At 39.9% G+C, this 72,089-nt stretch overlaps 3 protein-coding genes, 1 non-coding gene and 1 pseudogene across 4 annotated transcripts in view; 1 reads left to right on the forward strand and 4 right to left on the reverse strand.

The window, feature by feature from the left end:
* The window catches only part of LOC126022983 (retinol dehydrogenase 16-like), a 52,198-nt gene extending 47,299 nt beyond the window's left edge, over positions 1-4,899 (reverse strand). The window contains exons 1-3 of the mRNA XM_049784023.1: positions 4,587-4,899; positions 2,571-2,829; positions 218-381 (exon numbers count right to left, since the gene is read on the reverse strand). Coding sequence (XP_049639980.1) covers positions 218-381; positions 2,571-2,829; positions 4,587-4,899 — 736 coding nt within the window. The remainder of the gene's footprint in view (positions 1-217; positions 382-2,570; positions 2,830-4,586) is intronic.
* A 7,036-nt stretch (positions 4,900-11,935) lies between these two features.
* On the reverse strand, positions 11,936-12,237 carry LOC126023056 (COX assembly mitochondrial protein homolog; annotated as a pseudogene).
* Positions 12,238-15,367: 3,130 nt separating this feature from the next.
* LOC126023633 (U6 spliceosomal RNA) lies at positions 15,368-15,474 on the forward strand. Its single transcript, XR_007500740.1, has one exon. It is a non-coding gene; the product is annotated as a U6 spliceosomal RNA (small nuclear RNA).
* A 19,664-nt stretch (positions 15,475-35,138) lies between these two features.
* On the reverse strand, positions 35,139-41,368 carry LOC126023021 (retinol dehydrogenase 16-like). The gene is made up of 4 exons (XM_049784067.1): positions 41,056-41,368; positions 39,951-40,209; positions 37,125-37,288; positions 35,139-35,356 (listed from the first exon to the last, which is right to left on the reverse strand). Exons 1-4 carry the CDS (start codon positions 41,366-41,368, stop codon positions 35,139-35,141), a joined length of 954 nt encoding a protein of 317 aa, XP_049640024.1.
* A 20,876-nt stretch (positions 41,369-62,244) lies between these two features.
* Positions 62,245-65,634, reverse strand: LOC126023017 (retinol dehydrogenase 16-like). Its single transcript, XM_049784061.1, has 4 exons — positions 65,322-65,634; positions 63,794-64,052; positions 62,793-62,956; positions 62,245-62,465 (listed from the first exon to the last, which is right to left on the reverse strand). The coding sequence occupies exons 1-4, from the start codon at positions 65,632-65,634 to the stop codon at positions 62,245-62,247; spliced, it is 957 nt and encodes a 318-aa protein (XP_049640018.1).
* Positions 65,635-72,089: the final 6,455 nt, after the last annotated feature.

Genomic DNA, 72,089 nt, shown 5'->3' on the forward strand with positions numbered 1-72,089 from the left:
CCCAAGAATAAATTCTGATGAGACAGGGACTCCAAGGCTAACAAGCCCAGATTTATACCTTGCTTACTCTAACCATATTTATCATAAAGATGGTGATAAATGTCTCCAATTGTTGGTGTCTGACATAGACAAGGATCCACATTGGCATTAATGAAGGACTCAGATTTCCCAGAGTATGATTTGCTTCCCATCCCCATGGGCTCCAGAGCTTACTCACAGGATGCCACGTAGTCCTTGCCATAGATGTCCTTTATTTCTGGACGACACTGATCCCACAAACTCTGGAGAATCTTAATATGAGTCTCAATATTGCACATAGGAGTCTTGAAGTATCCAGGCTCAATAATAGCCACTTTCATCCCAAAGAAGGAGACTTCCCTCCTGAAACAGACCAGAGAAGAATACGTTTAGGTGCCTTAGGAGACAAAACACACAGGAAACACAAATTAACAGAAACCACCTAACCTAATCTCGGATAAAGGTGGTATCAACTCAAAAGTGTGGGGTATCAAAGTTCAGGCATTGACACTGGAAGAATAGCAGGATTGAAGTTGTAATCTTTACACAAGGGTTTAAACATTTCACTAAATAGCTAATGTGTTAAAAAAAAGTTTAGCTCTATTTATAGACTCTACAGAAAATCATCACTTCATCATAAAATCTGCTATTTCTATCTTAATCCATAGCGTTACTGGCCCTGTGCAGCATGTTTTTTATTTTTTAATAATATCTACCCTGAGATGCAAATCAAAACTACTATGAGGTACCACCTCACGCCACACATCACAAAGAAGGAAAACAAGCAGTGCTGGCGGGGATGTGGAGAGAAAGGAACTCTTTTTCACTGCTGGTGGGAATGCCGTCTAGTACAACCTTTATGAAAGCGATATGGAGATTCCTCCACAATCTGGAAATTGAGCTCCCATATTATCCAGATATACCACTCTTAGGAATATACCCGAGGAACACAAAAATACAATACAAAAATTCCTTCCTCACACCTATATTCATTGCAGTGCTATTTACAATAGCCAGACTCTGGAAAAAACCAAGATGCCCTTCAACAAATGAGTGGCTAAAGAAACTGTGGTACATATACACAATGAAATACTATGCAGCCATCAGGAGAGATGAAGTCATGAAATTTTCCTATACATGGATGTACATGGAATCTATTATGCTGAGTGAAGTAAGTCAGAGGGAGAGAGAAAAACACAGAATGGTTTCACTCATCTATGGGTTTTAAGAAAAATGAAAGACATTTTAACAGACAAGAGAGATGAGGGCTGGTAGGTGCAGCTCATGACATGAAACTCACCACATAGAGTGATGAGTGCAGTTAGAGAAATAACTACACTGAAAACTATCATAACAGTGTGAATGAATGAGGGAAGTAGAAAGCCTGTCTCGAGTACAGGTGTGGGGCGGTGGGGAGGAGGGAGATCTGGGAAATTGGTGGTGGGAATGTTGTACTGGTGAAGGGGGCGTTCTTTTCATGACTGTAATCATACAACTATAATCATATTTGTAAACATATTTGTTTAAATAAAGATAATTAAAAAATAATATCTACGCTGGCCTGGCCTGAACACATCCCTTACTCAGGAGCCTTCCTGATCTATTTTGTCAAGAATGAGGTCAGCAAGTTTAGTGCTTCACTCCTTAACTCAGACCCTCATGTAGGCCTATCTAGATTACAACTGAAAATATGCCCACTGCAGTCTCCACATACTTCTATATCTGCCCCCCTTTTTAAACTATAACATTGTTTGTCCAGGAAATAAATTCTCTCCTCGCCTCGCCTCTCATTTTTCTCTCATCTCCTCTTGCTGCTCCTCTCCTCTTTTCTCCCTGCCTCTTTTCACCATTCCTCTCCTTGCCTCTCCTCTCCTCCCTTATCCTCTCCTCATCTCGCCATGTGTTTTCTCTCCTCTCCTCTCCTCTCCTCTCCTCTCCTCTCCTCTCCTCTCCTCTCCTCTCCTCTCCTCTCCTCTCCTCTCCTCTCCTCTCCTCTCCTCTCCTCTCCTCTCTCCTCTCCTCTCCTTGCCTCTTCTCTCCTCTCCTCTTCCTCTTCTCCTCACCTCTCCTCTCCTTTCCTCCATTCCCCTCTCCTCTATTCTCCTCTGTTCTCCTCTCCTCTCCTCTCCTCCATTCCCCTCTCCTCTATTCTCCTCTCCTCTCCCCTCCCATCCTTTCCTTTTCTCTCCTCTCCTTTCCACTCCTCCACACTTAATTTGTACTCACAGGAATTGTCAGAACAAATATTAATCAAAGGCTCTAAGCCCATCTCACAGTGTCCTGGTTCCCAATGTTATGAGGCTAATGTCATGGGCTCCAGGTTTTTAGTTTCATTTCAGACATTATGTTGAGGCTTCCTCCAGAGAAAGATAAGAGAAGCAGACTCTATAGGTCAGAGTTCCATCTGGATACCCAGAATATAGAAATAGATGTTTCAAAGCAAATGGAATTAAGAGCAATCAAGAGGAGCCTGGAAATATGTGATGGAAAGAAAAGGCTCCCTAGATGCAAAGTAGCAGAAGTCCCACAAGACAGTCACCTATGGCTCTTACCTGAGGGAGTCTGAGAAGGCCTCAATGCCATACTTGGAGATGCAGTAGCCACCACCAACAATGGACACACGACCCGCAATACTGGAGACATTGACCACACGGCCCTTAGCTTTCAGCAGTTGGGGCAGTAGACTCAGGGTTACCTCAATCACTCCCAACAAGTTCACATCCAATATTTTCACGAAGTCCTGTTTGGTTATCCATGAATTAGGAGCTGCAGGCACTGAGATGCCAGCATTGTTCACCAGACCCCAGAGACCTGGACACAGGGGATAGAAGAGCAACAGTGTGATGAGTCTAGAGAGAGGCTCCAGCTGGAGGTCCAAGACTGTCCTTCAGTAGACATGGAAAGGATGCACAGGGAGTGGGCAGAATAGAAACAAATAGTCCACCTTCAGAACTAAAGTTCAGGCCCTGTCAGCTGCTGGAGGATAGAAAGGGCCTGAGTCTTTGATCTCACATACCTATGTTGTGGTTCCCCCACCCCTTTTTTTGGTCTATTAGTTATACCCAGCAACACTCAGGGGTTACTCCTGGCTCTGTGCTCAGAAATCGCTCCTGGCAGGCACTGGGATCCATGTGGGATGCCGGGATTTGAACACCGTTCTTCTGCATGCAAGGCAAACATCCTACCTCCATGCTATCTCTCCAGCCCTCCCTTTTTTTTTTTGGATTTTTGGGTCACATCCGGCAGTGTTCAGAAGTTATTCCTGGCTCTGGCAGGCTCGGGGGACCATATGGGATGCTGGGATTCTAACCACCGTCCTTCTGCATTGAAGGCAAATACCTTACTTCCATGCTATCTCTCTGGCCCCATCCCCCCTTTTTTAAAATAATTTTTTCCCTGCATTTCTGTGTCTGCAAAGCCTTACTAGGATATGCCCCAACTATTAATTGCAAAGAGGCACTGAACAAGAGAGAAGAGATGGGGAAGATTTTTTTTAATAAACAAAGAGAAAGTCAATGGATTAAATACAATAAATAAAAGATCTCAAAGAGTTAGAAAAGGGCCTCAGTACCATCCTGGAGATGCAGTAGCCACCACCAACTAGTTTACCAACAAGCTGGAAACATGATTTCGGAGTCATTTTGCCACTATTCGAAAACTTCAGAAAGTTCTGTTATGTCACATGAAAATAAGGGGTATTCCTACCAGTAGGAAACTTGGTCACCAAGAATAATATAGAAAGTACTAAGAGTTGTGGCCTGGAGTGCCTGTTGACCCAAGCTTCACATCTCCTTTGAGAGCAGTCCAGTGGAACTTCAACATTAGCATCAAGAAAAGAGATCTCTTTGAGGGCTGGAAGGACCAGCCTTATAACAAGCTTATCACAAAGAGTGGTAAGTGGGGCTTGAGAGATAGCACAACAGTAGGGCCTTTTTCCTTGCATGTAGAAGATCTGGGAGGGACCTGGGTTCTTCTGGCCTCCCATATAGTACCCGGAGCCTGACAGGATCTATTTCTGAGCAAAGAGCAAGGAGTAACTCCTGTGTACTACCAAGTGTGACCCCTCCAAACAAACAAACAAACAAACAAAAAAGAGTGACAAGTACAGTTAGAAAAATAGCTACACTAACAGCTTCCATGACAATGATAGAGTTAGAAATACAATGTCTGTCTTGAAGACAAGCAGAGGGTGGGGAAGGTAGGAAATGGGGAACAACGGTGGAAAGTTATACTGGTGAAGGGTGTGTGCATTTTATGACTGAAACCCAATTATGAACATGTTTGTAACCTTTGTGCTTAAAGAAATTATATATATATAAAAGTAACCTGAAAAAATAAAAGAAAAAAATCTCTTCCTGTTCATTTCATGTCTCATTAGGTCAAACTCTTTCCCAAACCATGGGATAGGGGCCAATGCTAGGAGAAGCGGCTCATGCTGGGCTGTTGGTTACTGAAAAAGCTTATGGGACTCAAATCTTGAAAGGGCCCAGGATTCTTCTAGGAGTACACTGGGGTCTCCCTTTAAAAACACAGACACAGACAGACATAGATAGAGCAGCCTGTAATACCTCTGTCTCCCGTGTGCTCCTTCACCCACTGGGTGGCAGCAGCGATGCTCTCTGACTTGGTGACATCCAGGATCACAGTTTCCAGCCTGTTTGAAGTCTGTGCCTTCAGTGTCTCGGCCCCATTCTCAGTCAGGCACGCAGCCAGCACCCTCAAGCCCCGCAGGTCCAGCTGCTTGGCCAGCAGGTTCCCAAAGCCCGAGTCACAGCCCGTGATGAAGATGTACTTGTCCCACAGCTGGCTCACCACTTGCCTCTCCAGGTACCAGCGTAGAAGGTGGTAGAGGCCTACCAGGGCAACCATGTAAAGCCACATAGCCTGGAGAAAGAGAGTCAGGAAAGAGAAAGAGTGTATAGGCAGATGACATGGAAAATGCAGATGTATGTTTGTAGACTAGTCTAAAGGTTTTGCTCACCCTCCCTCCCCACTTTTAGTTGTGTGTGTTTTCATTGCATACTATAATCAGGGCTTCCTAAGCTGTTTCCACTCATGACTTCTTTTGCTCCAGAAAGTTCTATACAACCCAGAATCTATTAGTCTATAAGTAAAATATTTCTTGATAGCCAAAAATAAGTTTATTTAAAAAAATGTTAAAATGTTTAAAATGTTCAAGGTTATGTGACATGTGAAGTGCAAACTATAGAGAGGCAAGTCTCTGCTACTTTGGCCAGTCCTAATAGATGCCATCAGATTACTAAGAATTCTCAAACGTATTTCTTCAACCACACTCTTCACTTTCTATACCCCTTCTTTCCTTCTCCTGAAATACTTGCACATTGGGACTCTATGTTCAGTTCTCCTGATTTAACATTCAGACTGAGAATGTCAAAGTGGCTGCCCTGAGCAGGAATGGGGTTTCAGAATTTCACTCTAGCAAGGAAGGCTGTACCCCAAGGGAAAGTGAGTTAAGCTTGTATCAGATAGTTGTCCTAACTGAAAATTCAGAAGAAGGGGATTCAATAAGGCGGTTCAACAGGGCTTGCATGGGGCAAGACTAGGAGCCAGTTTTCCACTCCAGGCCTCTCCCTCTTTGTGCATACTGTCTCTGATTGCAGGAAACTGGGAAGAAGGAGGACAGAGGAGAAGAGGCTTCCACCCTCAGTCGTCAAAAGACCTTCTTGAGGAGCACAAACAGAGAGCACCAAGGGTTTTGGTCACTTTATCTGCAGGGCCAATTTAGGCTCTCTGCTCCCCCAGAGACAGTCTCTCTTTCTGCCTAAGAACTTCAGTTCCTTCCTAGCCCTGACCCATGTAAAGGAACCTCAGGGAAAGTAAGAGGCCTATGAAGCCCTCAAGACATAGGTCTACCTTAAAGAGACTGGACCTTCCTAGGGGAATCAGAGCTTAGTTCCTGGGAAGGAGCTGTCTCAGAGACTCCAAATTCTTTTTTGTTTTGTTTTGTTTTTGGGTCACACCCGGCAGCACTCAGGGGTTACTCCTGGCTCTATGCTCAGAAATCGCCCCCAGCAGGTTCGGGGGAAGCCAGGATTCAAACCACTGTCCTACATTCAAGGCAAACACCCTGCCTCCATGCTATCTCTCCGCCTCCCCTTTTTTTGGACCCCAAATTCTTAAACCCATAAATTTCCAGGAGCCAAGCAGAGAGATATCTCCCACTCCCCAGACCTGAGCCTCACTCTGAATCTCGAAGTCGTAGAACATCAGATGATGTGAGTGCAGGCATCATGGTCTTGGTATCTCCATATAAGCCACGAAGCTGACAGGGGCTCAGGAGAGAAGAGGGGAGAAAAGAGTCTATCCTAACCTCACTCATCTGAGATCTGCTGGGGTGCATCTGCACTGCACTTCAGTACTGCTACTGAAGTGACACAGGAAGGGGGTCATCTCTCTCCCAATCTCTGTGGATAACCACCAGGCACTGCTTGCTACCAGATTCAGTTTCTGAGAAGCCCCCTGCTTGAGGACATTTTCTGATATGTGACAGCTGAAGCCGGTTTTTAGACTCCACAAGACCCAATCACAGGTTGAAGCTGTGCTCTGGACTTTACCCTCACCTTCCTCAACTATTTTAAAAGACTTAAAGGAACCATGTATATCTCTTTTGAATAGTTCTTTACATATATTCCCATAATAGGTAAAACCCTTATTGAATATCTTCTTATGTAGCAGAAATTTCTTCCATTTTGGGGGATCTGTTTAGGGAATTCTAGTAGATAAATTTCTCTAGTGTTTAGAGTTCATGTTATAACCAGGTTATGGGGATTAGTGGATTCGTTACCTCAGCCATCATATCCACCAGTAATACCTTGTGACTTTGTTCCTTTTTGCATAAGGACATTAAAATAGGGGAAATATTACATGTGCAAACAAATTCTTATCAAATAGAGATAGGAACACACAAATTTTATACTGCAGTGGGGCCTTACACCCTGAAGATTTGTGATAGTGACTTTGCTTAGGCTTCAGAAGATTGGACATTGATTATTTATCCCTGAACCATAGATACCACCTATGGAAACAACCACAGTTTTCTACACCATCACCAGGAATCAAACTTCTACCAGGGAAGGCCCTACTGCTGCTCTGGCATCGACTTACTCCAAAGAGGGTTCTTATGACACCCTGATGACTTAGTAACAGCAACAACCTGCTTTCAGGCAGGGTTCTTTTCTTGCCACCTAGTGGTGAGATGAAACCAGAAGATACTACATGTCATCTTGACTTAGACATAGGATCTGTACAGAAACCAGAATCTCTAATTACAGAAACCTCACAGCAACAACCGTGATTGTGAAGAGCTTTTACTGGGATCACAGAAACAATGTTGATGAGTGAGAGAAGTAGAATGCCAGTCTCAAATAGATCAGGGGTTGGGGGAAGAGATAGAAGGGGGGCATTGGTAGTGGAAATTTACACTGGTAAAGGGGGGTTGTTCTTTCTATGACTGAGGCCCAACTGCAAACATGTTTGCAATCATGGTGCTTAAAGATATAAAAATATAAAATTATGAGCATTATAGTATAATGGTAAACTACCATTATACCATTATAGTATAATGGTAAACAATTGAAAACAGATTACAATAACATAGTCAATGAATGAGCTCTGTAACAGAAGTTCATGGCATGCAGTTAAATATTCCATTGCTATCTATGGACATAAACATTATATTATATTAGCAGGCATAATCAAGTAGAAAATGAATGGATTAGAATTTTTGTCTTGACATTATCATAATGAGCCCTGTCTTCTGAGTCTAATAGAGTATAGCATTGTAATGTGGAACTGGAGTGACCAACTATATCTCCAAGTACCACTGTAAACAAAAAGATCAAGGAGTTATTATAAACATAGTAAAATGAAGATATTAAAACTACTTATAGTAAAAAAATAAAAAATAAAAATAAATGAACAAAAAAACTACTTAATTACTGTAGTGGGAGTCCATGACTTCCAAATGCATTCTGCATTAGTTTCTGTGGATCTAAACATTAGAACATAATTATAGACATCTATAAAGAGCAGTTGATTGGACACCTGTTCAATCTAAAGAGCTGTATGTATTCTTTTTTTTTTTTTTTTTGGTTTTTGGGCCACACCCATTTGACGCTCAGGGGTTACTCCTGGCTATGCGCTCAGAAGTCGCTCCTGGCTTGGGGGACCATATGGGACACCGGGGGATCGAACCGCGGTCCGTCCTAGGCTAGTGCTGGCAAGGCAGACACCTTACCTTTAGCGCCACCGCCCGGCCCCTTGTATGTATTCTTGACGAGAGAGTTTAATCCATTCTGGAGTTCCTATAATTAGGAGCTTATTTCTCCTGTCTTTTTTCATTGAATAACTTACATTTTCTTCTAGCATTTTGCCTTCCTTTATTTTTTGACTTCTTTATTCCACCTGGCTTGTAATTTGTCTTCAATTTCATCTATGCAATTCTCCATCTATGTAATTCTATTATTATGGCTTACTAATATGCCTTTTAGTTCCTTCAGTTGCATTTGTATGGATTATCTCATCTTCTGAAAGAGTTCTTTGAATTGGTTAATTGTTCATCTACAGAGTTCTTAATTTCACATGCTAGTTTTTCCATTGCTAAACCATTAAGTGTTGATTTTATGTCCTTACCAATAAGATTCAGGCTTTTGGGTGGACTTGGAGATTTGCCAGGAATTCTTTCCATATCCCCTACAGTAGATGTATTCTTTAGCTTCCCCATTGAAGTTTGCAATTAGTGGTTTGGAGTGCTGTATTACTCAGGCTGTTGAAATAAGTGCTAGATCTGATTTGCCAGGAAGACTATGATATAAATTAAAATGACTTCATGAGGACACACTAGCGTCTGTGTGGTTTGGGAAAATGAGGACTGATGGAAAGGAAGGAAAGATGCTGGGAAAGATCCAAAGACAGCTTCATTTGCATTTGGTGTGTGGGGGGATTAAGAAATGAGGTTTCCTATTCCCTCCCTGGTACCAATCTGGCTGGAGCCAAAGGGCAGATGTACAGTGCTGGTACTGGAATACAGAAGGAGAGTGAGGGAAGGCTGGAGAAGAAAGGAGGCACCACGACCCCATTCAAGTTCAGTAGAAGGCATTAGAGCTGGAGCCTTCCTGTTGCTCAGCCTGACACAGGCCTCGCTGTCCCAAGGGAAGAATTATTAAACAATGGTACTGGGCTTGGAAGGATGCTTCTTATTTTATTCTTTTAGACAGTGGCCATACCACAACTTTTTGATCCATTCTCAAATCATTTTTTTAACCTTTAAGTTAAGCTTTTAAGTTTTATTTGTCAAATTTAAAATATTTATGTGTAATCACTGTGAGATAGTTACACAGTTCCTTATGATCCAGTTTCAGTTATACAATGTTCAACATCAATCCCTTCACCAGTGCTCATTTCCTTTCACCAATGTTCCCAGTTTGCTTCCTGCCCTTCCCCTGGTGTCCCCATCTACTTCTATGGCAGACATTTTTCTTTTTCTTTTTTTTGTCTCTGTCTCTGTCTCTGTCTCTCTCTGCATGTACCACACTCACTCACTCATGTTTCCCTTTCTTCCCTTTTAAACACTGGTTTGCAATATGGCTAGTGAATGAGTATCATATTTTATATTAACCCCTTTTAGCACCAGTTCTTCTACAGAGAAATCACTCCTATTATTGTCATAGTGGTCTCTTCTCTGCCCTAACTGCACTCCCTTGTTCTTTGTGGCATGATTACTATTATAGACCAGTTCTCCTGGCCCTCATTTCTTTTGTATATGGATATTATTACCACACCATTTTTATATCACACAAATAATTAAAATAATTTTATATCTATTCCTTTGATTCATTTCACACAGTATAATACTGTTCCTATCCATCCATGTATAAGCAAATTTTATGACTTCGCTTTTCTTAATAGCTACATAGTATTCCATTGTGTAGATGTATCATATTTTTCTTAGCCACTTATCTGCTTTCAGACACAGGTTGTTTCCAGAATCTGGCTTATTGAGAATAGTGCTGCAACGAATATAGAAGCCATGACCATGGGGGCTGGAGAGATAGCACAGCGGTAGGGTGTTTGCCTTATACGTGGCCAACACAGGACAGACCCTAGTTCCTGGCATCCCATATGGTTCTCCAAGCCTGCCAGGGGCAATTTCTGAGTGCAAAGCCAGAAGTAACCCCGGAGGGCCACTGAATGTGACCCAAAACCTTCATTAAAATTTTGTTTTAACTTTAAGATAGAATTTCTTCCTCTCCTGTTATTACAGCTTCCCTGTGCTCTCAGCTGATTTCCCTTCAGCACCATGCTTGAGTCCCACTGCTCTTCCTGGAAGGCCTTATCCATATCCAAATCAATGCTGCTGCTTTCATTACTGTGCCTATTTTGCCCACTTACTCCACACACATGAATAGTCAACAAACTTACCAGGTCTTACTCTACATCTAGCCTTCCACTCACATTTCCTGCCATTAAGACTTATTTCCTATTTCTTGTATATGAATCACATTTTAATGAAAAATAAATATAAATTTACATAATGGCATGTAAACATATTATATATGTATGTGTGTATATATAGTTATACAATGATTAGAGTGAAACTAACAGCTCATACAACAAAAATATAACTTCTTATAGAAGTTCTTCTAGAACCAAATTATTATACTGGGATATGAATCTGAAAGTATTACAGATGTTAACTTATACTTACAAACACAGCTTTTAAATGTGGTTAAAAGTACTTGCAATAGCCAAATAGATCAAAGAACTAAATATATTTTAATAAATATTCCACCAGAGTGTAAGCTAACTTTCTAAGTATTTGAGCCCTATATTCCAAATATGCCCTTACTAATATAGCCCATTATAAGACATTTTACAGACCAAGTGATAGTACAATGGATAGGGTGCTTGCTTTGCATACTCAGTCCAGGGGTAATCCCTGGCACTTCATATGGTCTCTGGAGTATCACCAGGAGTGATCCCTGAGTGTAGAGACTAGAGCAGGCCCTGAACACCAGTATGGCCTAAAAACTAAATTTTTGTTTTTGTTTTTGTTTTTGGGTCACACCCAGCTGTGCTCAGGGATTACTCCTGGCTCCACTCTCAGAAATCGCTCCTGGTAGGCTCAGGGGATCATATGGGATGCCGGAATTTGAACCAATGACCTTCTGCATGAAAGGCAAACGCCTTACCTCCATGCTCTTTCTCCGGCCTCATAAACCAAAAACGTTTTTTAAATTAAATATTTAACATGTTTCAGGCATTGTCCCATAAATCCTCTTGTAATACTGAATCCTCACAGTAATTCCAACAGAAATGATTTTTGAATTATTGTCATCCTTGAATAATAATTATTAATTAGCTTTGGTATTTAATTCAAAAGTACTAAATATCTTTGAAGACGTACTACTCTTACTTTACTGGCCTGTATAACAAACCATTTATATGCTGGAATAAAGCATAAAAGACGACGATCTTCAAAGTCAGTAACCAGAGAGATAGTACATAACAGGTTAAAGCAATTACCAGTTTAAAACCCCAAAGTTCCCATCTAGCACCACTAGGGGTCACTCTTAAGCATAGAGCCAAGAACAGCTAGCTCTAAGCACCATCAGGTTTGGTCCAATGCCCCCTGATAATCCCTCACCCCACCAAAATCAATACCACTCCCATGGAACTATAGTTATGGTAAATTCTATGAAAAATACATAGTAGGCAAACCATATCCTCTTTTATAGTTTACACTATCACATTTAATAAAACATTACAATTAACCTTATTTCAGATAGAATTTAATATTTCCATAATTTAGGAGAAAGCAAACATCCTTCTCTTTGAGTCTATTGCCGGTGATCGTGATTTCCATTAGCATAAGAGTGCTGAATATTTTACTATTTGACTACATGCTTGTTGGAAGCCTCTGTAGCCTTTTCTTGGTAGGAATTCCAGTTTTTCTGAATTCTTCCCTTTCCTTTAGGTATTCCATTTTGCATTCTTCAAAAAAAAAAAAAAGGCTGGATCTTTATAGCAAGACGTGAGGCATTCTTTAAATGCAGAGTTTTCTTTCTGGCATTTTACTACCATAAGCAATCCTGAATCCTTGCATCATTTGGTAAAATCTTGAACTTGTTCAGAATGTCTCTCCTGGGCTTTTTCTCTCATTATTTTAGGTATCAAAACATCTTTTTCAACATGTCTTAGATGCTGCGAGGTCAAGGCCCATCACCGTGAACACAGGGCAAGGGGACTGGAAGATGAAGCCCTGGGCTTACACTGCACTGGCGATCTCCTGGAGTTTCCGGCAGGCAGAAGAAGAAAAAAGCTAGGAATTGTTTCTTATCACCACCTGTGCCTGTCCTGCTGAAAGTTCTGCATAACACAGTAATATTGGTCAGAATTCTATAAACAGAAAGCTGATAGAGTATACTTGGTCACTGCTCAGACTATGTGGAATTTAGTCTCTCATCATAGTATCCCTAAAGCATTCTGAGTAATGAAAAACAACAACAGCAGCAACAACAAAAGAACACAGTGAATTTTATCATTTGGGTACAGAAGTCCTAGATTTATCGAAGTTCTCAACAGTATCTCATAAAGATCTTAGAAAAACAGTCTTCTTGATGGTAGTTGAAATTAAGAAGGAACCAGAGGAGAAATTCTCTCAGCTCAAACAAAAACTGATGAAAATATTAAAGAATTCATTCAAATAGAATTAAAGTAGCTAAAAGAAGCAAGTATCACAGAAGAATACTGAAAGCTGAAAATCAACTCATTTGTTTGAATGCAAAACATTAACATCAACAAGAAAAATCAACATCAATGTCAACAAGAACATCAAAAACAACAACAATATCACCATCAATAAGAAAAAGAAGAGGTAATATAGTGGCCGGTGCAGTGGCGCAAGCAGTAGGGCATTTGCCTTGCATGTGCTAACCTAGGACAAAGTGTGGTTTGATCCCCCAGCATCCCATATGATCCCCCAACAAGCAGGAGCAATTTCAGAGTGCATAGCCAGGAGTAACCCTTGAGTGTCACCACGTGTGGCCCAAAAAGTAAAAAACTAAATAAATAAATAAAGAGGTAACATAAAGGAGGATTAAATGTATGAAATAAAATATAAGTTCTGTAGTAAACTATAGGCAAAAGGAACAATATTAGAATTGTAGGAATACCCAAAGGAGAGAAAAGAGAAAATGACTGAAGACAATAGCTGTGAACTTCCCCAGTCACTAGAAGATATCTGCAGAGTAAAAGGTCCAAAGAGTAAGAAACAAATTAAATTTAAACACAACACTAAACATATTTGTGATAAAAAATGGCATAAATGAATGAGAGAGAGAAGAGAGATTAAAGTTGCAAGGGAGAAACAAAACCACATACAAGGGATATAACACAAAACCCACAATAAGATGTCTCATGTGAAACTTTATAGACAGAAGAGAATAAAATGATATATTCAAAGCATTGAAGATAAAAGAAACCAACTTCAACCTAGGATCTTTTACCCTTAAAAGGCTGTCAATTGATTTGAAAGACAGTAAAAATCACACACAAACATGAACTGAAGTAATTTGCTGCATCTACACCAACCATGGAGAGAATACTAAATGGTATCCTATGGGAAAAAAGACAACTGGTGAAACAACAAAATTCCTCATAGAAAAGTGACAACATTTTTTTTATAACAATAACTTCTCTAAATATTATTGGACTGATTTCTTCTTTCTAAAGACCGAGTTTCTAAGTAGATCAGGAACCTGCTTATAAAAAATTTATTTGAGTATTCAAGATCAACAGGCCTGCTTATAAAAAATTTATTTGAGTATTCAAGATCAACAGGCCTGCTTATAAAAAATTTATTTGAGTATTCAAGATCAACAGGCCTAAAAGGATGGGAAACATTCATACAAGCTAACAGTAAGTAAAACAAGAAACAACAAAAACAAAAACAAATAATAAAAATATCAGGAAAATAAAATATGATTAAAAGCATTGTAAATTCTAGCACTTCAATAAAACTTTTTTGTTGTTGTTGAAAAAGTGCAGGGAGAAAAATGTAAATGTGGGCCGGGCGGTGGCGCTAAAGGTAAGGTGCCTGCCTTGCCTGCGCTAGCCTTGGACGGACCGCGGTTCGATCCCCCGGTGTCCCATATGGTCCCCCAAGCCAGGAGCAACTTCTGAGCACATAGCCAGGAGTAACCCCTGAGCATTACCGGGTGTGGCCCAAAAACCAAAAAAAAAAGAAAAATGTAAATGTGAATGCACAGTTTTAGTCTTCTCTAGTATACATGAAACATTCTCTAGGACAGTACTAGAGAGTACTAGATAGTACTCAAATATTCACAATGTTATAAAAATAGAAATATAATCAAGTATCTTCTCAAACAACAAGGTCATGAAAGTAGAAATTAATTATAAAATCATGGGGACATTGGCAATTATTAGAAACTGAACATTATATTGCTAAGTAGTTAGATCAGAGATGAAATCAAAGAAGAAATAAAAAAGATTTCTCAAAATAGACAAGAACAATAGACTATCAGTACTGCTTCACAGTACTAAGGGGGAAATTCATAATAATCAGTACAGATTTATCTGAGGAAAGAAGAAAAAGCTCAAAGTAAAAACCTAACCACATAGCTTAAGTATCTTGATGAACAAAAGTAAAGCCAAAGGTTAGTAGAAAGAATGAAATAATAAAAATTGGAGCAGAAATCAATGTTCTAGTAATCAAAAAACGAAGGGAAAATGAAACCAGCCACTAGTTCTTCAGAAGAATAAATAAGATGCATAAACCCTTAACTCACAAACAAACAAGCAAACAAAAAAAGAGATAAATCTGATCAGAAATGAAAAGAGAAAAATTGTGACAGCTCAGAAATACAGAAGAACATGAGAGGCTATTATGAACAACTCTATGCTTGTAAGCTGGAGAACTAGAAAAACATAACAATGACTAGATTCATTAACCTCCCAAAACTGAATGAGAAGGGAGTAAGGAAATTGAAAGAGTAATTGAAAGTCATCCCAAGAATAAAACCTTGGTCCAGGTGGGTTCACTGGTGACTTCTATCAAGCCTTCAAAGATGACATATATATATATATATATATATATATATATATATATATATATATATATATATATATATATATATATATATAAAATACCTTTATACCTTACGTTCTTCCAAAATATCAAAGAAAAGGGAATCCTTCTTAAAAGTATTGATGAAGTCAATGTTACACTAATACCAAAAGTAGATAGAGATGCTACTAAAATATTACAGGCCATATACCTGATGAATATTGATGGAAAAGTTCTCAACAAATGCTCACTTTGGTAGTACTTATACTAAAATTGGAATGATACAAAGAAGATTAGTATTGCCCCTGCACAAGGATGACACACAAATTAGTGAAGTTAATTTGTTTTTCCTCTAAGATCTGGCAAGGACATCCACTTTCATCCCTATTGCTCAATATAGCCTTGGAAGTCCTTGCCATAGCAAAAGATATCAAAGGAATCCAATTTGAAAAAGAAATTATCAGTATTTTAATATGGCATGAGACTATATGTAGAAGAACCCATTAAAATATCAATTTTTAAAAGTAAAAATAATATATTAAGCATAGTGATTACAAGTATGTTTGTAGTTGGGTTTCAGTTATAGAAAAGAACACCCCCTTTTACCAGTATAACCTTCCCACCACCAATGTCCCCAATCTATGATTTCCCTCAACCCCTAATTGTATTTGAGACAGACATTCTATTTCTCTCACTCATTACCATTGTCATGCTAGTTGATAATGTAATTATTTCTCTAACAGCACCCACAACTCTTTGTGGTAAACTTCATATCATGGGCTGGTCTTTCCAGCCCTCATCTCTATTGTCTCTGGGTATTATTACAATAATGTATTTTATTTTTTCTTAAATCCCACAGATGAGGATATTTTGTGTCTGTCTCTCTCTCTGACTTATTTCACTTAGTATAATAGTTTCCATGTCCATCCATGTATAGGAAAATTTTATTGTAATCAAGGTGTTTAAATAAAAATATTAATGAAAAAGAAAATGCAAAAAATAAATTCCTCATGGTTTTGACAATAATGATAATAAAAATAACTACAAACATTAAAAAAGGAAAATGTTATGACTTCATCTCTCCTAACAGCTGTGTATATATACCACAACTTCTTTAGCCACTCATCTGTTGTCAGACATCTGGGTTATTTCCAAATCCTGGCTATTGTAAATAGTGCTGCAATGAATATAGGTGTGCAGAAGGCAGTTTTGTATTGTATTTTTGTGTTCCTAGAGTATATCCCTAGGAGTGGTATAGCTGGATCATATGGGAGCTCAATTTCCAAGTTTTTTGGGAATCTCCATATTGTTTTCCATAAAGGCTGGACTAGATGACATTCACATCAGGAGTGAACGAGAGTTCCTTTCTCTCCACATCCCCACCAGCACTGACTATTCCTGTTTTTTGTGATTTGTGAGATGGTACGTCATTGTTGTTTTGATTTGCATCTTTCTGATTGTTAGTGATGTAGAGCATTTTTTCATGTGCCTTTTGGCCATTTGTAGTTCTTCTTTGAGAAAGTATCTGTTCATTTATTTTATCCTCCTCATTTTTTGATGGGATTAGATATTTTTCTTGTTAAGTTCTAAAAATATCCTTAAAACAATAAAGCAGTACAGCAAAGTGACAGGCTACAAAAGTAATACACAGAAACCAGCTAGAAGCAAAATAGATAAAAAAGACTACACAATCAAAATAGTGTGCATAAATATTTAAATACCTAGTGACCTGTTATTAATGAAAGATCTAAACCTTAAAATTATATCACTTATGAAAAAATAAGAAAGGACACCTAGTAATGGAAAATATTCCATATTTAATAATTGGAAGAATGAATATTGCCAAAGTGACAATCCTTCCCAATGCAATTCCCAAAGAAAATTCTAATAATATGCTTTAACGACTTAGAATAGTCATTAATAAGATTTATATGAAATTGAAAACTTCCTCAGAGCTAAAGTTTAGAAAAAAGTTGAATGGGAATAGCCCCTGAGCACCGCCGGGTGTGGCCCAAAAACCAAAAAAAAAAAAAAAAAAAAAAAAAAAAAGAAGAAAAAGGAAAAAGTTGAATGGTGTCACATTCAAATTTTAAATTAAACTGTAACACAGTAATAACCAAACAGCACAGTACTGGAATAAGGATAGAAAATCAGGACAATAGATTAAAATTGAGAACCCAGAAATAAATTCTTAGATCAAAGGACAATTCATCTTTGACAAAGATGAATACATGAAGTGGAAAAACTAGACAAAGAAAGCAAGAAAGAAAAAGAAAGAGAAATGGAGAAAGAAAGAAAGAAAGAAAGAAAGAAAAAGAAAGAAAAGTAAGGAAGGAAGGAAGGAAGGAAGGAAGGAAGGAAGGAAGGAAGGAAGGAAGGAAGGAAGGAAGGAAGAGAAAAAAGCAAAAAGGAGGGGCTGGAGTGATAACACAGCAGTAGGGCATTTGCCTTGTACGTAGCTATCCCAGAACGGTCTGTCTTGCCTTAAATTAGACCTTTCAGTTTTTATTTTAAGGCTGGTTTCCTCAGGCCTTCTACACATTCATTGAACTCTTATTCATTCTAATTTACAGCCAATCAGTTTTCCTTTAACAGAATACCTTTCTTTTTAAATGATTATAACTCCACCTGTTAGGTGGCCGGTTTCTATGCAGAATAGAAGGCACAGAGAGGAGGCAGGTTTATTAAGACTCAGCTTTGAGGGCCTGAAAGTCAAAGGGATTGGAGCTCTGAGCATGGGGCAGCACACAATTTATATATATATGAATATATTATATGTATATACATATATTATATATATTCAACCAGCATATTCAAGTCACCTATCCATATTCCTTCAAAGTACAAATAAGCAAAATAGAGGTTAGCTGAAGTCTTGCATCTTGTTTACTAGTCCTGTTCATTCCTGGCATTGGGCAGGCTTGGTCTCCATTTGTTTTCCTAGATTCAGGCCCAAACTGTGTAATGGCACTGGTCTGGTTCACAATGATAACAGTTCTATAAATTGCATAAGGCTTCAGAATGCTCACAACCAAAGATCTTATAACACATACTACACTTAGCAAAAAGTTTGCTTCGCATAGTAAATTAACCAGAAAGATCTAGTCTTTTAGAGTTGACCTTAGAACTTTGATTTCTAGGAAAAAAACACAAAAATTAAAGGCTTTAAAACACTCACATAAATTTGCATGAAACAGTAAGGGTTTCACACTTGTAAATAGGGGACCCTGAGTGATAGCACAATGGGTCTGGGTTTTGCCTTGCACAGGGCTGACCTGGGTTCAGTTCATTCTTGGCATCCCATATATCTCCTGAGCCTGCCAGGAATAACTTAATAACTTCTCTCTCTCTCTCTCTCTCTCTCTCTCTCTCTCTCTCTCTCTCTCTCTCTTTTTCTCTCTCTCTGTCTCTCTCTCTCTCTCTGGTTTTTGGGCCACACTTGGCAGTGCTCAGGGATTACTCTTGACTCTACACTCAGAAATAGTTCCTGCAGGTTCAGGGGACCATATGGGATGCCAGGAATTAAACCCAGGTCTGTCTGGGTCGATTGCTTGCAAGGCAAAAGCCCTGCTGCTGTGATATCAAGTCACTTCTGAGTGCAGAGCCATCCCGGAGGACCTCCGGCACAAAAACAAAACAAAACAAAACAAAAATAGATCATACTTGCAAGTAAAGTTTAGTTCTTTTAAAATCAAGACTAGGTTTGATAACTGTGACAAGACTGACATATAATAAACTATCTCAATATGTTTTATCTCATATGTTTCAATGTAATGGGCAGACCAGTTAACAACATAGTTACCTGATTTTCCATTTTCAAAAACCACTTAATTCAAAAGGTTTTTTTCCTAGAAACTTCAAAGTTAAAGTGGCCCACTTACTTTTTCTGCTGTAAAAAGACCTGACACTGGACTTACATTCTATAAAAAACCTTTTTAAACTTCTTATCAAGGCACAATGCTATGACTTCAGGATCTCAAAATATCTGAAACAGCTCAATATTTACTTTTTGATATTTAACTCCAAAAGTTTAAGTTACTAAAAATCTCAGAGATCAAATATTCCTAGGGCTGTTAAATTTTGGTTCACTCCTTTGCCTTTCAACCATGTTAACCTGACTTGAAAACTATTAGTGCGAATAACTTTGGTCAACAACTCTTGAAAGTCCTGTTTCTCTGCTTAGATAACAGGTGCAAATTCTGATTCTTTATCAACAAAAAGATAAAGTTTTTTTTTTTTATCTAATTGTAAGACTCTTCAAACTAAAACATTTCTCTTTGAATATGTCTTTTTTTAATTCACCACAATCTTTTCAACTCATAGTTACATCTGAAGCAGAAACAAACATGTATATTTAGACATAGAAAGAAGGCCTTGAGTTTTTTGTTTGTTTTTGTTTTTGGGGTCACACCTGGTGGCACTCAGGAGTTACTCTTGGTTCTGCACTCAGAAGTCACTCCTGGCAGACTGTGTGTGTGTGTGTGTGTGTGTGTGTGTGTGTGTGTGTGTGTGAGGGGGGGGACCATATGGGATGCCAGGATTCGAACCAGGGGTCCGTCCTTTATTGGCCGAGTGCAAGGCAAAAACCTTACCACTGTGCTATCGCTCCAGCATCAAGGCCTTCTTTCTTAATACCAAACTTTAAGTTATAGGCAAAAAACAAAACAAACAAACAAACAAACAAAAAAACCCCAAAACATTAGAACCATCAATGTCTATAAAACACAAGGAAAACTTTGACTTAATTTTTCTTGTTTTTGTTTGTTTGTTTGTTTGTTTTTGGGTCACACCCAGAGGTGCTCAGGGATTATTTCTGGCTGTGCTTAGAAACCGCTCCTGGCAGGCTCGGGAGACCATATAGGATTCCGGAATTTGAACCACCACCTGTCTTGGGTTGGCTGAGTGCAAGGCTAACTAACGCCCTACTCTGTGCTATCTCTCTGGCCCCCTTTGACTTAATTTTTATAGTTTTTATACTTGTTATTGGTAAACTATCCTAATTTCTTCTTGAAACTGGTGAACACCTGTAAAATAAAACCCTGTACTGTCTCACAAAGCTCTTATTTCATTGTAGCTATGGGCTGTAGCACCTCGCTTCCTAGGCAGTACAGATTCTAAAGCATTAGAGAATTTGAAATGTTAGGAACCATTACTGACTTTTTCTAATAGACAGATTGAGGATTTCAATGTATCTGTAGGCTGAACATTCTATTTAAACACCTTTCAAGAAGGTTCAATGAGGTTCAAAAGCACTTAACTGTTTTAATTGTCAGATTGCATCTCACTCTGATATATAGTGCTTGCCCAATGAATTCCTGGCCACAGCACACACACACACACACACACACACACACACACACACACACACACACACACAGGCATGCCTGATTGATCAATTGATTTGTTATTTCTCTGACCCTGTAAAAATTTCTCAAGGGCAGCTGAGGTTGGTCCACAAAGACAGGATGTCTCCGGTGCGAATTAAGCCCTATAGGCTGATTGAATTAACTGTGTTTCCTGACCATCACTGACCATCCTGTTCCCAGTCTGTTTTATTACAACAGATAAAGAGCTCTTTTGATAGCAAGCCTGCCAGATAAATCAATGAGGTTGGGCTCTTAGGAGGAGCTGGGTTCAGACTGCAAGCGGGTTGGCTTGGGTTTGTCCAAGCCTTTAGAGTCTGGAGTTTCTCTAGCCAGGAGAACTTGGAAGTGTGACAGAGGCAGAGATAGAGTTGACCAAGTTATTAAAGGAGAAGCACATCTCAAGGAGAGACAGCTGGTAAAGTGTTAGCCTCAGGGTAGGGAGTAGAACAGACAGCCAAGTGACCCTGTCCTGTTCCAGAAGTGACCATATGTTCCTAAGTGCTTGATTGCAGGCAGTGCTTAATGCAGGGGGGTATACTAGTTTACTTGCAGAAATACTGTCTAGAGCTAGATAGGAAGGAGGAAGTGGCAACACAACAGAAATGTTCTCCTCTTTTACTTCCTTGAGGCTAGTAGGAAAAGTTAGGTTTTTTTTTTTTGTTTGTCTTTTTGTTTTGTTTTTGGGCCACGCCCAGCTGTGCTCAGGGGTTGCTCCTGGCTATCTGCTCAGAAATAGCTCCTGGCAGGCACCGGATTCGAACATCTGCTGCTTGCAGGGCAAACACCGCTGTGCTATATCTCCGGCCCGGAAAAGTTTGTTTTAAAGTAGTTTCCGTTTTTCTTACCCAAAAACTTATCACATAACATTACAAGAGTATCAGGATCCATTAGGCACCTCTTACAAAGGTCAGGGTGTTGATATTGCTCCCAATAGCTTAACAGAGAATCTTTATTCATTTCCCAGTACATTAACATAAATCCAACTGAGGAGGGATGAGTAGCATAACTAATACTTCCTCTGCTGGCCATCTTTCACCACCATCCAGAGGATCCTCAAGTCATGCATTTGTGGGAAAAAAAATCAACCTATCCATGAGAATTTTAGGGTCAAATGCTTGCTAGTATTTTACAAACTAAAGGAGTGGTTCTAGAGGTGGTATTTTTCCCCTGTAGAAGCAGGGAGATGCCTGAGCGTTCCCAGGATCCCTATTCACTATCCAATGGGGAAGAAAGGGAGCATCCTATTTTTCCGAAATGGGTCCAAACCTTGCAGCATGGGTTTGAATTGCTTAATTGGACTTAACCCTTACCAATGAGACCTGCTCCTCTATAGTATCTGTGTTAGAACAAGGACAAATTGGTGCTAGGAAACTGAACAATACAAATGTTGACTATCACATTACAGAGATCCTAGCCAGGAAATTAGGACCACTGCACTTAGTCGCAGGGGTTGAATCCTGCCTATCTAGATGCCTAAAATAACATGTTCTGGAAGGGCAAAAGAGCTCTGAATGCCAAAGATATCATCTCTGTTATAGCAGCCTGTAGAGGGGAGAGTCAAAAAATGATGTACAGATGGGCGATTGGAAGGCAGAGACAAGGAGAAAAAAGTTGGCATCTCAGAGCACAAGTTGAGAACTGGATGAAAGTCTGGAATAGAGGTGGAGCCTTTACAGGCTGTTAATGTTGCAGTTAGGACTTGCTCTCCTCTGGGGTCACTGAGGCAGAGGAAGGCAAAGGCAGCTCTGTGAAGATTGCCATAAAAGAAACCCAGTCCCTTAACTGCAACTTCTACTCTCCAGGGAAAAGTGGAGATCACAGAGAAAGGAAGCCAGACAGACCTCACACCCACTTGAAGAGCGGCCAAGCGGTGCTACTCACCTAAGTGGTGGGTGGAAGTCCGAATTCTCTGACAGGGCCACATGACTAGGCATCAAAAAAGAGAGAGGTAACAGACTTCGAGTTTGGCAATACTTACTGCTTGCTCTTCTGCTGTGTGGTTGATCCTGGAACCCCCAAATGATGCAGGAGCAGTGATGGCGGGTCTCAGTTTCCAGATTCTTTAATATTTTCAAGATGAAAATATTAAATAGGAATGATGCTCAGACTCAGAATTAGAATGTAGAAAAGTTTATTGGAAAGTAAAGGAGGAAGAAAAGAAACTCCCTTGTGGCATGGAACTTAGTATAGGACTAAGTTAAATAGGGCTCATTTTATGGGGGTTTTATAGGAAAACAGTCTTTGTATAGACTTTAAAAGATTCTTCGCATTCTTTTACAAAGAATGCAAGAATCCTTGAATCGGATTAGCGTCAATTTGGCCATGTGTTTTAGGTATTATCCATTATCTTATCCAGAATGGTAAGGTTAAGTTATTTAAAGAATGAGTCAGACCCATAGGGATCACGTGTGTGTCAGGTCAACGGGGACAGATGGAACTGCAGGGAAAACTGAGGCTTCTTCTTTCATTGATAAAAGTTTGGGCATGGAGGCTACCCACCCTAAAATCTTTAGTTATTTGAACTCTCAGAGAGCAAATAGTCCTGAGATTTTAGTCATTTGTGTTGTAGGTGACTTATGTGAAGTGGAAGAGAGAGGAATTTTGCCTTTCCCTCACTACTCACCTTGGTCACCTGGTAGTGACTGGGAGATATAGGACTAATAAAAGTCTGTTATGAGTCCAGGAGGCAAAATGGGAAGGTATGGGATGCATGCTGGTAACAGGGGTGGAGGGAGGACAATACCAGTGGTGGGAATGACCCTAATTCACTGTCACTATGTACCTTAAATATAACTGTGAAAGACTTGTTATTCCCATTGGTCACAGTAAAATTTTATAAAAAAAAAAAGTCTGTTATGAAAACTTACACAGTACAGACTTTATGACTCACTAGCCTCATAAAGTAGCCATCAAGATAAACTTAAAGTTCATTTGTCTGCACAGTGTGGGAAATGATCCCTGCCACCCAATTTCTTAGGGAGTTGTGGAACCAGGTTGGAACAAGAAATTGTTCTTTGTAGGAAAGGAAACTCAGTCCTAGACCTTATCCAGGCTTTTGTGTTCGTCACTGTTCCCTTCTAAAAAGAATTCCAGGAAGACACAAATAAATTCCAGGAAGATACAAGTAAAATAGTTTTATTTAGAGATTATTAGGAGAGGAAGAATACACATCTCAGGTGGAGACTGCCATTGATCAAAATGGGGAGGCACATGCTAGCATTTGCAAAATCGCTTCTCCAGGTTTTTTCCTTTTTCTCCCAAGCTACACTTACATGTGGTTTTCTACAAAAGTAAGTTTATTGCTTTAGCATTGTCCAAAAGAAGAGTTAGAGAAACTTTTGGTGGCCCACTTAATTGCCCTATCACAACACTTGAATCCTACTGGAACTTCTCCCTGGGGCCTTTTGTGGCCTGTGCTACCACCAGTTACAGTTTTATCAGACTTTATTTCCTATATACACAAAGTAAGTGAGAAATAATGCTTTTAACTGCTTTAGGGCTAGTAACATAACAACTTCTTTAAATCCCACCTGGGTTATATTATCCCACAATGAGAAATCATGGCCATAGGGTTTCTGTATCTTACTGCCTGCTTTAATATTTTTTTTTATCTTTTACCTCTCAGATAAATTTACCTGATTTGAAAATTGCATTAGCACTGGCAAAAACAACTCCATTTTGTTCTCATACCAGTCAAAAATCTTAAAAGATCAAGCCAGTTACTTCCTGTTGAGATGACATGAACTAATTCTGATTAATTAACATAGGTGGGATAAAAATTTCATGTCTAGTTTTATGACTCTAGAGACCCAAGCCATTACATTTTGAACCAGTTTTTATTTACCAGAATTTCTTTAGACTATCCCCATTTGGGGGTTGAGATAGATTAAAAATTTTATGTAGAAATTAAAGGAAAACAAACACATTTAGACACTGAAAGAAGTTGCTTGGTTTTCACTAAAATTTTTGCTACCAGTGGAAAAAAATATTGTAACTGCCAATGTGTATAAAAACATAAAACCCTCTTTGATTTTATTTTGATAGTTTTGATAGCTTTTTTCCATGTTATTAGTTCTGTACCCCTCCTTAAAGATATTTCTACATAATGTTACTAAAATCACCCCTTGATTTGTGTGGTAGTGTAATTACTAACTTATTGGCCTATAATGTTAACCCTATAGCTACTTAGTAGAAATATCTTTTCTTATTTTCTACAGATCTACCTTTTTCATTCAACACTTTCTAAATAAGAAATTTAGATGGAGAAACTTCAGGTTTGTATTGCCAATAACCTACTTAGAAATTTCCCAAATTAATTGTGAGTTAACAAATTAATGAATAAGACATAGCACATGAATAAAGCATTTAGCCAGCCTCCTCTCAAAGGCACACAAACAGACTTGACCTACAGATTCAGGCAAAAGTTCATAATTATTTTCACTCCCAGAGAACACTCATAGAATGTTTGCATTTTACAGGAAAAGGGGGTAAAAAAGAAGGGGAATTTGTTTCTTAGTGTGAATACTAAGGCACTTTTGCCATTACAGAAAAAGACACACACATATACATGCATGCATACATGATCAGATGCATGCTGTCAATCAATTTGCCCCAGCTCTGACCCTTCCAGAATTGTGTAAGAGAGGGGACAGTGTTCTTTTCCCCCAGAAAACATGTATTGTTAGTCAAGGGTGGTAGAGCTTTAATATTTCCTGATCTCTACATTGCACTCCACTTCCAGGCAGCTTTGCATTAAACAGTTTATAAATGATGTCAAGATTAAAATAGAGCTGTATAAGAGGTAGATTTTTTTTTAGACAAAAAGAATAGAAAAGTACCTTCTCAAGTAAGGCGATGGGTATCAGATCCAAACCTGGTATGCTTATTCCCATCTTATTTACGAATCAAAACAGAGTAGAGGATGTTGCAAGTCATCCCCTGAAGAGGTTGACTGATGGAGGGATGGAGGATGAGGTCTTTCCCCTTCAGCTCGAAGCACGCGTCTGCCACCCTGTCCAGCCAACGGTTGTGAGGTGAAACGACAGTTGTGAGGTGAAACGACGGTTGTGAGGTGAAACGGCGGGTAAACAGCTCGCAGACAGTCGGGCTCGTGGAAATATTCACTTTATTCGGTGGACAAGACTGAAGTCCAAAGACTCAGCTTCAGTTCCAGCCAAAAAGCCTCGGCCTTCCACAGACCCTTGTTTTTATACCCCAGAATCAGGTACCACCCAATGGTGGGATCAGATACCACCCAATGGTGGAAGCAGAATCAGGTACTACCCTAGGGTGGGGGCAGAATGCCAGGTCACATCCTAGGGTAGGGCACAATCACCGATCAGGGTAGGGTCAGTAGCATAATAATCCCCTAAAATATTTACATACACAACAGAGGGCAGAGGTGATAGTACAGCAGTAGGGCATTTGCCTTGCATGCAGACAACCCAGGATGGACCAGGTTCAATCCCTGGCATCCCATATGATCACCTGAGCCCGCCAGGAGTGATTCCTAAGTGCAGAGGCAAGAGTAACTCCTGAGCACTGCTGGGTGTGACCTCAAGACCAAAATAAAATAAAATAAATAAAAAGCAGAGTATGACTAAAAGCTAAGTTTAGCCTGGTTCCCAATTTTATTTTCTTATAAAAATTAAATATACATCCCCAGGAGGGTATGATCATGGGTACTTTAAGTACCTCACTATCTAATATCCTTGTGAAAGAATGATTCATATGAGACTGAAGAGATACTACAGTGGATAGGGGAAGTTACATGACTTGAATGCAACCGACCTGGGTTCAATCCCCAGTATCCTCTGCGTACCGCCTGGAGTAATTCATAAGTACATAGTCAGAAGTAACCCTTAAATATCACAGTGTGACCCCCCCCCCAATAATGGTTCCCATGAATCAGTAACTCTATGATGAATTCTTGGGAGCAGACGAAGTGTTCCCAGACTCACTTGCCAGAAAGAGGAATGATGGGGATCTTGGACTTCTGGAACAACTTGTACTAGTTTTTACTTGCCCATTGGACAATCCTCAAACTAATTTTCCCATCAGCTCATCCACAATTGACCATGAAAATAGCTTTGAAGCAGCAGCTGAGGTGGATGCAGGATGTCTCAGGAGCACAAGCAGGGCACAGACCACAGTGGCAGCTTTGTGGAGAGTAAACTACTATGCATCCTGATTTAAGTAGAGCAGATATGCTGGGGTCAGGAGGAGGTGGAGATGTATGCAACTTCACTAATTGCCATGGAAACCACCTATTTCCCAGCATATGGGGTGGCAGCCATGATTGTGGGGACCTGGTTGATGTGACACCGTAACAGCTTTAAGTTCCATTAAACATGCCTACATACTTGCAGTTAGAGGTCAAATCCAGACTCAGGAGAGAAGAGGGAGAGATAGAGACAAAGAAGTCTCTACCCTGTTGAGTTGTATATTTTTTTATGATGCACCTCTGAGGAAACTTTAGAAATGATCAAGAATGTCCCAAGAATTCCAGTCATCCAGAATAACCTGCATTTTACTCTCAAAAAGGAAGAAAACCAGATAAAATAAAAGCAACCACAAGGACCAGAATTGTTAACTGAGATGATGAGCTAGAAAAGCAGCTCAGAGGCAGGAAAAAGAGAGGTGCTGCCTTCCCAGCAAGAAGGAAGTAAATTGATTGAAAGACTCACTAGAGACTGAGAGAAGAGAGAAAAGGGATTGGGTCTGATTATTTTATATTGATAATGAAGTGACTCTTGGATGTTTTCCCAAAGATGTTACTCTGGGCAGATTTTTATCTTCAACTACTGAAGTTTAGAAGCAAAAGACAAGAGGCTTTCCTTGCTCCATTTAGGATTTCTTGCTCCTTTATTAAAAATTAGATGATTGTATGTCTGAGTAGTCATGCCTATTCCACTGATCTGAGGGTCTGTCTTTATTCCAATATCATGCTGTTTTGATAACTATTGCTTTGTTATACAGTTTAAAATTGGGGAAAGTAATGCCTCCCATATTCCCTTTACCAAGGAGTGCTTTAGATATTTGAGGGTGTTTATTGTTTCAAATGAATTTCAGAAGTGTTTGATCCACTTCTTTGAAGAATGTCATGGGTATCTTTAGAGAAATCACATTAAATCTGTACTATGCTTTGGGGAGTATTGCCATTTTAATGATGATAATCTTGCCAATCCTGTTTTCGTAATGTCCATTTCTTCCTTATCATTATTGGTGTATTAAAAATCCATTGATTTTTGTGTGTTAATTTTGTAGCCAGTCATTTTGCTGTTTGCTTTTTGGTAGAGTCTTTGGGATTTTCTAAGTAGAGTATCATGTCATCTGTAAACAGTAAGAGCTTGACTTCTTCCTTTCCTACTGGATTCCCTTGATATCTTTTTCTTGCTGAATCGCTGTAGCAAGTACTTCCAGTACTATGTTGAATAGCAGTGGTGAAAGAGGACTATGTTAAATAGGAATGGTGAGAGAGGACAGCCTTGTCTTCTACCAGAATTTTTAGAGGAAAGGCTTTTAGTTTTTTCCCCATTGAGAATAATATTTGCCCATTTCTTCTCCCCATTTTTTGATGGGATTAGATATTCTTTTCTTGTAAAGTTCTGTCAGTGCCTTGTATATTTTGGATATTAGCCCCTTATTTGATAGGTATTGGGTGAATAGTTTCTCCCACTAATTGGGTGGCTCTTGTATCCTGGGCACTGTTTCCACTGAGATGCAGAAATTCCCATCTGTTAATCTCTGCTTTCACTTGTTTGGAGAGTTCAGTTTCCTCCTTGAAGATGCCTTTAGTCTCAATGTCATGGAGTGTTTTACCTATGTGTTATTCTATATACCTTATGGTATCTGGTCTGATATCAAGATCCTTAATCTATTTGGATTTTATCTTCATATGTGATGTTAGCTGCAGGTCTAAGTTCACTTTTTTGCAAGTGGCTAGCCAGTTGTGCCAACACCACTTGTTGAAGAGGCTTTCCTTACTCCATTTAATTTTTTTTCCTCTTTTATCAAAATTTAGGTGATTGTATGGCTGGGGAAGATTCTCTGAGTATTCAAGTCTATTCCACTGATCTAAGGGTCTCCCTTTATTTCAATACCATGCTGTTTTGATAACTATTGCTTTGTACTATAGTTTAAAGTTGGGGAAAGTAATGCCTCCCATATTCATTTTCCAAAGGAATGCATTAGCTATTCTAGGGTGTTTATTGTTCCAAATAAATTTCAAAAGTGTTTGATTCACTTCTTTGAAGAATGTCATGGGTATCTTTAGAGGTATCACATTAAATATTTATAATGCTTTGGGGATTATTGCCTTTTTAATGATGTTAATCCTGCCAATCCATGAGCAGGGTATGTGTTTCCATTTCCTTGTGTCCTCTCTCGTTTCTTTGAGCAGGGTTTTATAATTTTCTTTGTATAGGTCCTTCTAATCTTTAGTCAAGTTGACTCCAAGATATTTAAATTTGTGTGGCACTAATGTGAACGTGATTGCCTTCTTAATGTCCATCTCTTCTCTATCATTATTGGTGTGTAAAAAGGCCATTTATTTCTGTGTGTTAATTTTGTAGCCTGCCACATTGCTATATGAATCTATTGTTTCTAGAAGCTTTTTGGTAGAGTCTTTAGAGTTTTCTAAGTAGAGTATCAGGTCATTTGCAAACAGTGAGAGATTGACTTCTTCCTTTCCTATCTAGATTCCCTTGATATCTTTTTCTTGCCTCATCGCTATAGCAAGTACTTTCAGTACTATGTTGAAGAGGAGTGGAGAGAGCGGACTGCTTTGTCTTGTACCGAAATTTAGAGGGAAGACTTTTAGTTTTTCTCCATTGAGAAAAATATTTGCCATTGGCTTGTATTAGTTGGTCTTAACTATATTGAGAAAGGTTCCTTTCATTCCCATCTTGCTAAGAGTTTTTTTTTTTTGTTTATCAAGAATAGATGTTGGACCTTATCAAATGCTTTCTCCGCATCTATTGATATGATTCTGTGATTTATTTTTTGTTGTTGTTGTTGATGTTGTGTATTATGTTGATAGATTTATGGATGTTAAACCTTCCTTGCATTCCTGGGATGAAATCTACTTGATCGTAATGTATCTTCTTCTTCTTCTTCTTCTTCTTCTTCTTCTTCTTCTTCTTCTTCTTCTTCTTCTTCTTCTTCTTCTTCTTCTTCTTCTTCTTCTTCTTCTTCTTCTTCTTCTTCTCTTCTTTTGAAATAAAATATTTTTCATTTAGGAAATAGGAGAAAAGAAAGAGGCATGAGAAAAAGAGCCACTAAGGAGTCTTTGTACCTAAAGGAAGCATGATAAAGTTGCATACACCAGAGGAAAATTACACACCTCAATATGGAACTTGGATGGCCCAGAATGGAGTATTATACATATAAGAAATAATTATGCCCCCAAAACTGGGGTGTGGGTCATCTGTTGTGTATGTAAACATTTCAATGGGAGTATTATGTTACTGACCCTACCCTGATCGATGATTGTGCACTACCCTAGGGTGTGACCTGACATTTTGCTCCCACCCTAGGGTGGTACCTGATTCTTCCCCCACCATTGGGTGGTACCTAATCCCACCATTGGGTAGTACCTGATTCTGGGACATAAAAGCAAGGGTCTGTGGAAAGCAAAAGGCTTTTTGTCCTGGACCTATTCTTAGGTCTTTTGGCTTTGGCCTCTTCACGGAATAGAGAGCTGTTTTCTTCAGAAGCCTGACTGCCTGTTGGCTTTCTTCCCACCACATTCACTTCAGAATCACCGACTGAACAGGGTAACAGATGTGTGGTCCGAGCTGGAGGAGAAAGGCCTCATTCTCCATCCCTCCATCAGTCAACCTCTTCAGGGGCTGACTTGCAACAGTCATCCTTCCAACACATGCTATAAAATAACTGCATGAAGTTGCACAATGAATGATCTTTTTGATAAGGCATTGGATCCTATTTGCCAGAATTTTGTTGGGGATCTTTGCATCTTTGTTCATCAGGGATATTGGTCTATAATTTTCTTTTTTGGCAGCATCTCTGTCTGGTTTTGGTATCAAGGTGATGTTGGCTTCATAAAAGCTATTTGGAAGTTTTCCTGTTTTTTCAATTTCATGAAAGAGTCTTTCCAGGATTGGTAGTAGTTCCTCTTGAAAGGTTTTAAAGAATTTATTAGTAAATTCTTTTGGGTCTGGGCTTTTCTTTTTGGGCAGACATTTAATTACCGTTGTAATTTCCTCAATAGTGATGGGGGTGTTTAGATATGCTCCATCCTCCTTACTCAATGGTGGAAGGTTATAAGAGCCCAAGAATTTATCCATTTCTTCCAGGTTCTCATTTTTAGTGACAGAGTTTCTCAAAGTAGTCTCTGATTAACCTTTGAATCTCTGCAATATTTGTAGTGATTCTCCCCTTTACATTTCTTTCTTTTTTTTTTTTTTTTTGGTTTTTGGGCCACACCCGGTAACGCTCAGGGGTTACTCCTGGCTATGCGCTCAGAAGTCGCTCCTGGCTTGGGGGACCATATGGGACGCCGGGGGATCGAACCGCGGTCCGTCTCCTAGGCTAGCGCAGGTAAGGCAGGCACCTTACCTCCAGCGCCACCACCCGGCCCCCCCCTTTACACTTCTAATATGGGATATCAAGTTTCTCTCTCTCTCTCTCTCTCTCTCTCTCTCTCTCTCTCTCTCTTTTTCTCTGAGTTTTGCCAATGGTCTACCAATCTTGTTTTTTTTTTTTTTTTTCCAAAAAACTAACTTCTACTTTCGTTGATCTTTTGGATTGTTTTTTTTTTTTTTTTTTTTTTTTTGGTTTCCACATCATTGATTTCTGCTCTAAGCTTTGTTATTCTCTTCTGTCTCCCTATTTTTGGTCCTTTTTGTTGATGATGAACAACAAAATACTGCGTCACTAAGCTGTTCAGTATGTCCCTTTTTCCTTCCTGATGTGTGCTTGCAAAGCTATAGTTTTTCTCTCAGGACTGCTTTTGCTGTGTCCATAGATTCTGATAATTTGTGTCTCTTCATTGTCATTTGTTTCCAGGGAAGTTTTGATTTCCTCTTTGATTTAATCTCGGACCCACTGGTTATTCAGTAGCAGGCTGTTTAATTTCCAGTTGTTAAAGTTTTTCTTCTGTGTACCTTTTTGGTTCACATCTAATTTCAGAGCCTTGTGTTCAGCAAAGGTAGCCTGCAAAATTTCTATCCTCTTGATTTTATGGAGGTATGTTTTATGTGCCAGATTGTTGTCTATCATGGAGAATGACCAGTGCACATTGGAAAAGAATATATACAGGTTTCTGGGCATGGAGTGTCATATATATATATATATATATATATAGTAGTGCTCTTGCTTCCATTTCTCTTTTCAGGGCTAGTATATTTTGTTGGGTTTCAGTCTGACCTATCAAGTATTGACATGATGTAATACCATGCAACTTAATTTTTATTTCCTGCTCTCTTTACTTTAACATGAATTTTCTTTCCTTTTATTATAAATTGCTTTATTTAAAGGCCATAATTTACATAATTTCTCATAATACTCTATGTTTAAATACCAATCCTACCACCAATATAAAATTCCCTCCACTATTATTTTCTAATTCCACCTATTGCTAAGCCATCCTTTTTAGCAGGAATAAAATAATATATAGTATATTGCTTGTTAACAGGTGTGGTTTCTGATCTCAGTCTTTCCAGATATATGATGTGGGTGGTGAATGCCCTCTCTCACTCCATCAAAGTCCTGGTTATGTCAGCCCAAATACTAGCATGGGTCAGTTAGGTAATTAATTTTTCTCCTTTTATAAAAAAAAATAAGGTCAGTCAATGACTTTTCCATTGATTTTCCTTTAAATAAAGTTTCAAACATGCAATGTTACAACTTCCCAATTATCAGCATCCCTCAATAATCCCTCAATATATTACAGTCCATTCCTTTCCACCCCAGTCTACTCCCTTAGAAAGTTCATTTTTTGGTGTACTTAAAATGTCATCATTATAGTTTGTGTCATATGCTAATAATAGAGTTGATGGTTCTACACCATTATCTCACCACTCTACCACCAAGGTGTTCAAGTCCCTTCTCCAATGTTTTTATGTTATTTCTAGTCCTTATTTGGCATTCTCAGCTCTGCAGTCCAGGTCCTAAGGTCTTTCATCATTTGATTAGTTTAGTTCTCTTATTTTCTTACTCTATAGAATTTAGATGTATTTATTATTCTTACTTTGCTTATTTTTAATTACATTTCAACTATTTCTTTTCTTTCCTGATCGTTAGTCTACAAAAAAGTGATGTTACTATAAAACTCTAAAACATAACAAAGATCACTGAATCAAATAGATGATTATTATATTGCAATAAATGCCAAACTGAAACATCAAATGATAGATATTAATTTTTTTTTTTGGTTTTTGGGTCACACTGGCAACGCTCCGGGGTCACTCCTGGCTCTATGCTCAGAAATCTCTCTTGGCAGGCTCAGGGGACCATATGGGATGCTGGGATTTGAACCATAGACCTCTGCATGCAAGGCAAATGCCCCACCTTCATGCTATCTCTCTGGCCCAGATATTAAGTTTTAACTTATAATAGAAGTCCCTGGATAAGAAAAACTGTCATATGCATGTAATGTTGCACCTGGAACAAAGAAGTTTAAAAATTATAAAAAAAATAAAAAGAATTGTCTTGTTTTATTTTATCTTATTTTATTTTATTGAAACCATTGTGATTTACAAAGTCCTTCATAGTTGGGTTTCAGATATACAATGAATTAGGGCCAATTTCACCACCATTTTCCCAGAGTATACCCCAACCATCACCCTTTGTCCACCAGCCTGCCACTAAAACAGGCCCATTTAAAGTTTAGATTGCTAGTTTGGGTCTCTTGATGTTGTTGATTTTGGCTTGCATATTTGGTTCTGTCCTTTTTTTTTACCCCTCTATCAGTGTACCTAACATTGTTTGGCCCCTGACCGCCATCCTTTCATATTTGTGTTTTTTCTCCTCCACTCAGTTTAAAAGAAATGTATTTTTATTGGTTTACAATACAATGGCTATTTGGGGCGGGGCATACCCAGGAATGTTCAGGGGTTATTCCTGGCTCTGGACTCAGGAATTACTTCTGATCATGTCCTGGAGACCATATAGAATGCCAGGGATCAAACACAGGTTAGCTCTGTGCAAGGCAAGTGCTGTACTCACTAGCTCTGAAGCCCCTAATCCAATAGAAATTAAGAGTTCAGTTCATGCCTGTATGCAAATAACAGTCACTACACCAGCATCAGGCAGAGACTTGATTCAAAAGATAAGACAAGGATCAGAAAAATAGTACAGGGGTAGAGGCACATGACTTACATGCTGCCATCCCTGGTTCAATTTCTGGCAACACATGATCCCATGTGCATCACCATCCCTGGAGGTTTATAGCACTGGAGTGTCCTGGGTAATTGCTGACACCATAGGCCTGAGTGACACTGTATCATCAAAATCCTTCCCCTGTGTTGAACTGCCAACCTGTATGGCCAAGAATAATTACAAACTTTGGGAGCATTACAAGGGATCATCCCAATTTTTTAAAGTCACAAAACTGGAGGCTAAGGTGATAGCATAACAGGTAGGGGGAAATGTGTGCAGCCAACCCAGATTCAACCCTGGCATCCCAAATGGTCCCCTAACCCATCAGGACTGATTCCTGAGCGCAAAGCCAGAAGTAACCCCTGAGCACAGCTGGGTGTAGCCTCAAAACAAAACAAAAAAGTTACAAAACTGTCAAGTATGTTTTGTGGCCAACTTAGGATAACTACATATTCAACTGGGAAATATCTATGATGTTGAAAAATAAGTACAGATGGCATATTCAAATGAAGTAAAAGAAAAGTAGTAGGTGGTTTTTGGACCATAGTGATAATTTTATTTATATTTTGGACTTGTAATTATGCCATTCAAATCTCTTTGATTGGAGGCCTATCAGTGTTAGGCTGGGAACAAAGGACACCTTGAGTGGTGGTCTCCCACAATTAAGCACCAGAGGGTGATGGGGTCAGTTTGGGATGGTCTTCCACACTGTCACCATAATCAATAGGCTTCTTTACTACATATGGGCCTTTACATCCTTCAGGTCATTTCTAATCTATTTCTAGCCTTTCCTAGGGCCAAGTCACAAGAGGCAAATATTGCAGAGCAGCTAAGACTGAGCCCCCCTCAGTTGAGCTCACACCCTCACAAATGGAGATCCCTTAAGGAAGAAGGAGCCTTGAGCCTTAGTGCCTTTGATTGGCAACCGAAAAACAGAACACAGTTTTGCACTGGCTAATCCTGATTTGATCTTCAGAATTGCATATTGTTCTCCAAATACTGACAGGAGTAATTACTGAGAAATAAGTCAGGAGAACCTCTGAGAACTGTCAGGCATGATCCCAAAATCAAAAAAGAAAAAAAAGGTGGGGGGAGGGAATATAGAACACAAGTTAGTGGTTCTGTGTTCCCAGCTACAACCATGATTCTAATATCCCAGAATTTTGTGTAATGTTCTATAAGGATTTGGGAGAGAAATGAAAAGGAAATCAACAGGTTTCCCCCTTAGACAATACAATCTCCTTCCTCCACTGAGGAATCCCTACCCTCATACTTAACCCTGCCCTATTATGCTTCTCATCAATCCCTTACAGGGCTTTGGCAGGCTTTATGGACACCCATTTCACCAAGGTATCCACCAGAAAGGTTGGCATGTAGCTCATGGGGATGAAGATCAGTTTGGCATCCCAGCCAGCTGAGTATCGGGTACAAGGGTAACGGGAAGTCAGTGCATGTTCCATGCAGTTCGTCACCAAAGACATATCCGTAGACAGCTTTGAACTAAGCTTCTGAAGTAAGTTTGCATCTGTTTAGAAAGACAAACATTGAAATAAACTCATGCTTCCTCGTTTCTCAATTTGTCATTGGCATCACCTATTAAAAACTTAAATATTTTTTGTTTGTTTTTGGGTCATACCCAAAAAAACTTAAATATTTTTTGTTTGTTTTTGGGTCATACCGGCATCGCTCAGGGGTTACTCCTGGCTCTACCCTCAGAAATTGCTCCTGGCAGGCTCAGGGGATCATATGGGATGCCGGGATTCAAACCACCATCCTTCTGCATGCAAGACAAATGCCCTACCTCCATGCTATCTCTCCAGCCCTAAAAACTTAATTTTTATTTAGTTTTTAAACATAATTACTTTTAACAAAATATGAATAAAATTATATGTACATTTAAATTTTTCAATTGGCATGCTGAATTTTATTTAAAATTTAGTTTTCCCCAAATCAATAGTTATAAACAATTATGTTCAGTTACAGTAGAATAATAATTTTTAGTATTTTTGTGTGTGGCTGAATGTAACTAAAGTTGGAGTTTGTCTACCCCATACAAATAAATTCACAACATGAGAAGTCATTTGAAAAGAACTACTTCCTAAAATATCTTGTTCAATTTCATAATACAAATAGACAATTATTAGTCATTTATATTAAAGATCAATAAATTTATCTCCATTATATTTCTTATTTCTGAAATATATACAAATAGTATATTGCTGTTTCCCTAAAATTATTTTAATTTTAGGGGGCCGGAGCGATAGCATGGAGGTAAGGTGTTTGCCTTTTATACAGAAGGTCATTGGTTCGAATCCCGGCATCCCATATGGTCCCCTGAGCCTGCCAGTAGTGATTTCTGAGCGTGGAGCCAGGAGTAACCCCTGAGCGCTGCCGGGTGTGACCCAAAAACCAAAACCAAAACCAAAACCAAAAAACTAAAAAACCAAAACTATTTTAATTTTAAATATAGTATTATTTTTAATTTTATTTAATCACCTTAATTACAAAATATATTCAAATTTAATTAAATGTTTTTGAGAGTATTTTAATAGGCATATGTAAGAAAATAATTCAAATTTTAAATAGTGATTAAATCTATCAAGTAATTAATGATAGAGTATACTGTGCTACATACCCCAAATTATGTATCAACTAAATTCTGTGGATTTTACCTGTGTTTCCCAAACCTAATCAAACAACAGTCTCCACATGAGACACCAAATAGTCCTAGTTCAAGGAATATTTGACCACATACTGGAAGTGCCTACAAATATTACAAATCTAGCTCCTGAATCAGTTTAGTCCAATATCAATTTACATGAGCCCAGGATGTTTCCCAAGAGATGTAGTTCTCCAAAATAATGAGGAATTGGGGCTGGAGAGATAGCACAGCGGTAAGGCATTTACCCTGAATGCAGCCAACCCAGGACTGATGTTGGTTTGAATCCTGGCATCCCGTATAGTCCCCCTGTATCCCATATAGTGCCTGCCAGGAGCGATTTCTGAGCTCAGAGCCAATGAGTGTCACTGGGGTGTGAACAAAAACCAAAACCAAAACCAAAAAACAAAAAACAAACCCAAAATAATGAGGAATAATATTGAGACAGTACTTCAACACTAAAGACATTGGCATTTTTTCTTGCTTACTATAACCACATGGGGATAGAGATAAATGCCCCTAATTGGGGTGACTCAAACCTGGAAAAGGACAAAGAATGTAGGTAGTACTAAGAAAGGACCCGGATTTCCAATCAATGATTTGCTTTCTTCCTCATAGTCCAGAGTTCACTCACTAGATGTCACGAACTTTTTCCCATAGAGGTCCTTGACTTCTGGACTGGCTTGATCCCACGCATTCTGAAGGCTCTGAGATACTTTCTCAGTATTGGTCACAGCAGTTTTGAAGTATCCAGGCTCAATTATAGCCACTTTCACCCCGAAGAAAGAAACTTCCCTCCTGAAAAGAAACAGATAGAAAGTAAGTTTAGATGACTTGGAAGAAAAATTACACACAAAATAAATAAATATAAACTACTTACCTTCCTATATGTTTGATGTGGGATAAAGTCAAAAGCCTAATATATGAGGATGGCATAGAGGCTTGTCCATTTTTACAAATATCTTACGTATACAAACACATTAGCTCTACAAGCTTCCTTTTGTGCGACATCACTTAATGGTATTTCCTGTCTTTTCTATCTCTGTCTATAGCATCACCAACTCCCCCTACCCTTAAAAAAATTTTTTTTTGTTTTTGGGTCACACTCGGCAATGCTCAGGGGTTCCTCTTGGATCTACACTCAGAAATCGCTCCTGGCAGGCTTGGGGGACCATATGGAGTGCCAGGATTTGAACCAATGACCTTCTGCATGCAAAGCAGAAGCCTTACCTTCATGCTATCTCTCCGACCCCTTTCCCCCCTTTTTTATCTTTCCATAGTGCTCTAGTCACTCCCTGGTCAATTGTAAACTGTACTATAAGAAATATCTCTAAGAAATATATGTTGGAAAGCTAGCCTGCCTTGCATGCATGAGACCATGGTTTCTCATCCCTGGTATGTGATGTGTGATCAGCCAAGATATGATGTGTGATCCTAGTAGGATGTCCTTAGGATCTCTGTCATCACAACAAAATATGTGCAGTAAAAAGCACCACAACAAAGTATGTGTGTAGGAGTAGAATAACTAAAATGAGACACCTCAAAATTCACTATAAGTGTGCAAGCACCAAAAATAAATTTACAAACTCTCCAACCATAGTACTATTACTGGCCATAAAAACAAGATAAAGGAAAGAAGAAAACAAGAGATGTTGTGGAGGGAGCTCATTCTTCCACATTCATAGTCATCTTAGCTCTGCAGCCAGTTGAGTTCATATTGCTTATTGAAATAGTATTTTCTGATAGCCACGTTGGCTCCATTGCCAACAACATGAAAGGACCTATCGAAGACATTCTTGCAATAACAACTTTCAAACACGAAAGGAAAAGAGCTGGAAGTAACAGCTCACCTCATGAAGCTCACCACAAACAGGGATGAGTTTAGTTAGAGAAATAACTACGTTTTGAACTGTCCTAATAATGAGAATGTACGAGGGAAATAGAAAGCCTGTCTAGAGTACAGGCAGGGGTGGGTGGGGAGGAGGGAGACTTGGGACATTGGTGATGGGAATGTTGCACTGGTGATGGGTGGTGTTCTTTACATGACTGAAACCCAAACACAATCATGTATATAATAAAGTTGTTTAAATAAAAAAAAAAAGAAAGAAAGGATGGAATCTATTATGCTGAGTGAAGTAAGTCAGAGGGAGAGAGAAAGACGCAGAATGGTTTCACTCATCTATGGGCTTTAAGAAAAATGAAAGACATTTTTAACAGTATCTCAGAGACAAGAGAGATGAGGGCTGGTAGGTGCAGCTCAGGACATGAAGCTCATCACATAGAGTGATGAGTGCAGTTGGAGAGATGACTACACTGAAAACTATCATAACAATGTGAATGAATGAGGGAAGTAGAAAGCCTGTCTCGAGTACAGGTGTAGGGGGGTGGGGAGGAGGGAGATCTGGGAAATTGGTGGTGGGAATGTTGCACTGGTGAAGGGGGGTGTTCTTTACATGACTGTAATCATACAACTATAATCATGTTTGTAATCATGGTGTTTAAATAAAGATAAAAAAAAAGAAAGGGCCTATCGAGAACCATATTCCTCCATAAGTCCTCCAAGCCTACTACCTAGGTTCCCTAAAAAAACAGCCATTTTTAATCTTTACCATGAACGCTGAAGCATGGGCTATCAGTCTTACCTTGGGCTAACCACATTACTCACTGAGGAATCTTCCTGCCAAACTCTATCCCAAATGGCAAGCCACCAAGTTTGATACTTCAGTCATAATCTCAGGTCCTCTCTCCAGGAGGACTCCAGGACCCCAATGCAGCTAGCTACATGCCCACTTGGTTAACTTAGTCTCCACAAGAAATAAGAACATTTGGGGGTATTAGGCCACACCCAGCAGCACTCAAGGGTTACTTCTGTCTCTGTGCACAGAAGTCATTCCTGAAAAGCACAGGGGACCATAGGGGATGCTGGAGATAGAAGTAAGGTCAACCTTGGGTCTGCCAATTGCAAGGCCACAGCCTTACCTGCTGTGCTATTGCTCTAGCCCCAGCATATTGTTCTCATTCTTGTCCCTTTCTCTGCTCTTACACTAGGCTAGGGAAGAATATTGCATTTCCATACACATAGTTTTCACTCATGGAAGTTACCAAGAATATCTATTAAACACAGTCAAAAGCTCTAAGTCCATTTCACAGTCTCCTGAGTCTAATATTAGGGGGCTTATCATAGAGTTCATAGCCCATTGTTGCAAATGTAATTCTATTTTAGAGCTTTTGTGTTCTAGCCTCCTTCAGAATAAAATGAATATATAAATGAGACTTTAGATTCCTGGGTTCCACGCAAATGCCTAAAGCATAGAGAGGGACATCCCAAAGAAAATGACACTAGGAACTCAGAGGAATAAAAAAGAAAATGCCTGCAAGTAGGTGGTGCAAGGACCCCCGAGAAAGGCTTCCTAGAACAACAATAGCAGGAGCTCCACAGGATAGTCTACTCTGTACTTACCTGAGGCTGTCTGAGAAGGCCTCAATGCCATACTTGGAGATGCAGTAGCCACCTCCAATAATGGACACACGACCCATGACACTAGAGACATTGACAACACGGCCCTGGGCTTTTCTCAGCAGGGGCATCAGACTCAGGGTGATGTCAATCACCCCCAGAAGATTCACATCCAGTATCTTCATGAAGTTCTGTCTGGTCAGCCACTCATTGGGAGCCGAGGGTGTTGAAATACCAGCATTGTTCACCAACCCCCAGAGACCTGAACCCAGGGGAGAAGATAACAACTGTATTTGAGACTGGCAGGAGGTCACAATTGAGGGTCTCTGGGCCCACCCAGGAGGACACGAAGAGGTTGCACAGGAAGTGTAAGAACAGAAACTAAAGGGGAGCCTGTAGGGCAGAAAGTTTAGGCCCTGCCAGCACCTTGAGCCTGTGAGTTTTACTCACAAATATTGTGGCTACAGTTTTAAAATATTCCCCTGAATTCAATGTGTCTGCACAAGTGCTGCAGTAGATGTACCACAACTATCAATTGAGTTAAAGATAAGATGGGAATGAAGATAAAGGAGTAGGGGAAAAAACCCATAATGAGAAGACAATACAATTCTTAGAGGATTGACCTCAATCAAGGAAGTCCAAAAGGCTCAGTGAGTTTTACTGAAAGTGGAGATAGTTGTTTTGTAGGATATTTTTAGGACACAGCAAAATCATAAAAAATGTAGATAAATGCAATTCAGATGCAGTACTAAGTTCAATTTTTCATGCACATCTCAAATCAGATCGCCCCTTAACACATCATAGAAACGATCCTGATCCTACCCTAATATTTGTTTTAAGAAATAAAAATACCACTTAAAGGACGACACAGACAACACAGACAGCAACTCCGGAAGACACATCTCATAAGGAAAAACTTTGCTTTATATCCCAGAGCCTCAGGAAAGGGAAGTGCAATAAAAAAATAAATAAATAAATAAAAGGTTCAGGACTGAGAAAAACTCATGGGACTCAAGTCCTAAAAGTCCATAAAATTGTCTATGGACCACACTTGAAGTGTCCTTTCCAGACACAGTCACAAATACAGAAATGAGCAGCCCTGTGGTACCTCTGTCTCCTGTGCGCTCCTTCACCCACTGGGTGGCTGCAGCGATGCTCTCTGACTTTGTGACATCCAGTATTACTGTGTCCAGCTTGTCTGATGTCTGCTCTTGCAGCATCTTAGCCCCCTTCTCAGTTAGACATGCAGCCAGAACCCTAAAGCCTCTCAGGTCCAGTTGTTTGGCCAGCAGGTTCCCAAAGCCTGAATCACAGCCCGTGATGAAGACATATTTGTCCTGCAGTTGGTTCACCACCTGACTTTTCCGGTACCAGTGCACAAGGTGATACAGGACCGCTAGGACCAACAGGTACAGCCACATGGTATGCAGGGTGAGATCAAAGATGTGCCTATATCAGAAAAACAAGTTTTAATACACAGATGTAATCTGTATACGAGCCTTCAGGCTTTATTGCAAATAGTCCTCACATTTTTCCTGTTCTCCAGCCTTAGTAGACTCAGGTTCAATTTCCTATGCTCTGTATGAGGGTTTTTTAATATTTTTCTATTTACAACCTCTTGAAGAATAGTGGGATCAAAATACACAACCATTTGCATCTCCAATTACATAAGGTTTAATTGGGAAGCTGATCCAGAAATTATCTGCTTCCCAAATTATCAACAGAGTGCACAATTATTGGTCACAAACAGGAAACTTTATTTCTTCCAGCACTTCAGATGAAAGCTGTGTGTAAGGGGCCAGAGTGATAGCATAGTGGTAGGCTGTTTGCCTTGCACCTTGCTGACCCAAACCAAGATGGTTCTTGGTTTGATCCCTGGTGTCCCATATAGTCCCCCGACCAGGAGCAATTTCTGAGTGCATAGCCAGGAATAACGACTGAGCATCAACAGGTGTGGCCCAAAAAACAACAACAAAAAGAAGTTGTGTGTAAGACAACCCTATTAAAAGAAAAAAATAAGTACTCTCCTCCAAATTCCATATATCTAGTTACAGAGCAAGTTCAGTAATGGGAAAAAAGAAAGGAAAAGCTTGTGCTAATGGTCCAGTGGTCCAAACCCCAGACTGAAGCACAAGGCTAGTTGAAGAGTCACTGGTAGCATATGTAGATTTATACAGAGACTTAGCAACATCTGGTAAGGAGCAGCAGATCCCAAAATCTTTTAGTTTGTTCTGGGGTCACACCCAGCCATGCTCAGGGCTTACTCCTGGCAGTGCTCAGGGTACCATCTGTGATGATGGGAATTGAATTCAGGTCAGTCATGTGCCCTGCAAACAGTACTATCTCTCTAGCTCAAGAACCCAAATTCTTAAACTCAGAAATTCCCAGGAGCCAAGTGGGGAAAGATGTCCCTCGGCCAGTACTGAGCATCATTGATTCCAAAAGTCCTGGAACATGGTGTGGTGTGATACAGTTATGGGGAGGGTGTGCTCAGAGTCCATGCCAGCTCCTGAGAGAGAGAAAGGAGAAGAAGACGCCAGACAGCCCATCACTCACCTAGGATCTGCCGTAGTCACAGTGCCTGTCCAGATTCGCCACGGGCAGTTTTGTATCTGCACATTGCTGCGAAAGATCGCCAGATACTCATATGGCATCACTGTGGGTGGGGCAGCCCACACAGGCTCTGGGCATTACAGGTGAGCCAGGTGTCTGCTGACACTGAGGTTACTGCCTTTTGGTGATGCTCTATAATACCGCAAGAAACAAAATGTTCTCATCTAACTCGACACCCTTTCTAGCCAAGCAAATTCTGCCTGGCTCAGATAGTTGAATACGTGAGAAGCAGGAAAGGGTTGATGTGATGACTAATTGTGAAAAGGTTTTTGTGTAAATAGATGTGCAGCCTACTTATCTGAGTAGCACTCATAAATTACTGGTCCCATCTTCTGGTGCCAAGGATGCTTTTGCAAGGTTGAGATTTGGGTAAAAAGTCACTTACACAGTGTTCTTCAGAAAGGTGGAAGACTGGGCCCGGAGAGATAGCACAGCGGCGTTTGCCTTGCAAGCAGCCAATCCAGGACCAAAGGTGGTTGGTTCGAATCCCGGTGTCCCATATGGTCCCCCGTGCCTGCCAGGAGCTATTTCTGAGCAGACAGCCAGGAGTAACCCCTGAGCACCACCAGGTGTGACCCAAAAAACCAAAAAAAAAAAAAAAAAAAAAAAAAAAGAAAGGTGGAAGACATAGAAGGAGCAGTAAGGAAAGACTCACTCTTGGATTTACTAGGAATGGTTTCTAATTCGTGCTCTTATCCATCATCTGGGCCTGCCCCCTGCTTAAGATCAGTAGCCTGGATCAGATTGACCTAGTTTACATTAGATTCTTTTAATATCATTGCTGTTACTTCCTGATAGTTTGCCTTTTGATCACAGCACACACTGAATCTTAAGAACCTTTATCACCAAATCTCAAGTCCTGCAAAGGACAAAGCATAGAGACCAGGGTTTACCTCCTCACAGTTCTCTGACATTGTAAAGAATGTAAACGTAAGTAAATGCGATTTCAATTTTTTCCAGTAGTCTCATTTTTATGAGTTATTTCTCCATCTTTTTGCAGTCTTATATGCACCTGAGGACTAACTTTGAACAGGTCTACATGGAGTTGCTGTGCTAATTACAAAACCCTAACTCAGAAGCAAGAATGCTATGGTTAGCTTCACACTGAGATGCCCCAGACATATGTTATGTGAACAAATATGAATCATTTTGGCATTTGAATGTAAAGTAAAGCCTAAAATTTCTTTTTGATGTTTCGTGATGCTCTCGTTCATGTGGAATATAGGAAAATATTTAGAGAAAAGAACAGTATCTAATATAATAAGTAATGGTAGCACTCCTTAACATTTTAGGAGTCTTTCACCTTGGTATCATAATGTTCCTGGAGAAGGCAGTTATTTTGTTGCAACTACATATATGCCAGGTTTGCATCAGAAGATAGAGTGTAGAGAACCAAGAGATAGTTAAAAACTCTATTTATCTCTCCCAGTTTTCTTATATTCTGCAGGTCCTAACAGACCTAAATATATAAGGACAACATGCCAAATTTTAACCCATATCAAAGCTGAAATGAAGGAGCATCTTGCAGTCTTAAGTGGGTATCACTAGTATTGTTTGGATCCCCAACTCAAGTGTTTCTTAATACTTGAAAATATAAACAGAGTTTATGGTGCACCCACTCTGTCATGTGAGTATTCCTGTTCTAACAGGCAAGACCCAACCAGTCCTGCATTTTCTTAGCAACAAAAATCACCACAGAACAAAATGGGCCCCTGGGTAAGTTTCATGTAGCTACTGCATTTCAGGCATCAAGAATAAAAGCTAGAGCCCACTTTCATCTTCCTGTGTCCCTTTACCCATGGGACTCAGAACAGGGCACAAGGTGACACACAGGTAGAGTGAGCCAACATATCCTCATTAGGTCCTTTTTTAGATTTTCCTAGCAGCACTGGGGAGATCATCTATGTGCATATGTCCTCTAGAATATTTACCCAAATATTTTTGGACCATATTTATTAAGTATCCACAAGTTATTGATAAATATGAGAAGCATTGGTTGGACAAATGTAATTATTAACTTTGACTTGATTCAAAGACATGTGGTTCTTTGTCATTCTAGACAGGTACTGTTGAATGAGGGAAAAGATGGGAAAATACATAACGACCAATAGAGAGCACTGAGACTAGCCAAACACACCATTCTCCATTCTGAGTATGCTTGACACTACAGAACAGTGGGGGATTGAAAGCCATGGACTGGTTCATTGACTATCTTCATGAGGGCATGACTGTAGCTATCAAAAAGACAGTTAACTCTATAATAATGTCACAAACATGGCCAAAATGATAGTGAAAACTTGTTCTATTCCAAGGAGACTATTGGAGACCTTCAAGAACATTTCCACTAATATATGAAAATGTGAAAAAGAAAATGTACTCTTAACTAATTCCTTCATGACTCAGATACCGCCAAATTTAAAGGAAACTCCAAACAATAGAAAATAACCAAGAGACTATCTGATCCTGTTATAGGAAGGAAGGTCTTTTGACTAAGCGCAGAGAAAAAATATCAAAAGAAATGAGGAAGAAGCCTACTAGAAAAATCACCTGAAAAAATAGATTACTTTCTTAGCTGACTAGAAGGCAAGACTCCTGACTATAAAAGTTTAGAGAAGACACAAAGACTGAATCACATATTTTGTTTGAGGGAGGTCTCAGTTTGATCCCCAGCACCACATAATTCCCTGACCATTGATAACAGTCAGGGAGTAGGCTTTAGTACTGCCATGCATGCCTCATCGCCCCCAAATACTTCAATATTCCTTCCACTGGAACCAGAGAATAAGAAAAGCAGACCAGTGAAAAGCCAGAAACCTGAAAGGACCACATGTTATGCCAGTGCAAGGAGAAGATCCTGATACCACGCCATGAATTATGGCATCTCCAGAAGTATCTGCAGATTTTCCTGGAGCAGTGACCTGATAGTCCCCAAGAAATATTTTAGCCAGCAGACCCGTTGGTGGACATTAATTATACCCCCTACGTGGATTACTGGCAATATTTCTGAAATTCATGACATGATAGTGACATTACAATTTCTTATTATTTGGCACATTCTCTTCTTTGCAAAATTACAAGTCAAAATACGGTCTCACCCAATCAGTCTGTTCAGGGAAATTTTTAGCACCAAAAGTCCAGAGTTCACCCTCTGGCCAAATAAATCTGCATTTCTAAAGCAAAGTGGTCAGCTAAAATGCAAACCCCCTTCTCCTTATGTTACTTCCTCCCTTTTAGCTCAGGATTCTCTTCACCTGTATTGGCTAGTTTTTGATATGTATATTCTAGGGCCTGCTGTCATTATGTCCCTTCTAACACTCCTCACCTTTAATCAATGAGGAAATTCCTTTCATACCAGAAACTCGTGTATATATATATATATACACACACACATATATATATACATATATATATGGTATATATCTATGGTATATATCTATATCTATATCTATATATGGTATCTATCATCTATCTATCATCTATCTATCTATCTATCTATCTATCTATCTATCTATCTATCTATCTATCTATCTATCTATCATCTATCTATCTATATACCAACACGGAAGAGTAAAATTGTCTCACATTTATTGAAGACACTGGTCCCCATACAATTTATTTTGTGTGATTTCATATTTCATATTTTGGCACCCGTGCAACCCACTCTCTCTGAAGTGAATTCATTGAAATCCACTAATGCTGTAGGACAGAAGCCACCTCCAGCATACCGATGAGGAAGAATACTCTCTATGTTAGACTGAGAATTGGCTCACAGACAGGCCTTCCCTCATGCTATGAATCCACAGGAATGATAATGTCCAGAATTGAAATACCTACAGACCACCACTTCTCTCAACCTCTAGATACAGTTAACAAAGAAGTTTAGGGAGAGAAACTGTTAACACATGATCAGTGCATGAGAGACATTGGCATTGTGAGAGACATTGAGACATTGACCACAGAACCCTAGACCCCCTCAGCAAGGGCTCAAACTTATCTCAAATATCCCCACAGTCTCACATCTAGTATTGTCATGAAGTCTTCTTTGATCAGCTACTCATTGAGAACCTTGGCATCAATACCAGCATTGCTCATTAGGTCCTAGACACATGAACATGGGAGATCAACAGAATACTGTGCCTGGAGAGAAGCCACATCTGGAGTCCTATAACCATCCTTGGGAAGGCATGGAAAGGTTTCACAGTGAGTGGAAAGAAACAGAAACAAATAGACCACATGCAGGACTCGAGTTCAGTCTCTGTCAACTGCTCAAAGACAGATAAGGCTTGAGTCTCTGGTCTCAAACACCAGTGTTGTGGCTGTTCCATTATTCCCTGCATTTTCATGTGTCTGCACTGCCTTGGTCATGGGTGTGCCACCACAACTATCAATTGAACAAGGAGAAAGTTAGGGGGAATGAGAAAAGTAGAGAAGTAGGGAAGATAAACACAGTAGATAGAGATAATACAACCCTTACAGGGTTAGTGATGGCAGATGAAAGTGGGGATAGGCTGTCTGTGAGTCATTGCTGGTCACCAGAAAGAACAGTATTAGTGCTAAGAATAGCAAGCACACTCACTGGAGACCCTAGGTCAGCAAGAAAAAACTTTCACGCTAAGAAGTCTCTCTCCATTGTTTAATAACACCCTAATCTTGTTCCCAGAGAGATCTCTAAGATGTTAGGGCCAGTCTGCAAGCACAGGAAATTCATTTTGAAAAATAGTGCCATATGCCTCTAAGAACCATCAAGGTGGCCATTGTGGTCCTGACATGCACTAATAAAAGCAGCAATGCCCTACTGGTTGGTCAAATTTTGCTGAGTATATCCACTTCTTCATGCAAAGACATATTAAACAAAGGGGAAATTGTATGTATAGAAACAAGCTCTTATCTACTAGGGATAAGAACTCATACTTGTTTACAACACAGGGACATCTCCCACCCTGAATGTATGTCATGTGGAAACAACCTAGGCTCCAGGGAACTAGACATTGACCGTTCAGCCCTAACTCCTGGATCCCAGACATAGAAACGACAGAGTTCTCCACAACAGCTCCAGGAACCAAATTTCCTCTAAGGCATTTACAATGCTGCTCTGACACCAACATGTGCCAGTTCTAAATTGATAACCTGACAATTAGGAAATGGGAACAACTTGATCTAAGAGCAAGTTGACCTTCCTCATCAGCTATCAATAAGACAAAATCAGAAGACATGTCACCCTTTGATCTGTGCAAAAGCCAAGATCGTTATATATAGATGACTGGTTTTTGCAACCAAGACTGGACAGTACGCATCCAGGGACCAAAAACAACAACAACAGCAACAAAAGGCTCTAGCCTAGCTTTTGGTCTATGATCTGTTCAACAAACAAGAGCTCCAATTCCAGAAGTCTGACTGAGACAATCGTAACTGAATGGGTCTTCCAGAAACATAATGAAAGACTTTATCCCAGGCTCCATTTCTAGGAGAAACATAACAACCAAGAACACCAACTACAGAAGATGGATTAAAACGATAATGAAGAAGCATAACTACTAGAACCACAAAGAAAGACTTCATAAGCTCCATTCCCTGAGCTGCACAGCCACCAAGATCTCTAGATACAGATTTCTAGATACAGGTCTGATTTTACCATCCAAGACAAAGCAGAAGTCTTCCACACACCACAAAAGCAACAAGGGGAGAGTAAATGATCATGCAAGGAGTCTAGAGTTAATCCCATGACAGTATACTTCAGGAGTGGAAACCCTGTATCTCCTAGGTCAAGGGAATTTACTCTACAATATCCCCAATAGTTACTGTGCCTATGCAGGGAAAAAAAAAAAGCACAAAACAATCATTTTTCCAATTTTATCGATTGATCAATTTTTTTGACGTCTTTATTTTGGTGTGGAGATTAAGGTTGATGTCTCCAATATTATTTTATTTTATTTTGTCTTGTCTTTCTCTTTCTTTTTGCACTCGAGCATGATTTGATTTCAGAAACAAGACTATTGTGTGGTGCCTCTTTATTGCTGTAGTGCTCACTGGTTATTTAATTCGATATTTCTTTCTGTATTGTTGTGGTGTTTCAATTACCTTTTTCACATCCTCTCTCAAACTGAGGTTGGAAGCCTCTAGTCTAGAGGGACTCCGCCCATTTTCAGCGTATTTGACTTTTGACTTCTTTTTTGTTTTTTTTTCCTCTTATTTTGTACCCCAATCTATTGCCTTTTTTTCCTTCAAACAAAACCACATACCTCGATTTATCTAGCTCTGCCTCTTAAATAGAGGGGGAAACAAGGGAGAGTTCCAGGACCAAACAGATATATGATCACCAATAATAAGCTAGACAAAGAGGGGTCCACCTACTGTAGCAGCCTGGGGGGTGATGGTGGGGTATATGGGTTGTAGAAAGGGAACTGGAATGGGGGGAGGACATATTTGGTGATGGGTATTCCCCTGATTCAATGTTAATATGTACCTAACATACTACTGTGAAAGATATGTAAGCCATTATGGAAAAAAAAATTGTGTTTTTAATCAGAAACTTTCTTTGACCTAGATGTATTATTATTATTATATCAATTATATTATATGTTATGTTATGTTACTATATTATGTTATGTTAGTTTACCTCATTATGTTAATCAATTTTGTCTCTTGAATAAATTCTTACAATAAAATTTTTTTTGCTGAGTATGAATCTTTCTGAATACTGCTTGGGGGGGGGTTCCTGATATTTTTCTTATCTGATCTAGGTATCAGATAAAATAATGTAAACTGCTAAGCAAGGGTGAAGCATAGGAGCAAACAATGATAAGACAAACTATACCAGAGAAAACTCTCCTCAGCACCTGAGAATCAGATGATAGGAGGGAAGGTATTGCAGTGAGAAGATGCTCATGTTTGGCTGAGAAGCTGATGAGTAACAAAACTTTATGTACTCAAGTTATGAAAACCCCTGGGGTCCTCTCCAGAGAGCACACTGTGTCTTCCCTGTGAAGAAGATGACTTGGCCTACAGCTGACTCACTGCCTGCCACTCCTGGGGCCAGTGCAGGAGGTGGTACAGATGGCACAAGCCCAATAGTATATCAAGAGATACAAACCTGTTATTATCTGATAGATAAGCAGAAAGAGCTGTCTCCTGAGAAAAACCAAGAAAGGGCACTGTCCCTGCAGGGTCATCAAGTGAGAAGAAACTATTTCATAAATAAGACCAGATAAGACCAGTATAGAAAAGTGATGTTGAATGTTAGATTGTTGTCTATGGGTCAGCCTATAAGTTTGCTGGCAAGGGCTCCTCACATTTTTCTATTCCCCAATTTTATTAAGATTCTGGCCCATTATATGCTCTATACTACATTAAGACCATTTCTCATCCATATCAGTCAATTTTACAAGAAATTTGAGAGATTTTTTTTTCTAATCCCCATTTTTTCCCTTCCACTTCTATCTCATGGTCTACTCCACCACAAATACACACCTATTGATCTCTATATTCATTTCTAATGTGGAGAACATTCTCAAGATTCTCCTCATCATACAAATATTTTATTCTCTGTTGCAATTAAGAGTCTAATATAGAACAAATACTTGGGTTCAAATACCAGTGCTATGTGACATTATGGGAGGGGTGTCTCTCTTCATGTAGATTTCCCAACTAGCTCAGCATATTAATGCTTCTGAGATTCCCAGTCACCGTCAGTCAGTCGAGGATTAAGAGGAAAGAGCAAGAAGTGTAGAGTCCCTTCCTGATAAATTTGTGGGCACAGTTTGTGTATTGAGGAGAGGAGAGGGTATGTGACTTTGGAAAACAAGAACAGGGAGTAATTAGAGAGATGTGGGATTCAGGCATGAGTGACACTTCTTTGAGTGGCAAAAAGGGGCCTAAGATCTAACACTAAGTGTCTCTCAAGGTCACATTTCTTCACATGCTCTGTTTCAAGTTTTGTCATCCACATATGGTGTTTCCTAACCCCTCTCTGCCAAACGCAGCCCCATATCACATCTCAGAGCACTCAGTCACTGAGACTGTCAGAGTAGCTGTCCTGACCAGGATTGGGGCTTCAGAACCTCACCCAAACAGGAAGAAATATACCCCTAAAGGGAATATGCCATGATTGTATCAAGTGATACACTTTATGAAAAAGCAGAAGGGGCTGCCTCCTGAGAAAACCAAGGAAGGGCAAGATTGTGGCCCTCAGACACTGTCCTGCAGGGTCATCAAGTGGGAGGAAACAATATCATCAATGAGGAGCAGGAGGGCTAGGATGGGAAAGGACCTGGAGTCATTTACCCCTCCAGGCATTTCTCTCTCTGCCCACACTTGTCTCTGCTTGCTGGAAACTGGGAGGAAGAAAGGATATTCAAGGAGTAGGGGATTTCTGCAGTCCAGAAACCTCACGAACCTCCTAAGTGAAGAGAGGCCAAAGGTAATCAGGAGGCCTGAGAAGCCGGAGGCCATGACACAAGGTCAACCCTAAAGAAACTGGGTGTTCTTAGTAGGTCAGAGTTTCTTTCTTGGGAAGAAGCCACAAACATTTGTCTCAGAGACACCAATTTCAGAACCCTAAGATTCCCAGGAGCCAAAAGGAAAGATAACTCCTACACAAGGCTATAGCTTCACTGATTCCCTAATTAATAAAATGTGGACTGTGTAGATGTAGTTGTTAAGAGCTCAGAGTTCATGCCAGTTCAGCAGCTGAAAAGCACTCAGAAGAGTAGAAGAAGCAAGAAAAAAGTGTGGGATGATGCTTACAATAATGCTCAATCAAAAGGGATCTGCAGATGGCTAAAGTTGAAAAGATCTCAGGCCCAAGCTGCTCAATTAAGCAGTAAATCCTCACTCCTCACACAGAAGCAAAGGTCAGTTAGTTAGTTTCACACCAGGTTTCCCAAAACAGAAACTGTTTGGTAAAAGATACTTTTTCTATATTTTTGATGTAAATGAAGAAGTTAACATTTTTCAGAGGTTCATGGGTATTCATGTGTGAGTGTAGGAAAGGACGCAGGAAAAAGTGGTGCCTCATTTAATTTATAGTTGTATGAATACAACTATAATAGCATTAATACCCTGAACATCATCAAGTTACCTTAGCAACAGCATAATATCAATCAATATAACAATGTGTTCCTAAAAAATTGTGACTCCTATTATAACTAGTCCAAGTTTGCATCAGACAAATTGATATCAAAAGTTTATAAAAACTGATGGAGGGCTTAGAAACTCTAACCAGATCTCCCTCCCAGATTTTTCATGTTCTGCAGGCTCTGATAGATCTGAGCTTAAAGGAATGCAGACAGCAGAAAGAAATCACTCTTCTAAACATCTATGCACCCAATGAGGGACCAGCATTGTATTTAATACAATTGTTGACAAATCTGAAAAAATATATCAATAATAACACAATAATAGTGGGAGACCTCAACATGACCCTGTCAACACTTGATAGGTCAACCAAATTGAAACCCAACAGAAATATACTAGACTTGAAAAGAGAAATGGAAGAAAGAGGCCTAGTATATATATATACACACACACACACACACACCTGGGTCATTCTCCAGGATAGACCACATGCTGGCACATAAAACATACCTCCATAAAATCATGAAGATAGAAATTTTGCAGGCGACCTTTGTGACCACAGGCTCTGAAATTAGATGTGAACTACAAAGGGACACAGAAGAAGAACTTGAACAACTGGAAATTAAATAGCCTACTATTGAACAACCAGTGGGTCTGAGATGAAATCAAAAAGGAAATCAAAAGGTTCCTGGAAACAAATGACAATGAAGACACAAACTATCAGAATCTATGGGACACAGCAAAAGTGGTACTGAGAGGAAAATGTATTGCTTTGCAAGCACACATCAGAAAGGAAGAAGGGGCATACCTGAATAGCTTAATGACGCAGCTTATAGAATTAGAAAATGATCTTCAAAAGGAAAAAAAAATAGGGAGACAAAAGGAAATAACAAAGCTAAGAGCAGAAATCAATGAAATGGAAACCCAAAAAAAACAATCTAAAAGATCAATGAAAGCAGAAGTTGGTTCTTTGAAAAAATAAACAAGATTGATAGGCTATTGGCTAAACTCACAAAGAAAGAGAGAGAGAAACTTGATAACTCATATCAGAAATGAAAAAGGGAGATCACTACAGATACTTCTGGCAAATAGGATCCAATGCCTCATCAAAAAGATCATTCACAACTATCGAGTAGGTTTCATCCCAGGAATGCAAGGATGGTTTAACATTTGTAAATCTTTCAACATAATACAAAACACCAAAAACAAGAAAAATAAAAATCACATGATCATATCAATAGACACAGAGAAAGCATTTGATAAGGTCCAACACTCATTCTTGATCAAAACTCTCAGCAAGATGGGAATGAAAGGAACCTCTCTCAATATAGTTAAGGCCATCTACCTCAAGCCACGGACAAATATTATCCTCAATGGAGAAAAACTAAAAGTCTTTCCTCTAAATTTTGGTACAAGACAAGGCTGTCAGCTCTCACCACTCCTATTCAACATAGTACTGGAAGTTCTTGCTATAGCGATTAGGCAACAAAAAGATATCAAGGGTATCCAGATAGGAAAGGAAGAAGTCAAGCTCTCACTGTTTGCAGATGACATGATACTCTACTTAGAATTCCCATGTCCAACCTTTATGGAAAACTATATGAAGATTCCTCCAAAACCTGGAAATTGAGTTCCTATACGATCCAGCTATACCACTCCTAGGCATATACCCTAGGAACACAAAAACGAAATACAGAAATCACACCCATATTCACCACAGCACCATTTACAATGGCCAAACTCTGGCAACAACCAAGATGCCCTTCAACAGATGAATGGCTAAAGAAACTGCTACATATACACAATGGAATATTATGCAACCATCAGGAGAGATGAAGTCATGAAATTTTCCTATACATGAATGTACATGAAATATATTATGTTGAGTAAAATAAGTCAGAGGGAAAGAGAGACATAGAATAGTCTCACTCATCTATGGGTTTTAAGAAAAATAAAAGACATCTTGTAATAATTCCCAGGTCAAAGCTCAAATTCATAACTAAAGAGATATAAAAGGCCATGACATGACCACTCTCTTAAGACCCTTAGTGGGTACCATGTATATTCCTGATTTCCCCACTCAGCTCTTTCATATTGACTTGGTTGGTAAGCTTTCTTGTGTTACAGCCCTATCACATAATTCTTTTGTGCCAACAGGCAAGAACCCTGGAAGCTTAGGTTTTTCATATGACAAAGTTGACACCTAACATAGAGTTCTTAGGTTCTTTTGAGGCACCAGCTGGCCCTTTTTCCCCTCCCAGTGTGTAAAGCAGTGAGCAATAGCAGTTCATCACAAGCTAACTCATTTATAGTGCTTTTGGGGGTATTAGACTGGTGAGTGATTTATAATCCAGTAGATTTCAAGAACACTGAATGCTCAGAGGATACAGCATAAATTAATCCACCAATATCTGGCACTTGCAGCCTTTATTTCTACAGTTACTTATACTGCAAAGACATTCCAGCCACCTCGCAGCTACTGAGGTCACTGATTCACAAAGTTCAAGTTTCCTGGGAGTTCAAGGCTCTCATCTATTATTTTTAAATCTCATTTTATCTTCTGATTATCTTTTTTAAAATACCATCTTGAAATTGGATAAACTCTTAATATGAGGGGAAGGCTGCCTCTCATGAATGGACAAGTCCCAAGAGGAAAATCCTAAAATGTGTGGGTTTCTGAAGACAAAATATTCTGTGAGTTCTAGTGCCTAATCATAAAGTCTCCTTGAAGGTGACACTCAGTAACTAGCCCTCATGTCTTCCTTGCTCCCACTCTTCACAGTTCCCTTTCCTTCTGGAGATTCTACAACTCCTCCTTGGCCTCTTTATATAGTATTCAGAGAAGAATATAAGATACATCTTCCCTCTTAGGCAAGATATGAACTCGTTATTGAACTGCCAAGGACTTTTCACTCTGTTTCTGAGGCCTCAGATTTCAGTGAACAGATTACGTAGAGGAAAATTTTTAGGATGGGAGGAAAAATATTAGTGGTTGTGATTGTAAAGAGCACATTCAGGTAGAAATCTTATCTTCCCTAGACTTGCCCATATTCATTGTCACCTTGGGCATCCCTTGACATTATTATAGCTAACTACCTTTTTTTATATCTTTGACATACATACCCTTAAGAAGACAGATAATCAGAAGCTGGAGAGATAGCACAGTGGGTAGGTAGGGCAATTGCCTTGCATGTGGCTAATCTGGTTTTGATTTCTGGCATCTCATATAGTCCCCAAAATCTACCAGTAGTAATTTCTAGGTGCAGAGCCTGAGTACTACTGGGTGTATCCCACTTCCCATAAAAAAAAGACAGGTTCATGACTTCCAGTTCCCCAATATATTATACTGGAATATTTCTTTTTACACATTCAACTAAATTTGCTAACAATATACAATTAGTCTGGATTGGACTAAAAAGAAGCCACAAATTTATAGATGGTCACTACTGGATAAGGCTCATCTTAATGGTACACTGCACCACTGGTAACACAGAAATGCTACTCTCCAAGTCTGACTCTGATGACCAGGACACCTACGATAAACTCCATGATAAACTTCCCAATCTCCTGCATCCCAAGTATCAAGAATTAAATCCATATCCCACTTTCACCCTTCTCTCCCTTTTTTTATGGGACTTAAAAAGGGTGACAAGGCAGTACAAAGGGAGAAGGAGCCTACACATTCCTAGTGTATACCCTTCAGAAGTTCCTTCTGGCAGTGGGTATGAGATTATTCATGTTCATGTTCTCTTTTCCATGACTCACAATGTCATGAACTTCTTGGATCATGTTCAGAAAGATTAATTAAATTTAATTAAATTCAGAAAAAATGTATTAACTTGAATCTGACTTGGAGGAATGTAATGACTATTTTAAGTAGGTGCTATAGAGGAAGGGAAAAGGTTACATACTAAATTAGGCCCAAGAGATAGTAGGTAAATGTTCTAAATTTTCTACTTAAAAATTCTACTGATTAAACTATTCTGCTTTTTGTGTCAGTTTGGGAAACTATTTATTGGGGAAATTGGAAGTCATGAACCTGTCTGATTTTTTTAAGAGGGGGGACACACCTAGCACTGCTCAGGCTCTGCACTCAAAAATTACTGCTGGTAGGTTCTGGGAACTATATGAGATACTGGGAATCAAACTCAGATTGGCCATATATAAGGCAATCACCCTATCCACCACCATGCTATTTATCCTACTGCCAATTATCTGTCTTCTTGAGTGTACATATGCCCAAAATATCTAAAAAGTAGTTAGCTATAGTAAAGTCAAGGGATGACCAAGGTGATAATAAAAATTATGTCCTGTTCTAAGGGGACTGATGGGGCCTTCAAGAAAAGTGCAGAAGTAATGGTACTTATTTAATTCATGACCAAGTTGCCCTAGATACAATGTTAAGTCCATACATTAGAGCAGGGGTCCTCAAACTTTTTAAACAGGAGACCAGTTCACTGTCCCTCAGACTATTGGAGGATCTGACTATAGTAAAAACAAAGCTTATGAATGAATTCTTATGCACACTGCATATATCTTATTTTGCAATGAAGAAACAAAACAGATACAAATACAATATGTGGCCTGCAGGCCATAGTTTGAGGACCACTGCATTAGAGAATAAGCAAGAGGCTGTCTAATTATGATATGGGGGGGCAGGCTGACATTCTAAAATAGAATAGAAAATAAGAGATCTTGAGAGAAAAGGAGAAGGCTCAAAACAATAGTGACTAGGAAATGTTGATTAGTGTCTTAGTTGACCAGGCAAAGATCCTGCCTATAGAGACCAGGGAAGACACAAAGGGCTGGGACACATGCTTTTCTTAAAAGACATAGTTTGAGGGGCCGGAGAGATCGAATGGAGGTAGGGCTTTTGCCTTGCATGCAAAAGACGGTGGTTTGAATCCCTGCATCCCATATGGTCCTCTGAGCCTGCCAGGAGCAATTTTTGAGTGTAGAACCAGGAGTAACCCCTGAGTGCTGCTGAGTGTGACCCAAACAAAACAAAACAAAAACAAAAAAGGCATTGCTTGATCACTAACTGTTGTGATCTCTGGAGTCAGAGTGGGAATAGTGTCCTCTACCACCATGTAAGCCTACATCAGTAAAAATCTAAGCTTTGACAATTCTTTCACTGAGCCCCAGGGATTCAGAGTTGATTCAAGAGTCCTTGAGAAGCTCAAACCTGCTGGACCCAGAGTCTGCCTACTTCAGGGACACAGATATAGCAGAGAGCCTGCCTCTATACTGAAGGAGGATGAGGATTTGCTAACACCAAGATCCCCATCTCATGCCATGAACCACTAGAAATGATGACTACCAGACTTTCAATGCCACATGTTGTTGATTGATCACTTCTCTCGATGTTTGGAGCCAATGGCTAGAAGGAAGGGAAATCAATTGCTGATTATTTTTGTGTATTTGCTTTCTCCCCTTAATAGTAAGACTAAGGTGGTTTCCAGGTTCAAAAACATACCATTTTTTACTCTGACCTGAAAGACATCCTTGCATTTTTTTTTGTATTCCAGATGACCCAATCCCCTTGTGGAAATTATGCCCTCTTGGTTAAACTTGAACCACTTTTACCAGTTTGTAGGCACAGTAGTTGCCTATTCAGTAGACCTGACAGGACTCCTATCCTTGCTGAAGGAAATAAATGTCCAAGTCTGGAACACCTCTAGTCCTGGCGTAGCCAAAGCCATTGTTCTATATCAGACATCCTACAACACTGCAAGTGCTCGCTTCGGCAGCAGATATACTAAAATTGGAACGATACAGAGAAGATTAGCACAACACTGCAAGTGTTAGCCATCTAAAACAACCATTACTCATTAGCTCCTGAGGCCATTGGTATCACTAAATCTATGAAGACAGGACCTTCGAAGGGATTGATGATCTTGAATATCCCCAGAAAATTATCATATTGGTGAAGTCCAAGGAATATTCTAGGAATCCATTATTAGTTAAGGAAAAATAAAGCTTGACTCTCTAAAGAAAGGCCCTCACTGAAGGCACCCCAGTCAGCAAATTTGAAGGGAACTTGGAGAATTTGGCCCATGATCCAGCCTTGTTGATGATAGATACTTTCATTTAGTGATATAAAAAGAGCCTTTAAAAAAGTGGCATAGGTTCCATTAAGTGGGAAGCACAAAAATAAAACACCTTCATTGTAAGGGGCCATGGGATAGTCAGGATGTCTCCCTGTGGTGATTCTTGGCATCCAATTGATGAACAAAAGCCTCTCAGATTACTCTAATATACCCAACTTAAATCTAATATACCAATATAGTTTAGGTCACTTTAATAACTAAGGGAGATTACTGTATGACTTAGAAATGAAAAATTAAGTTCCAATCAAATAATTAAGCAGAGTCCCAAGAAATTGAGTCAGACAGATAGACTAACAGTGAGGTCCTTTTTGTGACTCAGAAAGCTTTTTCTTTTTCTTTTTTTTTGTTGGGGTCACACCCGGTGATGCTTGTGGTACTCCTGGCTATGTGCTCAGAAGTCACTCCTGGCTTCGGGGACCATATGGGATGCCAGGATTGAACCGAGGCCCGTCCTGTGTCAGCCACGTGCAAGGAAGATCCCCTACCACTGTACTATTACTCTGGTCCCAGAAGGGCTATTTTCATACCAAGGTCAGGGCACTCAGAGGTAGAGAGGTCTTTCAGTCACCCCAGCTGGACTCTGCCTAGTGACACAGTCCAAAGAAACTGAGGCAGATCAGAAAGACCAGAAGTGGGGGTCCTCGTGATGTCTCAGAAACATTTTCACAGTCAGGTCAGTGTGACCCAAGGGAAAAACGAAGCTCCAGGATAAGAAGGGGAGGGGGGTCTTCCAGCCATGCCACCTTGGCTCTACTTTGCTCTGCAGCTGTGCATTTCTTCCAGTCAATAAGCCTCAACTCAATATATAAAAAACACCACAACACTGCAATAGTCACAATGGGAAAGCAACACAGACCTCACCACACGTAGCGAAGGGAAGATGATAGTTCTGCAGATTCCATTAGTATCAGCCATCTTTATAGCCTCTGTTAAGGACTTGAGAGAGAGGAAATGTTGAGGATGTTCAAGAACTCAAAAAACAAAAACAAAACAAAACAAAACAAAAACAAAACCATAAAACAGATAAGAAGACTCAAGAAAGTAGAAATGAAATGGGAAAATCTCAGACAGAAATGACAGAGCTCAAATAACCAAGCAGATAGCAGAAACAAGTCAGAGCCATTGTGTTGTATGTATAGAAACCTTGGTCCCTGTATAGGGGGAGAGTTAAACAGAGCAAACAAAAAGAGAGCAGGGAAGGATACAAAAGGAAAAGAGACAAGGGTGGTGAGAAGGAACTATGAAAGCTTACAAGGAGAACAAAATAGCAATAGTGATTGCTGTTCAGGATGAGGATGTTCTTGTTTCTGTGACAGCAGTAGTTTGCAGAAAGATACCTATAGGAGATCTTAAATAAAGTGCTGTACAAAAATGACCTGTATCTCTGAAGATGTCAGGTGGGCTGTGAGTTTAATTTATATGCTGTCTACAAGAACTCAAACTAGTTGGTACCTTAATGGTAGCACGAACCAAGCATGCATGATAGGTCCAAGAATTATAACAGTGTAATTGCAAAAATCCTTGCTTAGTAAAACAGTGCCCTTTGCCTCAACTACCCTAATTAGATTATATCATCCAGGTGGAAGCTACAGGGCAGGAAAACTAACAGTGCTTTTCAAACCCTAATCCTCTCTCGATTTTAAACACCAAATAAAAACCTTGAAAAGCCTGGACCTAAAAGCAAAATGTATAAAAGGTCACTGAGGTCTGATATTATGGGATGATAGTTGTGGTACTACTGATTTTATAAAACCACAGTGCTTGTTCCCCCAATTTTTTTTTTTTGGCCCTCTTGATCTGGAGAAATAAACTGGCAGTTGTGTTCGCTACTCTGTTGTGTGATTATCTTCACACCAAGCAAACAATGTTAGACATTTCTCACAGACACTCCCAAAAGTTATCAGATAAAGTATATATTTTTTCAGTTTCATTCCTAATTAAAAAAAAGCAAACACTGGTGAAGGGGGATTTTCTTTCTTTCTTTTTCTTTTTCTTTCTTTTTTTTTTCTTTCTTTCTTTCTTTCTTTCTTTCTTTCTTTTTCTTTCTTTCTTTCTTCTTTCTTTCTTTCTTTCTTTCTTTCTTTCTTTTTCTTTCTTTCTTTCTTTCTTTCTTTCTTTCTTCTTTCTTTTCTTTTCTTTCTTCCTTTTCTTCTTCTTTCTTTCTTTCTTCCTTTCTTTTCTCTTCTTTCTCCTTCTTTCTTTCTTCCTTTCTTCCTTTCTTCTTCTTCTTTCTTTCTTTCTTCCTTCCTTCCTTCCTTCTTCCTTTCCTTCCTTCCTTCTCCTTCCTTCCTTCCTTCCTTCTTCTTTCTTTCTTTCTTTCTTTCTTCTTCTTCTTTCTTTCTTTCTTTCTTTCTTTCTTTCTTTCTTTCTTTCTTTCTTTCTTTCTTTCTTTCTTTCTTTCTTTCTTTCTTTCTTTCTTCTTTCTTTCTTCTTCCTTCCTTCCTTCCTTCCTTCCTTCCCCTTCCTTCCTTTTTTCTTTCTTTCTTTCTTTCTTTCTCTTTTCTTTCTTTCTTTCTTCTTTCTTTCTTCTTTTTTTCTTTCTTTCTTTTCTCTTTCTTTCTTCTTTTTTTTCTTTCTTTCTTTCTTTCTTCTTCTTTCTTTCTTTCTTTCTTTCTTTCTCTTTCTTTCTTCTTTCTTTCTTTCTTTCTTTTCTTTCTTCTTTCTTTCTTTCTTTCTTTCTTTCTTTTCTTTCTTTCTTTCTTTCTTAACTGAAACCCAACTACAAAGATATTTGTAATCATTGTGCTTAAATAAAGATTTTTTTTCCCCTTTTGGGGCCACATCCTGTGACGCTTAGGGGTTACTCCTGGCTTTGAGTCTATGCACTCAGAAATCGCTCCTGACTTGGGGGACCATATGGGATCCAGGGATCGATCCCAGGTCAGTCCTGGGTCAGCTGTGTGCAAGGCAAACAGCCTACTGCTGTGCTATCGCTCTGTTCCCATAAAGATATTATTTAAAAATAATAGTAAGTTGAGATCCTTCAATAGGGGAGACATTTTACATTTGAGTTATACTACAAAGAGGCAAAGTGTATATCCTGAGGAATCAACAACATTTACACTTTCAGATATCATGCAGCAAATATTCCAGGTGTGTAAAAAATGCAATCCCTGGTAAAAGATGGTTACACATAAAATATGTTAGAAGTTTGCCCAGTCTCACTTATTAATGATGCCATTTTTTATCAGAATACCTTCAAAAAGAGACCGATATCATATATTACATAGGATTTTACTAGGCATCTCCTTCATCTTCCTCCTTCTCCTCCTCTTTTTTTTTTTTTTTTTTTTTCTGTTCTTATAATCCAGCAGTGCTCAGGGCTTATTTCTGGCTCTATGTTCATGGGTCACTCCTGGCAGGCTTAAAGGGTCATTAGAGGGGCCAGAGTTTAAGCTTAAATTGACCACATGAAAGGTCTACCACACTGTGCTATTTTTATATCATAGTCAGCATTTTAGTACTCAAATAAATGTTATATTTTTCTTAAAAAAAAGTTCCAAGCAGGGCCCGGAGAGATAGCATAGTGGCATTTGCCTTGCAAGCAGCCAATCCAGGACCAAAGGTTGTTGGTTTGAATCCCGGTGTCCCATATGGTCCCCCGTGCCTGCCAGGAGCTATTTCTGAGCAGACAGCCAGGAGTAACCCCTGAGCACTGCCGGGTGTGGCCCAAAAACAAAACAAAACAAAAACAAAACAAAACAAAACAAAACAAAAAAAAAGAGTTCCAAGCATTTATCACTGACAAAATTTTATTTCTCAAGTGGTGAGAGTGCACCAGATTTTCCAGGATGAGAGATTCCCCCCACTAAAATCCTCCAGGCATTTATAGGATGCTCCAGGAAGGGGTGCTACCAGGGATGGGAATGGGATGGCCAGGGAAGCCTATTTCAGTGAAGATTGTCAGTGTCTTCCAACAGAGCAAATTTTAATGAGAAGCTTTCAGACATGATCTCACAAGTGGTGTCTTGGTCCCATATTTTCTATTTTATTTTCAAGTTCAAATTAAGGTAAATTCTTTAATGCAAAGCAAACTACACTGGGGTTTGTGTCTACTGGGCCTCAAAGGAAATATGTTCTAGGTGATCATTTTTTTTTTGGAATTTTCTGCCTCTGAGAATCCATTATGAAGGAAGATGAAAAATGAGGATATATCTATGTTTTCTTTTGTTCAGGAGGTAAAGCCTGAACTGTAGCTAGGGCTGAAGCTCCATATGCTGATCAAATCCTCCCAAATGGTATCTTCAGGGGAAAAAAGGGATCATGATATTCTGAGATATTAGTATCTACTTAAGAAATAGGTCAGATATGTGTACTAGTGAGTCTCTATTTCTCATCCCTGAGTAAAAATACTATGAAGAATCCCAAGGGAATTGAAGGGAAATGTAATAGTGTAAGCCTGGAGACAAGATAGAATCTCTCTATTCTGTTTTCCTCATATGATTTATTGTTTTACTTACAAAATAGTAAACTTCATTTTATGATGTACTCCTGTATACCCCTCAAATGGCCTTGATAGGCCTTGAACAGATAGTAAATTTGATGATGGCATCCGCCAAACATGTGGGCAAGTGGCTCAGGGGGAAGAAGAACAATTTGGCATCCCAGCCAGCGACATATCGGGTGCGAGGATGACAGGCAGTCAGGGCATGTTCCATGCAGTTTGTTGCCAAGGACAGATCTTGAGACAAATATGGTGCTAACAATTTTTGCAATTTCAAGGCTGTACAGAAAGAAAAAAAATTGAAATACAATATTTTATCCCAGATTTTGGATGAACTTATAGAAAATCTTTAAAAATGGGAATGACCCTCTTCTCAAAATGATGGTTTAAATAGATTTTATGGACTTCCTCTGAGAATTTCCCAAATCTATCCCAGAAACACTCTCTACATGCGTTCACTGTGATTGTACATCCAAGCATAGTTCACTACCCTCTCAGAGGTGTCTCAAACATTACAAATCTAGTTCCTAAACCATCAGTTCTAACACTGGATTGCCATAAATTGAGGAATTTATAGACCCTCCCCACAGTCCAGTGTTCACTTACTGTTTGCCAGATAATTTTTTCCATAGGCCTCCTTGATCTCTTCACTGGCATGGTCCCAAGCATACTGGGAGCTCTGAGAAAGGTTCTCAATGTCTGTCAGATAGGTTTTGAAGTAACCAGGCTGAACTACAATCACTTTAACTCCAAAGAAGGAGAGCTCCCTCCTGCAAATACACAGTACAGAGATGAAGTTAAATATCTTAGAAGAAAAAAACCAAACAAACAATACCACAAAAATTACATAAGCCTCATAACCCTCATCGGTTGAAATGGGATGGACTAACATCCTAGAAGTTAAAGTGCAGAATCTTGGTAAGAAAACCTGTATAAGCATTTTGCAGAATTTTTATCTTGGACAGAAGGGTTCTACACGTTCCTATTTCCAACATATACAAAAGTATTAGCACTAAAGGCTGTGTCTCCTGCAGCTTGAGAGGTGAGCTCACCATTTCCATCCCTCTTCCTTTATCAACTCTCACATGTCAGGTCAAGGGAAAACATAGTCTTGCCCTCATACTACATTGCACTCTCAGACATTCCCAAGAATATCCATTAGAGTCATAGGCTCTAAACCCATCTCAAAGTTTCCTTAATTTGAATATCAGGGACATGATACCATGGGGTAAATTGTCCCTATTCCAGTTCTCTTCAGACTCTTTATTAAGTCCTCTTTTAAGAAAGAAAGTGGAATCAGACTGAACAGGCCTGGGTTCTATTTATATGCCCAGACACAGAAAGGGATGTCTCAAAGCAAATGGTGCTAATAATTCAGTGGGTAGGGCATTTATCATGCATGCAATCAAACCATGTTTAATCCCTGGCATATGGTCCCTGAACCCACCAGAAGTAATTTTTGAGCAGAGCCAGGAGTAATTTGGGTGTGGCTCAATCCCCCCCCCCAAAAGAAGAAAGAGCCAGCAAGTTGGTGATGTAAGGACTCCCCAAAAAGATTTCGTACAATAGCAGCAGGAGACTCACAGGATAGTGCCCTCTACCCTTACCTGAGTGTGTCCGAGAAGGCCTCAAGACCAAACTTGGATATGCAGTAACCACCACCTATAAGGGCCACCCGGCCCCCAATACTGGAGATGTTGACCACACGGCCCTTGGCCTTCCTGATTAGGGGCATCAGGCTAAGGGTCACCTCAATTAACCCCAACAGGTTCACATCCAGTATTTTCATGAAGTCTTCTTTGAACAACCACTCATTGGGAGCTGATGGGTCTGAAATGCCAGCATTGTTTACTAGACCCCAGAGACCTGGACACAAAGGATGAGAGAGCAAATATGTGGATGTCTTGGAGGCCACAGCTGAGATTCCCAAACCTTAGGCTGAAAAGACTAGGAGCATTTATATGGATAATGGACAGAAGAGAAGCCACTGGGATGCCTGCCAGGCAGGAAGTTCAGGCCCTGTCAACTTCTGGAAGAGAAAAGGACCTGAGCCTTTGAGTCTCAGAAACCAAAGTTGTAGCTGCACATTTATAAACATTCCCCCTGCATTTCCATGTGTCTTCACAGCTCTGACAGTGAGTGAACCACAAATATCAAGTAAAGAAAGAGTCAGATTATGAAGAAAGTAGATGACCAGATGAAAGATCACACTATGGATAAAGGCAACACACCTCTTAAAGGTATTTGACTTTACTGAGGAAATTTCAAAGACTTAGCGATGGCAGGTGAAAGTGGATATAGACCATCTTTGGACATTTCTGATCACCAGCAAAAGAAAGTGCTGAGATCAACAAGCAAAACCAGCAACACCCCCAAGTCAGCATACAAATCTCCAAACAAACAATAGTTTCACAATCCTTTAATAAAATCCTGATCTGGAGCCAGACAGATGACTATCTAAGAAGTCTGGGCCAATCTGCATGCACAGGGAGCTCCTTTTGAGCATGGAGGTTAGTTCAGAACTCTGAAACAATAGGCTCTGAGAATCATCTCAGTGGTCTTACTGGTCCTGGCATGTACCAACCAAAGTAACAATTCCTTACTAGTTTCTAAAAATTTTTTAGTGTATAAACTCTTGAGAGTCTTCCCTCTACCAATAACAAAATTCATTCTAATTAAAAAAAAAATTCTGGGGGGGGACGTACACCTGATGATGCTCAGGGCTTACTCTGGGCTCTGTCTGTGCTAAGAAATTGCTCCTGGCTTGGGGGACCATATGGAACACTGGGGATTGAACCCAGGTCCGTCCTGGGTCAGCAGTGTACAAGGCAAAAACCCTACCACTGTGCTATCACTTTGGCCCCAATTAATCCTAATTTTATCTGAGGAGCATATAAAATAAATGAAAAGCCTGTTGAGTGAGGACACAGCATAAGAACAACTTGCAGAGGGACTCCCCAGAACCTCAGTGCAGGGTGCTGATCAATAACAAACAACAACAAAAAAAGAGGCTCAGGCTGGGAGTCTGGTGAGTGAGAAAAGCTCATGGAATTAAAGTTTAAAAGTCCCCAAATTCTGCTCAGGGAGCATATTCAGGTCTACCCTTCAGACTCAGACTAGAGAAGCCATTGGTACCTTTGTCTCCTATGTGATCCTTCACCCATTGGGTGACCGCAGCAACGTTGTCTGACTTGGTAACATCCAGGATCACGGTTTCCAGCCTGTCTGAAGTCTGTGCCTTCAGTCTCTCGGCCCCCTTCTCAGTCAGACACGCAGCCAGCACCCTCAAGCCCTTTAGATCCAGCTGCCTGGCTAGCAGGTTCCCGAAGCCTATGTCACAGCCTGTAATGAAAACATACTTATCCTGAAGCTGGTCCACTATTTGCCTCTCCCGATACCAGCGCACAATGTGGTACAGAGCTACCAGAGCTACCAGGTATAGCCACATGGTGTGCAGACAGTCAAGCCAGATTTCCCCATGTGTAGCAAAGTGATATTTAAGGCTAGGATGTAGTCTGTATATCAGCCTGCAGGCTTTTTGGCAGGGGCTCCTCAGATTTTTCATTCCCCAAATTAGTAAAATTCTGGCTCATTCTATACCCCAAGAGACCATTTCTCATCCACACAAGCCAATTTCACAATAATGGAGGATTAATTCCCTCTTCTATCTTTTGTCTACACCTGAAACTCCACCACAAGCCAGCACATATCAAAACTTATGTCCAGTTCTGATGATGAGAACATTGTCAAATTTCTCCTCATCAAATGGAATGACTCTTTTCTGCAATTAAGAGTCTGGCATCGAACCAACACTTGGGTGAAAAGACTAGTGCTGTGTGATGCTAAAGGGAGTTTAAAAGGTCCCCCTCTACCTCTGTTTCCCATCTGGCTCAGAACACTAATGTTCCTAACATAAGCCCAGTCCTTATCAACCTGTTAAGAACTCAGAAAAAAATCAAGAAGTAAAGCACTTTCATGATAAAGTGATTTGTGGGCAAACTTTGTGAACTGAGGACAGTAGAGGGTATATGACCTCAGAGAAATAGCAGGAGAGAATGAAGAGGATGTGGGGGTACAGACAGTAGTGAAACTTCTCTGAATGGCAGAGATGTTAAGAAAAACCACACAAAGTGTTTCTCACGATCACAACTCCCTCAAATGCTTTATCCCAAACTCTGTCATTTGGGAGGGTGAGAGGAAAACCGCTAACTTTGGTGGCAGGAACTGCACACTGTTGAAGATTTTTATACACTAGATGGCTATAACTGAATCATAAACATCTTCATTTGTGGGGGAAAATTCCTGTAGTATAAACCACCCTGTAACCATTGTAACATGGTGTTTAAATAAATAAAAAAGAAAAATGCCCTGAGTGCCCTGAGCAGAAATGAGGTTCTGAGGAGGCCTGTACCCAAAAGGGAACTTTTAAGTTTGTACCAGGTAATGATGGAAAAGCAAAGGAAACTGTCTTCTGAGAAAACCAAGAAAGGATGAAACAATGGTCCTTAAATAGTCCTAGCAGTGATATTGGGTGAGGGAAACTGATACATTAAAGGCAGAGCATTAGAACTGGAATGGGACAGAATCAGAAGCCTGTGTTCTGCTCCAGGCATCTCCTTCTGCCCTCAATATCTCTGTCTCTGGAACTGGGAGAAAGAAGGATAAGCAAGAAAAAAATGTTCCCAACACACAGTGATAAATATCCCCAGACCTCCTATGAAGGGCACAAACAGAGTGAGCACAGTGTTATGGCCACTTTATCTGCAGAGGCCACTTCATGCCTGGGGGAGTGTGTGTCCCAGTTAAGAAACCCCTATGCTCACCCAAAGACAAGTCTTTCTTGCTACTTGAAAACCCCAGGACCCTCCTTCCAACCCTAGCTCATATGATGAAAGCACAGGGCTGGCAGGAGGCCCGGGACTCTCAGGAGCCAGGAGGCAGGTCAATATAGGTCCTAGGGGCATATGAGTATCTTTTCTAGGAAGGAGTTGTAACATAAACCCACAGACCTCAATCTATAAGCTCATAAATTACCAGAACCCATCTTTCACACTCAGATTCTGATTCTATAAATCATTAAACATGAGGCAGTGTGGATCTTAGGATCATAGTGTTAGGATTACTTCCCAAGAATTACTTGGTAAGCCCCGAGGGATTTAATGATATTTCTAGGTGCCCGTGGTAGGGCATTGTCTCTGCAGATCTCTGAAGAACTGCCAGGAGACACTGACCTTGCACCTCTTCAGGAACAGAGTGATCCCTTTGGGTGAGAGAGCCCCAGAGGCTCTTCATCCAAGATGAGCCAAGTGGTTGGTCAGCAGATGCCCGTGCACCTTCATGGTTCTATAAAAAAAAAACAAAACCAGCACTTGAAGCACAGATGAGTCTGTCCATGTCCCTGTCCAGTCAATTTCCCTTCTCTCTCTAAATAGCTCCTGGAAGAAGACAAAGACATGAGCAGGAAGGGTAGGTACAATGGTTAATTGTGTAAATGCATTTGTTTGTACAACTAAGGTGCGTGGATAAATCACTGGTCCTGTATTCAGGTATCAAAAGCATGGCATTTACAAAAGATAAATATTAGATGGCAGGTCATTGACATCAAGTCCTCAGAAGATACCAAGCCCAGGGAGTGGTGAAGACAGCTTCCCTGGAATAAACCCCCCATGAATTCTCTGTGGATAGAATCCAGTTATAGCTATGAGCCATCATTTGGACCTGCTTCCCACCCAAAATCCAGAAGAATGGATTTCAAGTCTAGGCTAAGAATGTACCTGTGAAAACTCTTTTGTAGCATTATTGCTTTTCTGACTCAAAAAGTTATGACATATGTGTCATAAGTACCTTTTCACCAACACCCGACTCCTGTGTGTGATCAGCAGAGAGCTCAAGGCATAACTCTCAGACTCAGAAACTCTGGAAGGGCAAAGGTGATAGCATTTGTCAATATGTCCTTATGCTGTTTCTTCCAAGTTTTTAATTTTCAGTTTAAAGGTGATTTATCTTTTTGTGTTCTTATATGCACATGTGCTGAGGCAATGGCTTATAATATTGGTAAATTGCCTGAGATCATTCATTAATAGTGTTCTAGTAATCAGAATACCTCCAGAAAGAGAATGTTATTGTGTAGTGTGTCACTGAATAGGGTGGAAGTTTAATCAGTCTTTTTTGCTCTTTCTCCTTCTTTTTCTCCTCTTCCTCTTTCATATCCCCTTTTTCTACTACTTCTCTTTCTTTTTTCCTTCTCTATCCCCTTCTTCTCCTCCTCTTCTACCTCCTCTTATTGAACCACAGCCAGCAGCACCCAGGTCTTCCTCCTGGCTCTGCACTCAAATCAGTTCGGCCACATATAAGGCAATTATCTTACATGTTGTACTATTTCTCTGGAGAGCTTTCGCAATTCAATATGCCAACAAACACTACCTTTCCTTTAAAAAATCATGCCCAAGCATTTACCTCTGATAAATATTTTTCCACAAGTGTGAGAGTGCATCAGGTGTTCCAGGATGAGAGACTATCCCACCAGACAGACTCCTTCAGGCATTTACAGGATGCTCTAGGAAGGGGTGTTACTAGGAATAAGAGTGGGGGTTAGGGTCTAGAAATCTAAGGATGAGACCACACAAATTGGAGTAAGTTTAAACTTTATTCTGCCTGCCAACAGCTCCTAACTGACCGGTCAGTTATCTTCCACTAGGGATGAAAGAACCCTGCCTAAGGTCTCAAATGGGATTATATAGGATAGGGATATAGGGAGGTTCTAGCTTTCTGATGATCTTTAAAATAATTGGCTCTTGTCTAGGGGTACCTTCCTACTGCTCCCTTGTCCTTCCCTGATAGGCTACCTAGTATGGCCAGGTAGATTGAGGCAGGGTCTGTGGAACTAGGCTTCTGAAGCCCCAGCATGTGGCTCACACCACGTGGTCCTTACAAAATGGTCTTTCCCTGCTCAGAACCTAAGAAGAAGCCTGCCGTGTGGCTTTTACAAAATGGCGTTCCTCCTTGTTCAGAATTCAGGTCCCAACATTCTCTCCTCTTCTTGTGGACCTGAGTCAAATCCTTGACTTTCCTTGAGGTTCCTCATCTTTGTCCCTACTTGTGGGCACAGACTGAGACCTTAGCACAAGCATCTTAATCAGGGAGGTTTTCCAGGGTGATATTGAACCACTGCTTATATCAGGTGGCAGAATCTTTCTGTTATCTTATTCACTCCTGCAAACTAGCCTTCATCTGCTGGTGTCTCAGGGCTGAATCTATCTATGTTAGCATAGATACATTATTTCCCCATAGCCTCAGTCTAGTCCCAACCTGCTCTGGAAAGCAACTTTAGCTCCACTGAATGGGAGAGTTTATCTTGTTCTCACCCACCTTCTCCTACCAGGTATGACACCTGGGATGGGAGAATGATTGATGATATAAAAATACTCTGGGTGTGCAAAAACAGTGGCAAACATACAGGGGTCTGTTCCTTGATACACACAAAGCCATGACCCAATTAACCTCGATGGGGATTATTTCCCCCATGCAACTATATTGGCCTCTGCAGTCTCACTGCAATAGTTTAGGTAAGGAGTGGGTAAGAGGCACATGCCCAAACCTTGTATTCCTTGCAGGGTGGTCCTCCCCTTAGTCTAAGAACAGCCAGTCTGTTGTCTGGACCACTGCCCTCATCATTATGGTCCTGAATGCTCTTCCCCTCTAGCCATTGGGCCAAGAAGAGGTATAGGGCTATGGGGCATACACTGCCACCTAGGGGGCATACAGTGATGGTTAAGCTGCTGACTCCCTCCTTATTTGCCTTAACTAGTGCTCACCACTAGTTTGTCTGGGTACATTCTCTTAAAGACCCTATTGATATTTGGGATAAACAGCTCAGGTTGACAGCACTCCCAAAACTCTGCCTGAGACCTCTAGGCTTAGCCTCAAATCCAGCTCCCTCTGTGCTGCCAGATGGCTACTCTGATGCCTGCTTATATCCAGCAGAGAAACTCCCTTTCTCCAGAATCTGAACCCATGGGTTGGTGGTATCCACTTTTCTTAACACATCTCAGTAGGAGCAAATTTTGTAGAGTATACCCAGAGACCCCAAACAAATCACACCAAGTCAAAGTTTAGGGGAGGAATTCACATGGTGGCAGTCTGACCCACAACCACCACCCCCAACCAGTCTGAGTAAAAGGGTGTCATTCTTGCTAGCCACCATGCAGTCATTACGGTCACTGCCACAGGAACACCAGGACTGTCTGCCTTCTATTCTGGTCCTGTGATCTGAGTCATCTGGAACTGCAGGCTTTCCTTCGTATTCAGGCTGTGATTCCACCACAAATCACCACTTCCTCTTCAATCCTGCAACTTAAACGGCTGTTGGGGTGAAGAGAACAACATAGAGCCCTAAACTCCAGTTTCCTTTCCTGCACTGGGTCAGACAGAGATGAAGAAATTTCATACCTAGTAATAATTCTCTTATCCTTAACATTACCAAGGGAAGCACAATTTTTGCTCCTTTCCTTATACTACCTATCCTTGTTAAGTGTCAGTGTTGGTTTATTCTTGCTACCTGCTCCAACCTCTGGAATAGATAGGCATAGTGTCATTTCCAACTATCAACTTGGCTCATTGAATTCCTGTGGCCCTTCTTTTCCCTTATTTCCCTGGAAGTTTTTCCTGATGACCATTCTGCTCCATATTTTCCCTAGAGATTTCACCACCTAGAAGTCATTAAAGGGAGTGTGGTTGAAAATCAATCTTCTGTAGCTGCTTCAGGCTGGCAATGGACTGTAGTCTCCATTTCTAGATAGGATGAAATCTCATATTACCCTAAATGAGCAGTTAACTGTTTCACTTCTGCAGTCTCAACACCTGAAAAGGATCAGATTAATTAGACAGGGGAATATCACTTAACCCAATCAGGCCCTGGGCAGTAATTGGTACAGCTTGAATGATATAGCTGTCTTTATTATCTGTAATAATAACAAGTTAAACAACAGAAATTAAAGCATCATAGCATTATAAATAAACACAGCTCTGAGTTACTTCAGCCAGACTAAAGTTTGCATTTATAGTTTATGATCTGGTCAAGTACAACTAGTAAGAACATTTCCACATAGGTTATTCCAAGGAAGTAGAATTTAAGTTAGGCCCACTAGAATGTATTTAATTTAATTAGAAACAAAAAATAGTTTTTCTCTCCACCTTCACCTTGTACCTTGCCAGATATTTGAATAATTTTTGGCTCTTTCCTTTGCATAAATACAGCAATGCTGGAGAAATCTCCATCTGGGGCACCTCCATTACTTATAGAGCATTTCTGAGGATAGATTGAGAACACAGCAGGTTTATCATGTCACAGTCACTCAGGCTTGGCTGATGGAAGGATGAGTTGGTCAATTCAGCATGATGATCTCGCATCTTCTGGATATCTCGCCCTCTGCAGGATTTCCCTAGAGGTCTCCTGCCCCACTCCTCTTCAGGTTTGGAAGGGACTCTGACCTCGAATCCTCTTTTCCTTTTCTTGAGACTGAGGGTGGATGGTGAGAGCAGGGACCAGACTGCAGCCAGTTGATTCAGGTCTAGGAACTCCCAGGATTTCTTCAATTTCTTTACGCAGGCCATTCATTTTGGTTTTTCCCAGTCTTGACAGTCAAATGCTTGTCACAACACTCAACCCCTGGTTTTTCTCCTGAAAGAGGGCTTTGGGGCCCCCTCACTAATTTTTAATATTTCCTGTCTGCATGGGGATCACTCCTCATGCAAAGTCGAAAGCCACTTGCTTGTATCTTATGCAAAGCAACATGATGCCATGACATAAAAATGGTACTAAAAGGGGATAGGAGAGAGAAAAATCAAATGTTACTTAAATTTGCACAGAAAATCCTAAGACCATTTGATTATTGTCTAGGGGCT

Source organism: Suncus etruscus, chromosome 11 (genome assembly GCF_024139225.1).
Source record: "Suncus etruscus isolate mSunEtr1 chromosome 11, mSunEtr1.pri.cur, whole genome shotgun sequence".
NCBI lineage: Eukaryota > Metazoa > Chordata > Mammalia > Eulipotyphla > Soricidae > Suncus > Suncus etruscus.

What these genes read in the sequence shown, in the direction of transcription:
- LOC126023021 (XM_049784067.1), bottom strand. Translation starts at nt 41,368, where the DNA reads ATGTGGCTGTACCTGTTGGTCCTAGCGGTCCTGTATCACCTTGTGCAC. An exon ending in GGAGCGCACAGGAGACAGAG is followed by an intron (nt 40,210 to 41,055) that starts GTACCACAGGGC and finishes CCCTGGGTTCAG; the next exon opens with GTCTCTGGGGGTTGGTGAAC. An exon ending in GCCTTCTCAGACAGCCTCAG is followed by an intron (nt 37,289 to 39,950) that starts GTAAGTACAGAG and finishes GTTTCTTTTCAG; the next exon opens with GAGGGAAGTTTCTTTCTTCG.
- LOC126023017 (XM_049784061.1), bottom strand. Translation starts at nt 65,634, where the DNA reads ATGTGGCTATACCTGGTAGCTCTGGTAGCTCTGTACCACATTGTGCGC. An exon ending in GCCTTCTCGGACACACTCAG is followed by an intron (nt 62,957 to 63,793) that starts GTAAGGGTAGAG and finishes GTGTATTTGCAG; the next exon opens with GAGGGAGCTCTCCTTCTTTG. An exon ending in AAAAAATTATCTGGCAAACA is followed by an intron (nt 62,466 to 62,792) that starts GTAAGTGAACAC and finishes CTTTCTGTACAG; the next exon opens with CCTTGAAATTGCAAAAATTG.